Below are 72,089 nucleotides of genomic sequence, written 5' to 3' on the forward strand. Positions count from 1 at the left end.
TTGCACTTTGTAGACATCCTAACTGCAGGGCTCTTAATAAACCGTGAAGTTCATATCTGAATGCTGTGTAATATGCATAGTGCAGTGATAAAATGTATGATTTTGCTAGTGCGCTTGGTGTTTCCTGTCTAATTTTCCCAATCAATTTATGAATTCTCGTTTATGGTTTTGGTCAAATGGGTTTATGTCTATTTGTCAATGGCTAAACCTGGTCTTCATGCTGCAGCTAATCGAAAATCAGATAATTAGAATAAAATTTGATGTTGGACAAGTGAAAGTATCATTCTTCAGTCGCAAATATGTGACTGAAGTTGGAATAAATGTAACATGAATAATTAACCTGGAAAACAATATTGCATGAATAATTAATTTCAACATATCATGTCCCTTGCTGGCAGCCAGCTATGAATTGTATGATAGCGCTCTGGTGGAGAGGATCAGATTGTTCTTCCTGTTTCTGTAACTGTTCATTTGCTTTCATTCCTTTTTTTTCCCCGGCACACTGATTCTGAAAGCATGGGAACCTGAGTTTCTTGCTATCATATATTGCAAAACTGTACTTTTAATTGTCAAGATTTATATAAAATTTTATTTCGGCCTCATAATTTTATAAAGCATCTTTTGTCCTTTAATCCTACTATCATTAGACTCAATTCATGATTTTTTTTGTGCCCATACTTACGCTTAATATATCAGTATTTGAGAATATTTTGTCAACATTTAGAATTTTAAGATCAGCATATTTTATTAAAAGCATTAGGATTAGAGGAATGAAAAAGAATTGCATGAAATTAAAGGACCAAAATGAAACCTTATGTGATGTTAGGGGACTAAAAGCCCTATTAGCTGTTTGTTTTTCTTCCTAATCTATTCGCTCAAGGGGTCAATCTAAATCCTTTGTTTGGGGTTCAATTCTGCAGCTTTGAGAATAACCCTCGGTTGGAAGGTCCGGAGTTGTTGGGACTTGCAAGTTATGAAACAACTGCTCGTGAATAACACAAAGCCTGGGTATCTGAATCTAAATTGAACTATACGTGTATTAGAAAATTGAAGTGTGTTATCTTGTACTGTAATAGGCAGCTGAAAAAGCAGCTCCTGTTGTATGTAACTTTAATAATTGAAATGGCTTGTCTTGTGTAACTGTGTCATGATGTTTCTAGGTATGTTTTGAGATTTAATTGCAAATGCTGATTTTATGATGGGTGTGATGTTATCATAGAGGAATTTTCAAGTTGATGGACTGATCTAATCATTGTAATATCAATATATATGTGTATATATTAAAGTGAAGTTGATTGTTGAAATGTTTCTGCATCCTTGTATATAATAACTATTCGTTTTGAGTTTCTTATTCTTTGTTTCACATTAGTGTTGGTTGTCCTTGAATAATGATTACTTAGAAAAAGTTTCTTGAGGATCTTGTTCAGCAGTTGCAAGTGAATCTTACTCTACCTTATATCTTTTCAGATTTTTCAATCAAATATGATAAATACGTAGTTCCACAAAGCAACATTACTACTACTACTGTTGTTTTTACCGTAATTGTAAACTTGTTTGATGTGTTTTATGATGATTATTTTTTTATACGCAAGTTATCTGTACATGATCCAAAATTCGGGAAATATTTGTGGCCTCATGAGATATGCAACAAAATTAGCATATTGATTCCTTTTCAAGAATCAGTACAATGTTTTAAAAAACTTTTCCAATTATTATCAATATCATTACAATCCATCACACGAGAAAACTTTTGTTTTCGAATTACTGCTGACATCATATACATAATTGTTTCAAATTAGTTTTAATCAGTTAGCTTTATCTCTAGTTTCACAGTTATCATTTAATTTTAGTTGCAACAAATCTTACAATGATAGAATACAAATGGGAATGAATCTATACAATTTTCACAACCAGAATTGTTGATTGAACTAAAATTAGAATTGAATATATGTACATAATGTTATACAAACAAAATTTGAAATAGAAAGAAACATCTTGTTTAGATCTTGTACAAGACAAGGAAAATATATACAACTCTAAGGTTAAAAATAAAGGAAAAAATTAGGAATCATGAAGATGTGGTCATAGGTTCCGATTCATCTGCTGCTAGCCATTTCCAGACAGTGAGCAACCAGCGCCGTCCCCTCCCCGTGAAAAGAGTCCACCAGAGCCTTCTTCTATTACTCTAATCTCTTGTTTTGAGAATAATCTTCCTCTTGTAGCAAACCTAACCAGAAAAAACACACCAGATATATCAAGGCCCCCCCACACGCGCATATATACACATAACACTCACAATATTAAAACCAAAATAAAAATGGAAACATGAAGTGTACTCACGTTGGCATTTCGTACAGGCTAACTGAATGGTTGCTGCAGGAGCAAAACAATACGGGTTTCCCTTTGGCATCAATCATGCCATTGATTCTAACCACACCCTATAATATAATATCACCAAAACTATACATTAGAATCATTTCTCACAATATAACATGCATATGAATCTCTACTGTTTATTGAAGTAAAACTCACACTTTCTTCTTGATGCGTGTACACTGCTTCCATAGTTATTGTTCATGATCAGTTGAAGTCCAAAGCTTTACTGTGCCGTCCAATGAACTTGAGAATAAGTATTTGTCCCAAAAAATAAGGGATGTCACTACATCAGTGTGCCCTTTCAACGTCATGGTACATTGTAATTTGTTGAGGTCCCAAACCTGAAAAAAAACAAGAAATCATTAAATCCTCTCAAATGAATTCAACAACAACATGCTATATGGTCTTTCAGTTGATTATTTTGGGAGATTAAGAAAGTTACTTAAAAAAAACTATGTACCTTGATGCTTGATCCACAGAACCTGAATATAACTTGTCCCCAGGTCCACCAGTTAAGGAAACAACAGCTCTGGTGTGGCCGTTCAATGTTGCCACTGGTTTAAATTGAAAATTTGCTTCAGAAATGAGTCTCCATGCATAAATAACACCATCCTATGACATGAAAACATAGTATGAGATTATAATAGAGAAGAGAACAAATATTAATGAAGTGAAAAGAACCTAGTAAAACAATTACGTACCATAGCTCCAGTAAAAATTGTGTCGTTGCAAACAGCCATGGAAAGTACAGGACCCTGGGGCCGTCAAGGGTGATCTCAGCAGCAGTCTGAATGTTCCATGCCTTCATATATAACAACAACAACCACGTACAAGGTTAATTTCTGATTAATTAACCTAACGATCATATAAAAGATGAAAGAAAAAACAAAAACACAATCAATCATCATATGATCAAGCAGTTTAAGAGCTCAATTACCTTAACAGCATTCTTCAAACCAGCAAAAACCCATGAACCCATACTGATCCAAACACCTTGCCTCTTCACCCAGATTTATCACATTAACACATTCACCCGTATGACAGTCCCATACCCAAAGTGTCCTATCGGTGCTACAAGAAAAGAGTTTGTCCGCTCCCACTGGAAGTGTAACCCCAGTCATAATCTGTAATCATAATTCAAAGTTTAGTACTTGACCAAAAAGCTACCCCACCAATCCTTTATATATATAAAAACTAAAAAGAGAATTGAACTCATTCCTAAATATAAACCTACTCGAACAAAAATTTACTGCATAATAAGATCCGGCAAAGAAACAAGATCAAGCATATATACTGATATTGGCAAATAATGGAAGTCAAGTAGGTACCGTCTTGTGTTGGTGGAGCTTAGTGAGGACAGAAAGGCCATCGCCATAAAAGTGATAAACAAGAATGCAAGTTCCAACAGTGATCACCATGGACGCAGTTTCCATTGATCCAATATTTGCAAATTTGAGATGAATTGCCTTTGGGCTTAGAGGACCTTTTGCCGTCTGCTTCACATTTTTTGCTGTTGTGGGAGTAAGTGGACTGCCTCTTGCAGCGATAAGCATTATTATTACCAGAAGTGGACGGCCTCCTGCATTGATAAGAAGTTTCATTGCGCACAAAGCGAGTTTCCCTGTAAGAAGGAAACTCACTCCTCCTTACGACTCTTGTATTATTCATTCTGCAGCAATAAATTGGGATATAGGAGTTAGTTGATATGACATGATATTAAGCAATTCATACTAATCTTACCCAGTATCATTATACAGTGGACCGCATGCTAATATTATAAATTTATAATGTCCCATCCAAATAATCTTTATGCAACGAAATATTATATTATATTAATGTAAACTGAATTTGTTTTTGCTCCCAATTCTATATAATTAACCTGAATTATGCATTTTATAAAATATGTAATATGTAATAACAAATGCTTGAAAAGGGCCTTACTGTGTAAGATATCAAAAGATCCATCTTAAAAAAGGAGAATTAGAATGATATTTCAAGGAAGGAAAATAATTATAAAACAAGTCCCTAAAGTTATCATTCTCTACTCTGAAACTTATCAATAGAAGTTGTTTAGGTTGTTATTGAGACCTTTAGTAATTATTTTTTCCTTAAGACTTGATGTAACTCTCCCTTTTAAAAACTGTCAAAATAATCCTAAAAGATAATTGCAGTTACAAAAGTCTACTGATTTTTTTATCTTGAAAATTATAAGTCATCAAGTGAAATATTAATTATATTTTTTTTAAAGATTGTCTCTAATTAAAACTTAACATTTTTTTCTCGTGTAATTCATTATTTTAAATGCTGATAATTTTAGAATTTTTAAGTTTAATAAAATTAATGACTTAAGCATATCTTTTTACGGAGAATAGCTTAATAAAAGTCTGATGAACATGTGTGGCTGTCAGTTAATTGCCAAGGCAAGCACTAAACTTTGACGATGATTGCACAAAAGAACAGAAAATAGATCATGAAACAAAACTCCAAATTTCATAAACCTCTATAAGTTTTAGGGTTTAGCGTTATCAAAGTTCTTTCACATATTTATCATATGCCGTGCAAAATTATTTATTTCACAACCAATCCAAAGAGTCTAAAATAATTCTAAGCGAATTTGATCAAATAGAAGGCATAATTTTTGAAGTATTAATTGTGCGTTCAAGAATTTAATTGATGAGAACATGGACATAGCCTTCACAACCGAATATCTCTCACTCTCTAATGTGACAATTCTTTGACTCTCTCTCTCTCTCTCTCTCTCTCTCTCTCTCTTTCATATCTTCACGTAGCTCCTTCTGCATGTCCTCCCCGCGGTCCTCTTTTCATGGGCAGTATATTCGTAATGGCGAAGCAATTATTTTTTTGAGTGATTTAAATCTTAACAAGAGATTTGATAAAATCCAGATTTCCTAACCAAATCTTCAGTTTCATCTTTATTATCCAATCATATTAAAATATTTTGAAGATAACTTGTAACCAATTAGATTTTATACAAGTTGTTTCTGAAAGTGTATTTGATCTCTACAAGAGATTTGATAAAAATTTTCCAACTTAATATGTGTTAAATCTTATATTTTTGTATTTTCAATTTTTTAATTTTTTTAGTATGATTTTTGACAAAAAAATATTTTTATTTATTTAAATTGAAATATTAACCTTAAATTCACTCAAATGACGGAATGAAGACTTAAAAAAAACACACACACAAATTAAATTAAAAAAACAAGACACTTTTACATAGTATCTTTCTTTTCACCTGATTCAATTTTATTATTACTTTTAGCAATACATTTATATCTATCTACATATCTATATCTCCAGATAAAAACAGATACACTGGAAGTTATTAAATGATCTCAAATCTATCCTTCTTAGAGAAAGAAATTTAATCTTGCATTTGACATGATTTTTAAGTTAAATGATTTGCCAACGTGTCTCTTCTAATCAAACTTCAAATTAAAACATCATATAGATTTTTTTTATTTCATATTAAATTATATATATATTGGTTCTGAAAATATTTTGGTCTCTATAAGAGATTTGATAAAGTTTATCCAAGTATCCAACTATTTGTAGATTTGTTAAATCCTGCTTTATATTTTTATATTTTCCTTTTCACCTTGTACGCTTCAACTTTTTTTTTATTTTTCATTAGCAATTAGCAATACATTTATACACACACATCACTGAAAGTTAAATGATTGCTACTCTATCCTCCTCAGAGAAACGAAGACTTTAATCTTAAATTATTATAATTTTTAAGTCAAATGATCTACCAATGTATATCTCGTATAATCAAAGTTCAAAATAAAATATCAGATAAAGTTTTTTGATATCATATAAATCATATTAACTATTTTGAGACATTTATAGCAATATATGTCGCCATATAGCCATATATTAAAGTGAAGATGATTGTCGAAATGTTTCTGCATCCATCTATACAATAACTGTTCATTCATTTTGAATTTCTGATCATTTCTTTCACATCAGTTTCAGCAGTTGCAAGCGAACTATATCTTGTATCTATCTTTATTGTCACATTTTTCAATCACTCAGCTTTATCACAAGTTTCACTTTTATCATGTAATTTTATTTAGTTTCAACGAGGCTAATGTCTAATTTCTTATACCCATTTAGTTGTGCAAAAATTTTACAATGATACAATACAAATGGGAATGAATCTATATAATTTTCACAACCAGAACCGTTGATTGAGCTGAAATATTTTGAAATTGAATATATACGTATATAATGTTATACAAACAAAATTTGAAATACAAACATCTTGTTCGAGATGAAGAAGATATATATAAACCCTAAGGTTAAAAATAAGAAAATAAGATTGGGAATCATGAAGAAGGGGTCATAGGCTCCGATTGACCTGCTAGCCATTTTCAAACAATGAACAAACCAGTGCCATCTCTAGTTCTATGTTCAACCAAATCAAAAGAGGAAAGAAAATGGTAGTTATTGACTATAAACTCCTCAATTTTTCTCCAAGATGACAAATTTCCTTTACCAAAGCCTAGTTCATTTATAGTCCATCTTAAAGATGCCAAGATCTTTTCTAAGTTTGATCTTAAAGCGGGGTTTTGGCAATTGGGTATTCACCCAGAAGATTGCCCTAAAACTGCCTTTTGTATTCTAAATGCCTAATATCAATGGACTGTTATGCCATTTGGGCTCAAAGTCGCCCCATCACTTTTCCAAAAGGCCATGACCAGAATCTTTGAACCTATTTCTGACAACCTTCTCATCTATATAGATGACTTTTTGCTTTTCTCAAATGATGAAGATTCCCATAAACTTTTATTAACCCAATTTGGGAAAATAATTGAAAATACGAGGTCATATTGTCAGCAAAGAAAGGAGAAATAGGTGTCAGAAGCATAAAGTTCCTTGGAATGAATTTTGAAAATGGTCAGTATTATCCTGAACCACATATTGCAGAAGAATTGCTCAAATTTCCGGATAAGAATCTCACAGCAAAGCAAATTCAGCAATTTTTTGGGATTGTCAATTATCTTAAGAATTTCATCCCTCATGTGTCTAATCATACCAACAAATTGTCCAAGCTTTTCAAAAAGAATCCTCCCATGTGGGAAACAGACCAGACTTTAGCCGTCTAAATTCTCAAAAAAGTTGCTCAGCATCCGCCTTCTTTAAAGATTCTTGACAAAGGATTACAAATCCTCCAAACTGATGCCAGTGATTTTTGGGAGCTATCCTCCTTGAAGAGATAAATGGAAAATGGTTCCACTGTGGACATGCAAGCGGACAATTCAAGGAGTCAGAAAAATATTATCATGCCACCTACAAAGAGGTTCTTGCAGTCAAAAAAGCAATTAAGAAGTTCAGCTTCCAACTCAGTCCTTATCAATTCAGAGTAGAAATGGACAATATGTCTTTTCCCAAATGCTTAATCCCAAGGGAAGATCTTGCCAAATAGCCAATTACTCCGATGGAAGGACTGGTTTTCTAGCTATAAATTCACCATCCATCATCTCAAAGGTCACCAGAACACCATTGCAGATTTTCTCTCAAGATCTCAGAAAACTTCTCAACCTCCAAAGCTTTTGTCACTCTCCACACACCAAGCCTTTTACATTTTAACCATCTCTAAACCAGATATGCGTCATAGAATGATAGCCACTGTTTCCCTCCTAGATCCTGTCCTGAAACTCCTACAGATGTCTAAAACCTTGCCAGAAACACTATATTCTACTGGCTCCATCTTCTTCTTATGAACACTGGAATGCACTCATATCCTTAGCATTTTGATGTTGATACTCCATGCCTCACCATTCCCATCATCAAAGGATCCATTCCAGAAGAACTTTTATGGTATGTTTGGTCCATCTTAGACAATTATACCTATGCCATAGCTTTCTTAGCCTTATCCATATACCAACATCTGAATGATTCAAGAAACCAAAATTCTCCTCTTATCACTCTTTTTGAGATGCTTGCTCCTCTTTCCTATTGGAGAGGAAAACTTTGAAAAATCCTTGATAATCACAATATCTGGAATGCATTATCCTCCAAACAAAAGAAACTTTTTTGTTTGTTTACTTTTTACAGGTGTTATGACAAAGATGCTGATGGAGGACTTTACACAGACATTCATCTAACTCTCTGGATTACTATTCCCTTATGGCCCAAAGATGAAAAGTTATTAATGGAGAAACTTGGAAAAACATTAATCGCACTTAATGAACCAGACACAGGAGAAGACACTGCATATCTTTCTCTTGGACCTTTTCCTCTAAGTCCTCCTGATTCGCCACATAGGGCCAGCTATTCAACTCTTGAAGAATTTTAGAGGAATTTTATCGTAATTGCTGTCAGACCTCCACCACAAGTTCCTCCTCCAACAAAAGTATCCCAGGATCCTTGCCAAGGAGACTTACAAATTCAGCTCACTTAGCCTAAAATACTCCATTTCCCTCAGCCAAGTCTTTAGTCACAAATTCCATTTCTTGCGGGAGAATCCCAAGATCTTAACCAGGATGATGATTTTGAGATCCTACTCACAAAGTTTAAAGAAGAATATGCCATAAGGAGAAGACACTCTTCACACTATATGACAGCAATCTACGACTTTGATGCTGATGACTCTGACCCAGAAGACGTCATGAACCTATCCCTGGGTCATGAACCCATCTACAAAGACTAAGAGAACATAATAATCAAAGAATCTACTTTGTGTCACATCAAAAGATAAGGAGGACCTACCTGCTTTATGTTATATGTCTACTTTAACTTTAGCTTTATTAAATTAGTTTGTCTTGATGTAATAATTAAAATGGTTTATCTTGTTGTAATCATTAAAGGCATTTTTGCCTTTATGTCGCGTTATAATAATGGTGTCTAGAACTTTACTATTAGGTTTTGTCATGTTATGGTCCTAGAGTCTTTATATAAACCTCGCTCTGCCATCAGTTATAGGCAGAACGAGTTGTAATAACTTTCTTGTATAATACTAGTGTGCTTTCCTCATGAGTTCTCTCTAATTTCTTCTCATGTTCTGAAAGCCTCACTTACAATACCTTTCTTCTGAGTACGCTCTGCACTTTCCTTTCTATAAGGATCCTGTATATCAGAAATAGAATCTGACCACAATCTTTTAAGGTGTATTTAATGACGACTTTCCCAGTTATTCTAGATTTGGTATTCAAAGATGGGAGTCTTAATGTGGCCGTTGATGAGTTGAGAATTAGTGGCCTTACCTAAACTAAAACTTTAAATATTAGACTATGTTAGCTTTAAAAACATTTCTATTGAAAACATTATCAAGAACTATAAATATGAGTTTGAACGTGAAGCAGCCTCAGTTGAAAGTTGAAATGTCTATGAATGGTCTTAGATGCTTTTTTTTGTGTGCGCGCATCATATGCTCATTTATTTATGTCGCCTAGTGAGCACACGGATCATGATCATCCTCTTTGAGTAACGAGGCCAGCTAACACGGATCACGATGGTCCAGCGGGCATTCATTCCCACGCTTTTGTTTTACTTTTTCTGTATTCTAACTGAGACTTTAAAAAAAATAAAATAAAATAAAGCAGCTATTAAGGACCTAAAGCTTTTTTTTTTTGGCCGAAGGATCTAAAGTTATATGTGGATCAAATTCGTAATATTTTAGTCAGAAGAAAGCATTAACGCCCCTAAATTACAAGATGTTTAACAAATTTAGCACATTTTGATGTGTCATAGTATCTTGTAGTCCTTTATCTAATTTCTATGATGAAATTCTTTTATTAATTTTAATTATAGTAATTAGTACATTGATGCATGCATGGTTGGTGTAAGTAAACCTAAATTTTGTGCTTCGTTTATTGTTAGACTTTAAAATGGCTATTACATTTCAGGTAAAAAAAAAAAAAAGAGGCTATTCCATATTCTAACCTAAGGTGTAGTTCTATGTTAAGGATATGGCGAATGATTATGTGAATAAAATAAAGGATATTCTAAATATTTACTCTTTTAGGTCTTTAACAGAAGAGCTAATGAAAGGTTTATTTCAATTGTTAATGTAATATCTTAACTCATTTTGTCTTTAGAATTTATAATTTTTTTCTAAATTTTCTTTATTAGATGTACATATTAAGAGATTTTTTTTTATTAAGAGAGTCATCTTCAATGCAATTAATTAAAAGGAGTACTTTACAGAAATCAGTGTATTTTTTTAACAAATAATTAATTTAATTAATTTTTTCAATCTCTACAAATTAATTATTTATAACCCCTACATTTAGGACATTTAGGATATGAGGGTATATATTACATATGTTATTATGTGAATGATTATGCTCTCAATTTGTCAGCAAAAATAAAATTCTCAGTAATAATAACTTAATCAATGTTAATATATAATAGAAATATTTATAAAATAATATCAAATTTCAGTTTAAAGCTAAAGAAATTCAGATTGTGAGGGAAATAAATACAATTTAGAACCTCAAGACTTATACTTAAGCAATCTAATGTCATTCAATTCAATTTTTTTTTTCCTGGTTCACTAACCTTGTGATTTGTTAAATTAAAGCTGAAAGGTTGGTGGTGCTGTTTAGATTTTTTTGACCTTAAAGTCCTGTCTAGATTTGATACGAGCAAAAAGGCCAGAAAAAGGTTATGAAATATTTGAATCTTAATTAATTGTGCTAAGTTTCAGGTTCATCGTAAAACTTAATCAATATATATTTAGTTTCAACATGAATGATTTGTCTTGAATGATTGAAGTAGTACGTAGTCAAAACTTCCAAAATAGAGGCCTCTTGGAACCATTTGAACGATATTGAAATCATAAATAATACGCAGCCTCAAATATTGACTGTAATAAAAGATAACGATGTCTCTGAAAAAATAATACCGAAACAACCTTCTCTCATCCTGATTTTGATGGTATTAACATATCATATATTGAAGTTATTATAAAAATACTCCCTCTATACTTTTTATAAGAAACTTTTTTAAAAAGTTTTTTTTTAATAAAAAATGGTGTGTAGCTCACCATTAGAAATTTTATGGGTAACAAGGATGTAATAAATTTTTATATAGAAAGTATCAGTTAACAAATTTTATATACACCAAATATAGTTACTCTAATTTAGATCCTTCTTATCACTAAAATTTTTAACAAATAATTTTTTTTTCCCACTTTTCCTTTTTTCAAATAGACTTTTCATATTGTTAAAGCATTAATTAATTTTTGTTAAGTATCTTTAATTACATAAAGAATATACTTCCTCCAAATTTAATCGTGGGACAAAGTTAACTACTAGTGCTTCACAGTTTTTTCCGTTTGATAGGAGGGAAACAGAATGAAGGGGAAACGGCAAAAAAAGTTTAATAAGCTCAATTTAAAAATAGAGAGGTGGGGTTAAAAATTTTAAATTAATTTTACTCGTTCTTTTATCTTAAATCTTCCTTTTACTATAATCTCTCTTTTCTAATTTTTTTAAATCCAGCTCGCTAAAATTTTTTCTCCCCTCTCCTTCAATTCTCTTGTACAAAGATAGGATAAGGGATGATGGCCAGCAACTTAGCATTCTCAAACTCAGAAAAATAATGAGAACAACAATAAATAAAGGGAGTGTATGACTGAGAAAAAAATATATGCAAACTCCACATCTTTGCTATATATATATATATCGGATTAAAGGAACTTTACTTTATAGTTAGGAGCTTTGGTATTTTAAAGGTAAGGTGGGCTATTCTAAGAAGCCTATCCTTTTATCCTATTCGAACTTATAACTGAATAATAATTGCTTGTTGCCTCTTGCACAATTTAATTCGTGAGGACGGTGTTGATCCACTTGAAAATGAAGTAGACAAAATAGAAGTTGATGTGGACAGGATGTATAATCCCTCAATTCAACACATGGACACATCTAATGAGTAGGCTACCTTTAGGAATAATCTTGCTAATGAAATGTTTACTAATTTTACTTGTAATAGGATGTCTAGATGAAAGAGTTGTTACTTTGAAAATTGTTAACACTATAAGATATTATTTCCATTATTTATGCTAGAAGTTTTTTTTTTTTTTAATGTTTACTTTATGTCAGGTTCTAACATATATTTTACTGTAGTTCATCAAACATGTCTGATAAGTCTAGAAAGTTGGATAAGCACGTGTGGACATCTGAGGAGGATCAATTATTAATCCTTTCCATGCTAGCAATGCATGAGAAGGGTGAACTTATGAGTGACAATGGTCTTAGGCTAGGTGTCATAAATAAATTGAAAGATATGCTTCACAATCTAATACCTAGATGTTGTATTCAAGCACAGCCTCATATCTAATCTAGGATTAAAAAGTTGAAAACTCACTATGGTGTAGTGACTGACCTACTTAATTTATCTAGTTTTGGTTGGGATTCTGACAAAAAATGTGTGACAGCACCCAAAACAGTTTGGGATGAATATATAAAGGTAATTTTTTTTTTATAATTGTATAAGTGTATATGTATTGTTTTACTTAATGATATTTTACTAGAGTTGATGTGCCATCTTTATATCTTTTGCTTATAGGTACATAAAAATGCTGCTAAGTTTAGACATACATCTTTCTTTTGCTTTGAGGAGCTCAATATATATTATCTCTGGTAAGGATAGGGCAATTGGAGATGAGTCTCAACAATTTGATGATGTCGTTGAAGAGCTCAATAATCAAAGTGGTTTGGATGACCACAATGATCTTAACATGAATATATCACATGAGACTCATCTCCATATTTGAATAAATTTTCAATGTCATCCATATTTGAATAGAAAATTTTGATATTTACATTACATTTTCTCTTATACTAATAACTTTAGGGGAAAATTGGGGATAAATCCCTGGCAAATGAGACCTAGGATAATTGATTACATAAAAGAAAATTAGTTGCACACAAAGGAAGGAACGTTATATAAAGAAAAGATAGTTTTCATAGAATATTATTTGGATATAAAGAATTAGTTTGCATATAAGAAAAATGAGTTGCACATAAGAGAATTTTATTTGCACAGAGAGAAATTGAGTTGCACATTGCACAGAAGATTATTACACACAAGGAAAGATAAATTGTACATAAAGAAAGTTAAGTTGCACAAAGTCCTTAAGTTCTATTTGCCAATTAGATTTTCAATGAGGGATTTATTCCCAATTTTTTCTAACTTTAGATAGGAGTAACATTAAAAAAAATTAATTAATACCCAATCAGGTAAAGCGACATTCATGCTGGTCAAAAAAGCAAAGCGACATTCATATTTTAAAAGATGTCTTGTGCTAGTAATATTTAGGGAGAGTGCATATAAATATAACAGAAGGAGCCATCAAAAGAGCCGGTTCAGATGGTAATAAATTGGCTTATAATTTATAAGGTTGTGAGCTCGAATTTTATTGTTGATATGAGGATTTTATTGGTAGGTGATCTGTGAATAGCTTTGCAAATGCTTTTTGAACCTAGAAGCTTATCCTGACCCCAATAAACCCCTGAGATCCAACTCATCTAAATTTTCTTTATAAAAAAAAAGAGCCATCAAAGTTATTTATCCCTTCAAAGTCAATAAAATTAAATGACATGCGAAATGAGGAACAAGGCCATCTAAATTTTTTATGTCGCCTGGTGAGCGGAGGGATCATGATGATCCTCTTTGATATAACAAGGCCAGCTGACACGGATCATGATGAACCAGTGGGGATTGATTCCCACGCTTTTGTTTCACTTTTTCTGTATTCTAACTTAGACTTTAAAAAATAAAATAAAATAAAATAAAGCAGCTACTAAGGACCTCCAGCTTTTTTTTTGGCCGAAGGATCTGATATTTTAGTCAGAAGAAAGCATTAATGCCCCTAAATTACAAGATGTTTAACAAATTTAGCACATTTTGATGTGTCATATTATCTTGTCCTTTATCTAATTTCTATGATGAAATTCTTTTATTAATATTAATTATAGTAATTAGTACATTGATGCATGCATGGTTGGTGTAAGTGGACCAAAATTTGTACTTCGTTTATTATTAGACTTTAAAATGGCTCTCATATTTCAGGTAAAAAAAAAAAAAGAGGCTATTACATATTCTAACCTAAGGTGTAGCTCTATGGCAAGGATATGGTGAATAATTATGTGAATAAAATAAAGGATATTCTAAATATTTTACTGTTGAGGCCTTTAACAGAAGAGCTAATGAAGGTTTATTTCAATTATTAATGTAATATCTTAATTATTTTGTTTTTGAAATTTATAAAATTTTTTAAATTTTCTTTATTAAATGTACATATTAAGAGATTTTTTATTAAGCGAGTAATATTCAATTACTTTACAGAAATCAATGCATTTTTAACAAATAATTAATTTAATTAGTTTTTTCCATCTCTACAAATAAATTATTTATAACTCCTACATTTCAGGACATTTAGTATGTGAGGGTATATATTACATATGTTATTATGTGAATGATTATGTTCTCAATTTCTCAGCAAAAATAAAATGCTCAGTAATAATAACTTAATCAATATTAATATAAATTAGAAATATTTATGAAAATAATATCAAATTTCAGTTTAAAATAAAAAATTCAGATTTTGAGGGGAAATAAATTCAATTTAGAACCTCATGACTTATTCTTAAGCAATCTAATGTTATTCAATTCAATTTTTTTCTTGGTTCACGAACCTTGTGATTTGTTAAATTAAAGCTGAAAGGTTGGTGATACTGTCTAGATTTTTTTGACCTTAAAGTCCTGTCTAGATTTCATATGACCAAAAAGGCTAACAAAAGCTTATGAAATATTTGAATACTTCATCGATTATATATTTAGTTTCAACATGAATGATTTGTCTTGAATGATTGTAGTAGTCAAAACTTCCAAAATAGAAGCCTCTTGGAACCATTTGAACGATATTGAAATTAAAAAAAAATATATGCGGCCTCAAATATTGACTGTAATAAAAGATAATGATGTCTCTGAAAAAGTAATACTGAAACCACCGTCTCTCATCCTGGTAACATATCATATGTTGAGGTTATTATAAAAATATTCCCTCTATCCTTTTTATAGGAAACTTTTTTAAAAAGTGCTTTTATATTTAAAAAAAAAAAAGGTGTATAGCTTGCCATTAGAAATTTTATTGGTAACAAGATGTAATAAATTTTTATATATAGAAAGTATCAATTAACAAATTTTATATACATAAAATATAGTTACTCTAATTTAGATCCTTCTTACTACTAAAGTTTTTAACAAGGAAAATTTTTGTCCCATTTTTCCTTTTTTAAATAGACTTTTCATATTGTTAAAAGTATTAATTAATTTTTTTAAGTATCTTTAATTACATAAAGAATATACTTCCTCCAAATTTAATCATGGGACAAAGTTAACTACTAGTGCTTCACAATTTTTTCCGTTTGGCATGAGGGAAACAAAATGAAGGGAAACGGCAAAAAAAATTTAATGAGCTCAATTTAAAAAATTAAAGAAGTGGGCTTAAAAATTTTAAGTTAATTTTGCTTGTTCTTTTACCTTGTATTTTTTTTTTTTACTATAATCTCTCTTTTCTAATTTTTAAAATTGAGCTTAAAATTTTTTCTGCCCTCTCCTTCAATTCTCTCATACCAAACATAGGATAAGGGATGATGGTTGGCAACTTAGCATTCTCAAACTCATAGAAAAATAACGAGAACAACAATAAATAAAGGGACTGCATGACTGAGAAAAAATATATATAAACTCCATATCTTTGCTATATATATATATATATATATATATATCGGATTAAAGAAACTTTGCTTTATAATTAGGAGTTTAGGACTGAAGGAAGTGCTAGTTTAGTAAACTATACTGAAGAAGCGCAATTTGCGAAAATAATTGAAAACATGGACATATTCAATGAGAGTGATTAATTTTAACTAGTTTTTCTTTTCAAAACGAGTATCAATGATATGAATAAATGTATAAATAAAATGAAGTCGAAGCTCCTAGATGGGTTGAAGATAGATTAAAGCATGCGCGCTGACAAATAATAATTGGAGATCGAAAGTACCATGCTCCATTATATTTATACGAAGGAAAATAAATAAATAAATAATAATATATACAAATAAATTCGAAATAGGAGGGATAAATATATTAATTTAATAATATACTCGAACAAGGTAAATAGTGTATGCTTTAATGCTTTTATTTTCATGCATCAACAAAAGTAATAAAAATTAAGAAGAATTTATAAATTCCGTATTTTTCTTGTATCTCCCACAAAAGACGTAAATAGGGTATATTTATATTTTATTTTGACTAGAGTAACCTTTGTCTTGAGCATCAATGTGCATGACCAATAGGGGTTTTGTCTGGCTAAAAAGACTAGCTCCTCACAATATAATAAACTAAGATTCAAATCCTAATTATGAGAGATGCTTATATTTAGTGTCTAATAATGCCTTAAACAGGATTGTTCCCAATAAGAGGACACCTGTGGTTACTAAAAAAAAAAATCTTTGTGAGAAAAAAAGGCAATTACCTTTTTATTTTATGCAATCATAAACTAAATCTTATTTAGATTTTATATGCATAGTGTAGATGATCATGAGCTATGAATGTTTTTATTGCATTCCATCCTAAAGTAAAACATTAATCCACTTTGAAATGATTAAAGTATTATTTTAAGAAAATAAATATATATTTTTATAAATAAGTGATTTTTTGGGACTTATTCATAAGTTACATCATTTAAATTTTTTTATGTAAATGTATCATTTTAACCTTTATTAAAAAATGCATATATTAAGTAATAATAAAGTTAAAAGATTATCAAATTTTAAGACAAAATGAGGTTTAAGATATATCTTGATTCTAGTGAGACATGCTTGGAGTGGTTTACAAATATGATTAGAGGAGTATAATTTAATAGCTAGTTCTCATAAATAATAAATAAATGGTATAATTCCACACTCATATGAAAAATTTAATAACATGACTTATAAATAAGAGAAAAACACAATTGCTTTGCCTTATAAATATGACCATATAAAAATAAACTCTTCAAATACGTAACTTTATTATTAAACAGTAAGCTGCGTGGACTCAATTATTGGTCATTAGCAATTAATTAATGCTATTTAGGAGATGCTACCTTGGGTACAACCAATTGTTCCAAATAAGAAATGACATTAATCAAACCATTAATTAAAGCAAAAGTTATGGAGAAGCTGACGAAAAAGAATCATGAGCAATAATACACAATTATCACACAAATAAAAGATAATAATTATAAAAGTGACATTATGTTGTTAGTGAGATACAACTCACAAGACGTGCATAGGATTGTGGCAATGTGGTGGTCACATCTTTTATTTTATTGACTTGAATGTGACGGTGCAAACGTGATGCGCCAAAGCTGGGATATTTTCTTAAAGCTAAATTCATCATTGATTATTATATTTATAAATAGTAATTAAATATCCCTTTTCCGAATCCGTGTACCTCGTTGATTGAATAAATGAAAAGAAAATAATTTTATCGTTAAAATATTTCAACTTGGTAATATTTTTTATTCTTCTTCAATTTATTTTTTCCATTCGATTACTAAGCTTGGGATTTGATTCAATACATTTATGCCTCATTTGGTACAGTGGAAGAGCTTTTGATAGAAGTAGGAGTTTTAAAACATGTTTGGCAAGTTGATGGAAGTATGATATAATTTTTAATTAAAATATGTATTTTTAATATGAAAATACTTGGTTTTCCCTTCAGTTTCTGGTCCCAAAAAAAAATGAAAATACTAAAATACCCCAAAAAAAAAGGCTTCACCACATACAACCACCGCCATCAAAGAACACTTTGAGAAAGGCGCAGTCAAAACCACACAAAACTTGGGCAAAAATTACAATCTAAATGGAACGAAAATCATGCTAGAGCCATGAGCAACGACAGAAGGTGGGAGATGGGGACACCTGAGATTGCGGAAGGTGGCGACGCTGAACGCCGGAGAAGGCTCGTTGAGGTAGGAGGAGAAGATGGAATGGGGTATAAAAGAAAAGGACAAAGCTGGAAATATGTTAAATTATTAAGGATATAATAGTCTAAAAATTCTGAGTTCTATAAAAGTAGTCCAGTTCCGGGGGTGTTCCAGCGAACTGACTTTCAGTCCAACAAACAAATAAATATCCCAATTTCACTTCTACTTTCACTTCCTTCCTCTCAGTTTCCTGCTTACAAACAGGGCATATAAACAATTTTTTTTTTAATCTGTAAGAAAGACTTAAATCAAAGTATCTAGTGTGTATAAAATTTTTAGAATATAACACTAATATTTTGTGTGCATAAAAAGTTGTCAAGTTGTTCTCACTAATAAAATTTTTAATATGAAAATTTGCCCCACTTTTCTCGAGATTTAATAGTGGACTTTAAATGACATGCCTTTGACTATTGATACATACTACTTTTGGTTCTTTAGTTAACTAATTTAAAAAGATTATGAAAGATATTAAATTACTTTTAAATGATTGCATATGTTACATGATTTCTCTAAAATACTTATGTGTATCATTAAATCATATATCAAATTGTAAATGAGTCAAATTAGATTAGAGAAAAATAATAAATATAAATACTTCAAAGTAATTTAGTAACTCTTTTAATTTTTTTAAATTAGTTAACTACGTTTTATATTAAATATGAGAGGTTGTGTGACTATATACACACAAACATATGCAATGTTAATCAACAAATACTACTATGAAGTATGATTTATAGACTTTGTCCAACGAATGAAAAGCCTACTTAAGTAAACCTATGCATGAATTTGTATTTCTTTACTTTACGAAAAAGCTAAAAAAAATTGAAAAGTGAGTCAAAATTACGAAGCTTTTTTCCTGAAAATTTCTTCAAAAATATTATATTACTTTCATTTTTTAATATAAAAACTAATTGACTAATTTAAATAGATTAAAAAAATTAGCTAAGTTAGTTATTTATAATAAATATATATTGTCTTTTTTAAAATATTCTTACTAATCATATGTATTAATTAGATCTACCATTTAATGAAACTTTTGATATGAGCAACTACTACAAGGACTATTTTAAAAAAATGTTTAAATATGAGAGATATAGTAAATTGGAGTCTTATATTTAGAATTAAATTGAATGCCAAACTCACTATTGTCAAACTCGCGAGTTGACTCTCCTAGTTTAACGTTTTTACGTTTTCAGCTAACAAAATCGTGTCGAGTCGTTCTTAAACTCGTGATAACCATAAACTCGGTTAAACTTACGAGTTCATTTACCGAGTTTACCGTTTTTACGTTTTTATCTTACAAAATCGTGTCAACTCGTTCTTAAACTCGTGCTAAATTTTTGAATCTGATTATTTTTAGCGACTTTATATATGATTTTTATAGAAATTTCTTTGTTGAAATGATACATTATGAACATTGATATATATAATTTTAATTATTTAAATTTAAAATATATTTAAATGAAATTGTTCCCATTTTTTATATATTAATTATTTGATTATATATTTTTAATATCAGTTTATTAATAAAAGTAAACACTTACGAGTTTACGATCCGAGTTTACATCATTATCACGAGTTTAGTTAAATTCAGAGTTTGACAACCTTGGCCAAACTAACTCTTATATTAAGAATTCGAGGTAATATATATTATAATTTTTTGAAAATGGAATCTTATATATATATATATATATATATATAGCATATCCATATGGATTATTTTACATCACTATAGACCGACCATTAAGAGAGATTCATTTTTGCATCGCAGACACGTGAGGTCCATTTACACACACACACACACACACACACATTCTTGTATAGAGAAAACAGGCTGTATTCCATATAATATAATTAAAAGTACATGTGCCAAAAAAGACAATTAAAAGTACATGAACCCCAAGAAAGAATAATATTTTAGTACTCAATTAAAAATAGCAATGAATCAATACTAGGATTAATTAAGTGGACAAAAGGATTAATCGAGAACATTAGTTCACGTGCTATTATACTACTAATATATTATATATGGTACAACAACTCATGTGGCCGAGGATTAATCAGGGAGAAATTAAATGTTATGTGTGGCCAAAATCAATCATCCAAGTTTATCAAACAACGAAAATAATAAATCAATCATACAAATTAATGATAATAAAGAGTACAAAATAAAGATACTCCATCCGTTCTCAAATATAATATACAGTTGTTAAAATTATGCAGATTTTTTATCTGAATATTTTTTTAATTTTAAATCTATTCCAAATTAAATAGGAGTTTTCTTTTAAAAAAAATAATTAAGGCATGGAAAAATCATTAAGGATGAATATTTTTAAAAAATAACTTTTTTTAAAACCAACTATATAATATGAAAAGGGATATCAGTTAAACACTTATGTATTATGTTTATTAAATGGCGGGGAGTGTATATACGAATAAACAATGAACTATTAAGCTATGGAAAAACCCAAAAATAATAAAATATTATGTTAAATTATAAGTTCTCAATAATTCATCTTGGAATTATCAATCACATAATCAAATTATCGCCTATTCAAAACGTGTATTTTTCTTCTATATTTATACCAAAGAATTCCAGTATACATACAATTAAAATAAATTTTTAGTGTAAATTTATTATAGGATTTCAATTTTTTGGTGCTTCTAATATTATTCTTACAACGATTTTTTTTTCTGGCCCTCGTTCTCACAACGATAAAACATCGGATAAAACATGCATGCAAATTATATTGAAGAATATTAATATAACATCGGATAAAACAGTAACTAGCTAGGGAACAACAAATATGACTCAAACGATTTGACATAGTCCAGGAGTAACCTTTGGAATGAACTAATATATAAAAACATAAAGGATGTGATTAGGTGAGAAAATGAGGGATTTGGAACATCATTACTTTTTATCTGTCAATGATGGCTTCTCTTTATTTTTCTTTAATAAATTAGGTAGGTGTCGTAGATCATACTAAAGTCGAAAATATGAGTTGTCTAATTTGTTTTTTTCACTAAATGTTATCTTTTTTTTTTGAGCTTATACTAAATATTCATTGATATTGAGATGATACGTGATTTATTAAAATTAAATAAAAATACACTTTTACTCCTGATTTTGTGTAAAATTTTAGTTTGGTCACTGTTTAATTTTATAAAGTATGTAAACATATATAAAATTTTAACCTCCTATCAAAGACAATTCTATTCGAAGCACCGTTAGTACTAAACCTATAGTGGGGATTTAAGTTTTAATTCACCACGTTGTGAGCATCTTCCATTCTTCCATTCTTCCATTCAATCCAACCTTTATTGGAACCTAAATATGCTAATATTTGATGATGTCTTATTAATATCTAAACTTTCAATTTTTACATTTTTTAGTAATGAAACTAACTATATTGGTGTTGGAGGATTGAAAAAGCACTTTATAAAATTAAGAGATTAGAATCAAACCAAAAGTTAAAAAGATATAAAAACGCACTTTCATCGTGAAATTTTTTAGTTTTTTTCTTCTACTTTTCATCTATCTCTAAATAACATAAATATCTGGTGTATATATATTTTAATATTCACACAACTTTAACACTATTGTCAAAATGTTATTTGAACAAATCCACTAGATAAGCACGCCAATCAAGCAATGCCGCACGTGAAAGGCTTTGCCTTCAGAAACAAAGTTATCATTATTTCATACAGCCCATGTGTCCATAAAATAATAACTCTATTTCCACAAAAATTTTCAAAAAAAATTAAATATTTACAATCATTACAGGCATACAGAGCAAAAGTTTCAATGAGGTCCTCGAGTTCTCAAATATATAAGCCTCCATTTCATGTTCTTTCATCGCATAACTTCTTCTTCCTTCCTCTTCTTCGTCCTCCTCAGGCTCTCTCGGAGCTTGAGCTCCCTTCACCAAAACGACAATGGAGGGCTTCAAAACTGTGATGCTATGGTGCGTTTTGATGTGTTTATTATTGTTTGAGTCATCAGCAGAAGCAAGGGTGAGGCATTACCAGTTCGATGTGGAGTACATTTATAAGAATGTGGACTGCTTGGAGCATGTTGTGATGGGGATCAACGGCCAGTTCCCCGGCCCGACCATCCTCGCCGAGGCCGGCGACATCCTCGACATCGCTCTCACCAACAAGCTTTTCACTGAGGGAACCGTCATTCACTGGCATGGAATTAGACAGGTTAGTTTCTGATACCCCATACATATACAAGCGTGCATACACACACACATATATTTATTGGAAGGGAGAGCTATATAAAATAGTAAGAGTTTTTGAATTTTGCAGCGTTGTTACATGAGTGTTCGTTTAGAAGCTAGCCGTTTCTCTCTCTCTGGCACTAACAACAAGCACTCGTGAATGTATAAAACGATGAAAAAGGTGGCTAGGTGTGTAATTTGGATGGAGATGAATAGAAAAGAGAATATTTAAACCTAGATCTATAGGTTGCAGCTTTTCGGATGTAAATTTTATATTGTACATAAATACATAGGAAATAATTTGTAACAATAAAATTTCTGAAAGCAACGGTCAGTAATGGAGGGCTAAATATTATATATATACATATATATATATAAAGCAACAATATAAAAACGATGTAAACCCAACCTTTGAACATCAAACTATGAGTGATTGGGGGGGAAAGTTTAGTTTAATGTTCCTCAATATTTTATTTATGTTTTGTTTGTGCAGGTGGGAACACCATGGGCTGATGGAACAGCCTCCATATCCCAGTGTGCTATCAACCCAGGAGAGACATTTCATTACAGATTCAAAGTTGATAGGGTAATTACACACACAAACACACACATTGAGCTATATTATTATTTCCATCTAATCTCTTAATTAGTTGGTTTTATTATCTTTGAATCTTTAACTAAAGTGATTTTACCCGAAGAGTGGAGATAGATATATATAATGATGTGTTCCACTTTTACATGATCTACATGTCAAAAGCAATCGAATCATTACGATCATGTATCTATCTCTCTCGTTGTATTGAGAGGGATTTATTTATGTTTTAGTTCATATATAATTTAAGTATTGGAATTTTAGAGTTGTGGGGTAACTAGTTAATATATAACATAATTAATCCAAGGGGGGATAATGATTTGGTGCAGGCTGGGACATATTTCTATCATGGACACTTAGGCATGCAAAGAGCAGCAGGGCTGTATGGATCGCTTATAGTGGATTTGCCAAAGGGACAGAAAGAACCATTTCACTATGATGGAGAATTCAACTTGTTGCTCAGTGATTGGTGGCATAAAAGTACTCATGAACAAGAAGTTGGCCTCTCCTCTAATCCTTTCAAGTGGATTGGTGAACCCCAGGTAATAATTAATCGTCCTCACACATACAAATATCTTTTTCTTTTTTTTTTAATCAAAAGGAAAAAGAGAGATGTAGAAAAATAAAATAGAAAAATGAGTATGAGAGAGGATGCGATCCTATTCAAATGCCACCATGCCCACATTTTAAAGTATGGGATTGCGAGTTCGAAATCTCTCTCTCTATATATATATAATGAGAGCGTGAGTTATAAAGGAAAAAGAAGAGAGAGAAAGTGTGCGCGTATATGCGCATAGTTTTTCTTTTTCTAAAAGTAGCCACCCTCCTTGCATTCTATAAATGAACAAGATTAAATTAAGATGCATGCTTTGATTCTTTTTATTAGAGAATGACTCATTTTGAATAAGTGTACAAATGTGCTAGATGACTCATTTTCAACAAGAGAGAGTGTGTATATGCATAGCTTTCCTTTTCCATTTATGTAGGTGGAACTATTTCAATAAGGGTTTTCAGGTATTTTCATAATTATTTTTTTTGTATTTATACATATATATTTTTACAAAATCTTGATAAATTAATTAAAAATTTAAAAAAAAACAATTTTCTTTTGAAGTTACCTTCTAAAGAATGAATTTCATAGTTCGTCTATCTATCACTATTCATTTCTTGACTTCCTCATCTCACACACACTAATGGAGACTAAAAGTAGTTTCTAGGCTTCTTTGTTAAGTTCGTAGTTTTATAAGGAGATTAAGATTTCATATTCAAAATTTATATATAAAACACATAATACATGATCTGGCCTACTTGTTATTTTAAATATTAAAACTCTAGTTTTTTATTATTAATGTATGTGTCGTCCCTTGGGTCCATGTGATAGGAAACATAAAATAAAGAGGAATAATTTGAACTCGAAGAATTAGATTCCAAAGTTGCAGATCGAAATCTTGCTGAACACTCAATAGTAAAATTAAAATAATTGCTGATATGGTTTTTTAATTTAGGTATCATTGAACTTTGTCCCCTACTTTCATGAAGCAACACAATCTTCAAGTCGGCAAATTATTATATACTCTCTTAGATTGATCGGTGGAGACTTGTAAAATTAATTAATTTTTGAATATATTGGATTAGTCATACTTGTTTTTATCTGAAATCATTTAAATGTCACCTCAAAAATGAAATTATACACAAATCAGTCCTATCAAGTGAAAGTAGAATAGAGATTTGCTTAATTTCAGCAAAAATTAGGAGAAGTTGGTATAATATGTAATTGTAGCAAAAATTTATACTTTGGGTGGCCCAAGTCTTGTTTGGATAACATAAATTATGAGTTGAATTCATTATTGTAGACATTGCTGATCAATGGAAGAGGACAATTCAATTGTTCATTGGGGGCCAAATTTATGAACACAAGCCTTCCTCAATGTAACTTCAAAGGAGGGGAAGAATGTGCTCCTCAGGTTCTTCATGTTCTCCCAAACAAGACCTACAGAATTAGGATTGCCAGTACCACTTCCTTGGCTTCCCTCAACTTTGCCATCTCTGTAAGTTTATCTCTCTCCCCCCTCATCATATCCTTATACAGGGCACTTTTTAAAAGGTTTTTTTTAATCATTTTGATTAGATATTTGATTGATAGTTTGAAGGACTATTAAATATTTTCCTCCATGTATATAATACATATATGTACCTATATTTAATAGGCAATATGTGAGAGAGTAAAATTTAATATGATATTAGAATTTAGAATAGTTAATAAGAATAGTATTGAAAATCACTTGATTTCTATGATAATAATTAATATTTTTAACTGGTTTTTTTTGGTACGTATGAATTAGTTAGAAATGAATTGTATTTAGAATAAAAAAGATAGATTAATTTTTAAATTTACATTAATCATGCTAAAGTGCCTATATATTTCATTCACATGCAATGCACGTGGAAAGTATCTATTTTTTTCTATATTTTCATCTTATCTATTTTTATGTGGAAAAATTTAACAAATCACACTATTGATAGATTAGTAAAAAAGGTCATAATTGTTACTGAAATGGTGGGATTAGAATTTATTGGAAAGTCAAGTTGCTAGGTGTTTGACTTCGATGTGGTCACATTAAGTGCTTTATTGTATTGTCACTTGTCACTAACAGTACCCAACCCAAAAAGACACAGCCAGGGTCAACATATCTACCAGGGTCAACATATCTAGAAGGAATGATCATCCGTGATTTCATATCATGATACTAGTATAGTTTAGTCACATATAATTTAGTTTGGAATTTATTAATTATTTCAACGTAGATTTGACACAATACTCAACAAGATTGAAAATTAATCTGTCATTGTCATTGAAAATTTTACTGAAAAGACAGATTTGCTTACTCTGATTTATGTCATTTTCATACATAAAATTTTTTATTGAAGACTTTTTTTTCTCTTACATATATAATTTTTTTAAAACTAATTTATTTAATTTATAAACAGATTTATAATTTAATATTGCATAAAAATATTTTATCACGTTACATTTGTTAAAATTAAATAATTTTTAATTTTTTAGTATACTCAAATTATTTAATTAACTTCTAATAATACGTATTATTTACTAAATATTAATATTTTATCTTGTAAAATGAAAAAATATGTAATATCAACTTTTGAATTATATGGACTTATAAAAATAACAACAATGTACCTTAGAAATGTAAATAAGAAACATATCACATGTACTTTATTAGAAAGTCAATGATATCGAGAGTTAATCCCACCTGTTTTCGGGCCGGAAAGATATATATTCAATCCGTCAAAGCAATAAGATTACAGACACCAATGCAAAATACAACTTTATTTAGTGTAGTTGAAAGCTTGGCCTCAAAAGTCAAAATACAACTTTCTTCTTCTTCTTCTTTTTTAACACAATTTGAGTTACAGGCGTGTCATAGCCTTTTGAAATAAAATAAATAAAAAATATGTACTGGGCCCAATGTTAAGGCAGGACAGAACTTACTTGTTGATGAGCTTGGAGGCCGAAGTCTGGATCTAACTTTATTGTCGTTTATTTTGGTTGTCATTTGCATTATTTTAGACTTCTTTTGGTTCCACTTTAATAAATTAGATTCTATCACTTTAATAAATTAGATTCTATGTGAAAACAACATTAAATTTTATGGGTTTTTTATATTCTATATAATAGTAATTAATATTAATATTGATTTTTTGAGACACTAATATTGATGTATAATTAATCCATCATAAAAAGAAATATAAAATTTTAAGAAAAAGAATGAAATTCTCTGGGTTATTTTCAAATTTAGAATAACTTTGCATTATCAGAAATGCTTCATTATATACTTGCATAAATTCTTATCCAATTATCATCTAAAGTTTAATTCTAGTTTGTTTTTATTTTGTTGATATATGAATACACGTGCATCTTGTTCTTTAAAATCACATTACTTACATACTCTCTAATTTCATCATCTGGCTATCTAGTTTCTGGCAAAAATGACTAACAAATTTCATCATCTAACCAAATTATCATATATTATTTCTCTAGAATCACAAACTGGTGGTGGTGGAAGCTGACGGCAACTATGTGCAGCCGTTTGCCGTGGATGACATCGACATATACTCTGGTGAGAGCTACTCCGTCCTCCTAACCACTGACCAAAACCCTCACCAAAACTATTGGGTCTCGGTTGGAGTTCGAGGCCGAAAACCTGACACAACTCAAGCCCTAACAATCCTAAACTACAAAACTATCTCTGCCTCACAATATCCTATAATTCCACCTCCAGTGACTCCTCTTTGGAACGATTTTGAACGAAGCAAAGCCTTCACTAAGAAAATCCTTGCCCTAATGGGAACCCCACAGCCTCCAAAGTACTCAAACAAAAGAGTTCTCCTTCTCAACACACAAAATCGAATCAATGGATTCATCAAATGGTCCATCAACAATGTCTCCTTAACCCTCCCTCCAACACCATACCTAGGTGCTATCAAGTTCAACCTCAAGAACGCATTCGAGCAGCGACCTCCGCCAATGACCTTCCCGGAGGATTATGACATCACGATGCCACCAAAAAACTCTAATTCAACAACAGGAAATGGGGTGTACATGTTTCAAAAAGATGAAGTGGTGGATGTGATATTACAGAACGCAAATATGTTGAGTGCGAATAATAGTGAGATCCACCCTTGGCATTTACATGGACATGATTTCTGGGTTTTAGGGTATGGAGAAGGAAAGTTTAAGGACGAAGATATGAAGAGGATAATGAACTTGAAGAATCCTCCATTGAGAAATACGGCAGTTATATTTCCTCATGGTTGGACTGTCCTTAGGTTTAAGGCAGATAACCCAGGAGTTTGGGCCTTCCACTGTCATATAGAGCCTCACTTGCATATGGGTATGGGTGTGATTTTCGCAGAAGGAGTTCAATATGTGAAGAGAATTCCTACTGAGGCTCTTACTTGTGGCCATACAGGCAAATTTCTAATAAACAAGAACAATCACTATTAAGACTATTGAGATTTTCTGTGCTTGTGAGATGTAGTAGTGTTGTAATTTTTCCTTCATAATTTTGTCCTTGTTCTTGTTCAGTGAGTGTGAGATTATTGATGACCTAATTGTAACGGGTTCAAAAGCCTATAATAATAGTGATTAAGATTTATCTTTATTCTTCACGTACCATCCATCTTTGCCATCCATTAACGTTTTCTATCTCAGATGGGTAGTGGTGTAAATAATGCAGTCTTTGGAGTTAGTTATATATGTTAGATCTATAATTAGAAAGTATAGTACTACTTCCATTTCTTAATATAAGAGCTAGTTTGACTTTTAGTTTGGTACTAAATATAAGACTTCAATCCATTTTGTCTTTCATATTTATTTATTTTTTCCTAAAGTGATCTATGTAATAGTTGCTCATGCTAAAAGTTTCATCAAATGTTAAAGCTAATACACTTGATTAGCAAGTGTATTTTGGAGGAGACAACACCTATTTATTACAAATAATTAACTTAACAAGCTTCCTTAATCTATTCAAATTAGTCAAAATGCTTCAAAGAATGGTTGTGGAAATAGATAAGAATTAGGAAAACAGGAAAAATGTTAGAGGAAATGGAAGTCCCTGCGATACTTCTCCGTATTCATTTACTATATGGGCGGGCACAAGGGAGAGTTTAACCAAGCCCAAATATACACATTTCAGAGCTTTTTTTTTTCCCCTTCAATTTTTAATATTAATTATTTTATTTTATTATTTTGATTAATATTTTTATATAATTTGTTGATCTTATGATTATCATGATGATTTAATTTTTTATGTTTTCAATTTTTTTAATATCATTTAAAATTTAAAATTGATGTTTATAACTCAATATTATATGAAAATAAGGGATCAATGTTAATATAAAAACGATATAAACCTAAGCTTTTAACATCAAACTATGAGTGACTGGGGGGAAATAGTTTAGTTTAATGTTCCTCAATATTTTATTTCTGTTGTGTTTGTGCAGGTGGGAACACCATGGGCTGATGGAACAGCCTCCATATCCCGTGTGCTATCAACCCAGGAGCGACGTTTCATTACAGGTTCAAAGTTGATAGGGTAATTATACACAAACACACATTGAGCGATATTATTATTTCCATCTAATCTCTTAATTAGTTGGTTTCATTATATTTGAATCTTTAACTAAAGTGATTTTACCTGAAGCGTGGACATGGATAGAAATATATGATGATGTGTTCCACTTTTATGTGATCTACATGTCAAAAGCACTCGAATCATTGCTATCATATATCTATCTCTCTCGTGTTATGTTGAGCTGGATTTATTTATATTTTGGTTTATATATAATTAAAGCATTGAAATTAACTTAGAGTTGACGGGGTAATTAGTTAATATACAACATAATTAATCCAAGTGGGGATAATGATTTGGCGCAGGCTGGGACATATTTCTATCATGGACACTTAGGGATGCAAAGAGCAGCAGGGCTGTATGGATCACTTATAGTGGATTGAACAAAGGGACAGAAAGAATCATTTCACTATGATGGAGAATTCAACTTGTTGCTCAGTGATTGGTGGCATAAAAGTACTTATGAACAAAATTAAATTAAATTAAATTAAAATGGATGCTTTGATTCTTTTTATTAGAGAATGACTCATTTTGAATAAGTGTATAGATGTGCCAGATGACTCATTTTCAACAAAAGAGAGAGAGTGTGTGTGTGTGTGTGCATGGTTTTCTTTTTCCATTTACGTAGGTGAAACTATTTCAATAATGGTTTTCAGGTATTTTCATAATTATCTCTTATATTTATACATTATTATTTTTTTTTTACAAAATCTTGATAAATTAATTAAAATTTTAAAAAATAAATTTTTTTGAAGTTATATTCTAAGAATGAAGTTCACAGTTCTATCACTATTCGTTTTTTGACTTCATCTCACACAGTCTAATGGAGTCAAAAATAGTTTCCAGGCTAAGTTCTTAGTTTTATAAGGATATAAGATTTCATATTCAGATTTTGTATATAAAATACATAATATATGATCTGGCCTGCTTGTTATTTTAAATATTAAAACTCCAGTTTTTTAATATGTGTAGTCCCTTGGGTCCATGTGATAGGAAATATAAAATAGAGAGTAATATTTTTTTTTTTGGATTTCTCCTCCGGTATCCCAGGGAAATAGGCGTCTTTCAGCCGTGACAACGTCCCCAGACTGAGAGGCCAGAGGGCGCCGACCGAAAGGTTCCTTGCAAGCCTTCGATCCGGATTAATAGAGAGTAATATTTTGAACTCGAAGAATTAGATTCCAAAGTTGCAGATCGAAAATCTTACTTAAAACTGACTCAATAGTAAAATAAAATTATTGCTCATATGGCCCATTATCCCTTGTGGGTATCTTATTTTTTAATTTAGGTATCCTTGAACTTTGTCCCCTACTTTCATGAAGCAACACATTCTTCAAGTCGGCTAATTATTATATACTTCTAAGATTGCTTGGTGGAGACCTCTAAGATAGATTAATTTTAAGTATGTCGTATTATTCATACTTGTTTTTATCTGAGATCGTTTAAGCTTTACCTAAAAAATAAATTATATAAACCTCTCTTGCATTTTATTAAAATTCATGGTTCATTAATCTTTAAAGTATACACAAGTCGGTCTTATCAAGTAAAAGGTGGAATACAGATTTGCTTAATTCTAGCAAAAATTAGGGGAAGTTGGTATAATATGTAATTTCAGAAAAATTTTATGTTTTGGGTAGCTTAAGTCTTGTTTGGATAACATAAATTGTGAGTTGAATTTATCGTTATAGACATTGCTGATCAATGGAAGAGGACAATTCAATTGTTCATTGAGGGCCAAATTTATGAACACAAGCCTTCCTCAATGTAACTTCAAAAAGGAGGTGAAGAATGTGCTCCTCAGGTTCTTCATGTTCTCCCAAACAAGACCTACAGAATTAGGATTGCTAGCACCACTCCCTTGGCTTCCCTCACCTTTGCCATCTCTGGAAGTTTCTCTCTCCCCCTCTCATCATATCCTGTATATAGGGCGCTTTTTGATAGTTTTTTAAAATTATTTTTATGAGATATTTGATTGATAGTTTTAAGGACTATCAAGTATTTTCTTCCATCTACATAATATATTTGTACCTATATTTAATAGGCAGTATGTGAGAGAGTAAAAATCAATATGATGTCAGAATTTAATATAATTAATAAGAATATTATTGAAAATCACGTGATTTTTATGATCAAGTTAATGCTTTTAACTGGTTTTCTTGGTACGACTGAATTAGCTAGAAATGAATTGTACTTAGGTTAAAAAAGGTACATTAAATTTTAAATTTACATTAATCATGCTAAAGTACCTATATATATTTCGTTCCGTTTGCAATGCATGTGGAAAAATATCTATTTTTATTTTTATATTTCTATCTTTATTTATTTTTATGCTAAAAATTTTAACAAATCACGTTACCTATAGATTTTGAATAATAAGACTACTTTTAATATTAGAAAGTCGGGTTATTCCCTGGTCAAAAAAGAAAGTTGAGTTATTAGGTGTTTGACTTTGATGTGGCCATATTAAATGCTTCGTCGTGTTGCCACTAACGGTACGCAAAAAGACACAACTAGCGTCAACATATATAGGAGGAATCTTCAGCCGTGATTCCATATCATGATACTCCCACGTTCTTTATTATAAGAGACATTTAGTGTTTATGGCATGTTCTTATATATAAGAGACACTTAAAAGTTGTCTCTACTTTTTTGTGTTGATTTCCTATTTTACCCATATTTATTGTCTCCAACTCACACTCTCTCTCCTTTCCACTTCTCTTTCTTTTAATAAATTACCATTATTCTCTCTCATGTTCTCTCTCCTTATTAATGAGGGTATTTTTGGAACAAAATTTATACTTTTTACATATTAATTGTTCTTAACTAATTTTAACTGTTTTTTTGATCAACGTAATTCGGTTATTCGTCTCTTATAATAAGGAACGGAGGGAGTATAATTTAGTCTGGAATTGATTATATTCAACACAGGTTTGACGCAATACTCAACAAAAACGAAAATTAATCTGTCATTGTCATTGACAATTTTATTGAAAATAAAAATATGCACACCCTGATTCATGTCATTTTCATGCATAAAATTTTTGATAAAATACCTTTTTTTCCTTATATTTATTATTTTTTAAGTTAATTTTTTTAACTTTTTAAAAAATTTATAATCTAATATTATATAAGGATATTTTATCATGTTAGACTTGTTAAAATTAAATAATTTTTTAATTTTCTTAATATTCTCAAATTATTTAAGTAAGTCTATTTACTAAATATTAATATTTTATCTTGTAAAATGAAAAAAATATGTAATATCAACTTTTGAATTATATGGACTTATAAAAATAACAACAATGTAACTTAAAAATATAAATGCTGGTAAAAGAAAACTTAAAAATATAAATAAGAAACATATCACATGTACTTTATCAGAAAGCCAATGATATCTAGACTTAGCTTTACCTGTTTTTCGGCCAGAAAGATGTATATATTTTATTTACTGTAGTTGAAAGCTTGATCTCAAAATACAACTTTCTTTTTTCTTTGTACCCAATTTGAATTATAGGCGTGTCATAACCTTTTGAAATAAATGAATACAAAATATGTATTGGGCCCAATACTTGTTGATGAGCTTGGAAACCAAAGTCGGATCTAACTTTATTTTGTCTTTTCTTTTGGTTGTCATTTGCGTTATTTTAGACTTCTTTTGGTTCCACTTCAATAAATTAGATTCTATGTGAAAACAATATTGAATTTTATGGGTTTTTCGTAATTAATGTTAATATTGATTTTTTGAGACATTAATATTGATATATATAATCCATCATAAAAAGAAATATAAATTTTAAGAAAAAGAGTAAAATTCTCTGCGTTATTTTTGAATTCAGAATAACTTTGCATTATGAGAAATGCTTTATTATATACTTGCATAAATTCTAATCTAATTATCATCTAAACTTTAATTCTAGTTTGTTTTTACTTCGTTGATATATGAATCCACTGGCTGGTCAAAAAGATATACAAATACTAAGCGTCTTGTTCTTTAAAATCACATTACTTACATACTCTCTAATTTTATCATCTGCTGCCTAGTTTTTGGCAAAAAAATTTTTTTGAGCAAACTAGTTTTTGGCAAGATTGATTGAACAAATTTCATCATCTAACCAAATTATCACAAATTATTTCTCCAGAGTCACAAACTAGTGGTGGTGCAAGCTGATTTATAAGTTGCATTAACTCTTTATTAAAATATAGCAACTTTCTAACTTTACTCCTATTTAATATATACATGTTTAAAAAAATAATTATTTATACTATAATAAATGAAGAACAATGTAGTACATTTATGGTAAAAATTTAATAAAGTGACTTATAAATAAAAAAAATTTCTCTTTTTACTCTATAAATAGGACTAGAGGAGTATATTAAATATAGGATATAGTATTAATTAAGATTCATCTCACATACCATCCGCCTCTACCACCCATTAACGTTTTCTATCTTAGATGGCTCTTGGTGTAATATATTGATGTGATAATGCAGACTGGCCCAAATATATTTATTTACTAGGCCGACATCGGGGTCAGTTTAGCAAAAACAAACACTTTTCGCTTCAGGTCTCCACTAACCTAATGTCATAAGCTAACTTATGGCTTTTGTTCAACACTGAACAGACTCCACAAGTACTTAAAAATGATTTTAAATTATTTTTTTTGTATATATTAGAAATATGGTATCTTTTCCTGTGTGAAATAGACATATAATTACTTTACTTTTAATGTTTTTAAATTTACCCTTTTAAAAAAATTTAATTTTTTTTAAAATATAGGTACTTGAGTTTTAATTAGTTTTTAATTTTCCTTTCACATGGTTTAAAGTTTTTAGTTTTTCAATAAGAACCTTGTTTCTAATTGATTTTATAACTTGTGCAAGTAAAAATTTGTAACTTTTTTTTATATTTAGATAAAAAGGAGGCATTTTTTATTCTCCTGCATCTGGTTCAAGGCAGACCAGTATTGCATGTCCATTCCAAATCTACCGCGTCTAAGTCTTCATAAGCCTTTATATATGGCGTCGGATCTGGATTGGGCCTATAGCCGTAAGTATTTTAATTTTTTTAATCACATATTACCAAAAATAAAATAAAAAAGAGAACTTTGCCCTCCCCCTCCCTGACTTATTTTCTGCTGCCGCCTCTCCACTCTGCTCGATCACTTTTTGCCTTGCTTTTGTTCTATCTTCGTTTGCCTCTGGCTGTGGATCTTCGTTGGGTCTCGCCTAGCTTAGGTCTCATCAGGGGTTTTCTTCAGTTCGCCATGAGTGTCGACTCCTGCACTCCATTTTACTTTCGTTCTATTCATGGTTGTGCTCCCTTTCATTCTTCCATCTCTGGCTGCTCCTTTTCATTGTATTCACGACAACTGGTTTCAAGCGTAGCTCTTGGTAAGTTTTTTGATTTTGCTTCCCATTCTGGATTCTTTTTTGTTTGGGTTTTTTTTATTCTTGTTCTTTGTTATTTTTTCAGCCAGGTGTTGATTTTTTTATTCTGTATTCAGATGATATTTGTATTCTTGTTCTTTGTTATTCTCTTTTTATTGGTTAACTTAGTGTTGATTTTTGTAAAAATATCTGGTTGAAATATTATATGGCTTGACGATTATGGTATGTAACAATATAATTCATATTGTACAACTTTTGAATACTATTGAAACAAAGTTGCTAGTCATGGTTGGTTTTTTCTTTTTAATAATGTTTTGGGGGCGTTGAGCATCTAATGATATTTTCTTTAGAGTTTATTTCCTATTTGATATCTAGGAAAAAAATCATACGTTACCATTTTATGTGAATCTGTTTTTAAAATTCTGAAAACCAAAGTCGGAACTGCAGCATATTTTTATGAACAAGATGATTCGCTATGATTCCAAGGAAATAGCAAATGTTTTGGGTAATATCCGAATGCAAAAATTCATTTAATTTCCAATGTTAGATTTTGAGTTCCATTTTCACTTAATTTCCATTTTGACCCAAAAAAAAAATTCTAAGTTAAAATTGCTTGGTCAGCTAAGAAACAGTTTGATTGTTGTATAATCAAAGCAATGAAATCAATTTTTTTCTTTGTTTTTCTTGGTGAAGTCTGTTGCTGAAGTTTGCTGTATAACTGGGTTGTATTTGACATCAATGTGATATTTAAAATACCAGGACAATTTATTTAATAGATATTCTACATGGTGGAGATAGTGATAATGGTGCTGATGATGAATTGTCAACGATGTGGAACATGTGCTGCATGCATTTAGTGTAGATATAGTAGTTTATATTTGAACTTCGTTGAATGTTGGATGATAAGTACGTATACAAGTATCTTGATTCCTCATAGAAATGCAGTTTCAGAATTTCAATTCAAGAACATTATTAATTAACTAGTGATATTTTATCAATAAACACTAATAGGCCATATCTAAAAAAACATTTTAAAAAATGAACTGAAAGTTTTGCTTTATAAAAACAGAGGTAATGATCCATTGTTTGTGTTGTGCCCTAGGTTTCTGAGTCATCATTTAATTTGCTTGGGTTAATTCCATAATGAAAAATGTATTGACTTATGTGTTAGAACTCTTGAAGGCATGTTGGGTTAATTTGAGAAAAACCCACCAATTTCGCAACTTTGCACAAATTTTGTTCTCATTGAAAATTAGAAATGCATAGAAACAACTCCGATATAACATATATGCCTATTATTTACTTTGAGATATCAAGGAAAACATTTTTGTTGCCTCTTCCTGAGGGTGTGTTGGTTGCTACTGACCTTTTGTGGCCATTTTCTTCTGCATTATCTAGAGCTCTTTCTGGCTCAAATTCCTGAAAATTTTTTCAATCCTCTTAAACTAACCAAGTTCCTTAACTTTAAGTGGCATTTCTTTTCTTTTTCATGGGCTTTTTCCTCTGCTGGAATTGTTTTTATTTTATATGCTTTCTAAGATTATGTTGTTTAAACTTTTGATCATGAAATTTGTTTATTAAATTTTAGCTGCTATCTGGGGCCTTTCTTGCTAGATATAATTGGAATGGTCAGGGGATTGGCTTTGATGTTTACTTCTCGATGTCGTGAGGCGATGCATCTGTAGCTGCTATGAAAATGATCAAGTTGTTGAGTAGGTAGATTATTCATTCATTTATTTGTTTCTCTTATATGGAATAACGTGGGCCGTAGTTTCTGCATGAATGCAATGGTTATTAACTTGAATCAATGGTCTTCGAAAGGTATGACTATACTATTTTATATTTGTTTTGTAAAGTATTTTATGAGTGGAGTCTTTTCTCCTTATTGTCACCCTTCTGCTTGATCATGATGTGCAATACGATATTATCTCCCATTTATTATGGATGATTAATAGTGAACAGCTCTAGAAATACTTTTCTTAAAAACTTCAATGTGCTTAGGCATCAAATTCACAGAATACATCTGGTAAACGTCCAAACATACTCCTATCTTTAAAACTTGTTGCTTATTACATTACAAAGTAATTTACTTTCCATGTTGAGATTCAAGACATTCATATTTTTGAGTTGTAGAAAAGCTTTTTATTTTTTATGTTTAAGTTCTAGAATGCTTTGAAAGTTTTTTGGGTTATGACAGAAGAAGGTAATTCTTGCGATATAGTTAGTGAGAATAATCTGTGGAGAGGTAAAAATATTGAGTCAGACAAAGAATGTTATGTCCTTGTTAGACAAGAAGATATAATGGAGGGAATGGGTTGCTTCATATTTGCTACCCCCTTGACCATACTAAGGTATCTCCACAATTTAGGAAGCTTTATACATGTTATGCTCTACCTGGGATTTAATAGTGATCTGTATATCCACAAAACATTATTTATTATACAGTTCCATGTTTATAATGAATTGAAAATATGGCATATGCGAGCCCTAGTGCTTGTTATTGGATCCCTTATTTGGACAAGTCCAACGACGTTTACATCTTTTATTAGTTCCAGATTTCAAGGTTATTTTTTCATATTATTTGTCAGCTTTATTTTTCAAAGGTAACATCTCGTATGCAATAATTTTCTCCGGTGGAGGATTTGTCTTTGGGTTTCTTTTATGCAATAATTTTCTCTGGTGGAGGATTTGTCTTTGGGTTTCTCTTATTCCTGCAACAATACTTTCAGCTTGAAGAGCATAGCAGCCAAATTAGGCAGAGCATCTGGCTTTTATATTTATGTGTTATCACAAATTTATGTAATTGCTAAAATTTAGGCTGGTTTTGGCATTTTGTCTTTCTGATATTGGATATGTACATATGTACAGGGAAGCTTGTAAGTATTAGTTCATGAGCAATTGGCGATCATTGGATTTGTGTGTTTTATTTTTATTTTTTTCCCAAAAAAATGACTACTTATGGCGTCTGCTGTAGTGAGAAACAGAAGCCGTAAGTTGTGCCTTATGGCGTCTATTGCACTGGGCAACAGAAGCCGTAAGTTGTGACTTACGGTGTCTATTCCTATCTTTCGCTTCTCTACCTTCTACTACACCTCCAATGCAGTAACGAAAGCATATTTTGAACTGAAGCGAAAAGGGGTATTTTGCACTAGTGATATATAGCCTAGCTCAAATATGTATATTTTTTTTTTTCAATTTTTAATATTCATTATTTTATTTATTTTTATTAATATTTTTTTATATAATTTGTTGATCTTCTGACTATCATGATGATTTATTTTTCATGTTTTCAATTTTTTTAATTTTATTTAAAATTTTAAATTGATGTTTTAAACTCAACATTATATGAAAATGGGGAATATAAATGTTAATATATATAATTCCAAAAATGATTTTTCCTTATCAAAATATTTTTTTTAAAAAAAGTGAATGCTTAATTACTTTGAAAAAATAATTTAGAGACAAGTGTACACCTTAACTTTTAATAATAGTCTAAGGGTCACCTAGGTGGCGTTAATTCATTATGTCCAAATTAATTTGAAATTTTCTCAAAATGGTAGCTTTTTCTTGGGAGTATTAATATGGCCGGTACGACTTAAAAAAATCTGTGTGATGACAGGCTGGTTTTTAGCTAACCTAACTCATTATGAGAGTTTGACAGGGTGACTAGCCAACCCATTGACTACTATTTATGTTTTTTAAAAAATATTTTCTATTTATAAATAAAATATAATGAATTTTTTGGGTTTTCCTTCAAATACTTGATTGAAAACATCAAATAAATGATATTGGTATTTTTTTAATTTTTAAATAGGATATAAAATATAATTATATAATTATAATAATTAATAAAATTAAAAAAGTAAAATAAAAAGAATTGGCTAGGGACTTGGCAGGTTAACTCATGGCGAGATGTAAGTCTGATAGTACGGGTTGAAAAGATTTGTTTGTTAGACTAGCCGTACTTTTCTTTAAGGTCTGATTGGTATAAGAAAAAAAATGAAAAGAAGGGAGGAAAAATTTTAATAAGCTTAATTTTAAAAGTAAAAGAATGGGATGAAAATTTTTTAATTAATTTTTATTACTCTTTTATATTACTTCTTCTCTTTCTTTAAATTTTAAAACCCCACTTCTCTACTTTTTTAAGTAGAGCTCATTAAAATTTTTCTTCCCCTCCTCTTCTCCCAGTTTCCCTCATACCAAACAGTATCTCAGGGAAAATTATAAAAACCCTCCATTAAAAACCTTTATTGACAAGAGTTCACCCAAAAAAAAAACTTAATTGACAAGGATGTGATAAATTTAATACATATATAAAAAGCATTGACAGTCTGCAAATTTTTATACACAACATATTAATACTTTATAAAACGTACTAGTACTTTGGGGGGGAAAAAACTATTCCCGAAAATCCATTTATTTTGCGCCCCAAAAAATATTGCACTACTGAAAATGAATGAATGATCATTCGTATATTGGCAAAAGTGTTAATTGAAACTTGAGAAGGTAGTATTTTTGTATGTAGACAACATATCAAAGTATTTAAATAAAAATGAGACAAATGAATGCCTTCTACAATGTCGATCGCATGCCATCACCATTCAAATGAAGCAGACTGTACAAATTATATGCCATCACCACCATCATTGTCACAACCACCATAGCGTCGCATTTTTAGCTTCGTGACTGTAGAATTATGGGGAAAATGAGATATATTTAGCAGAGTAAACAATAGATCTGAGAAAAACAAGCAGCATGTCCCCAAAAAAACAAAAAACAAAAAGTTTCATCCTGCAGTTCTTCGAAAATGTGTACATCAATTACATCTTTCTGAGAAGAAAATGGAGAGATCACGGAGGAGAGACGGTATATAAATAGGCTAAGGAAGAATCTGATGACAATAATTCTCATTAATGCAGCCGTATATCTGTGTTAGTATTTGAGTAGTAAATAACGTTAAATCTGTTCTTATTAGTTGTAAACTTGTATTATGTCGTAAATAAACATGCATTTGTGTGAGTTGTAAATTTAGAAGCATTCTAAATGATAATTAATTTGTGAATTTGACCCTTTACTATAATTCTGTTTATAAATAAATTCAAAATTCAGATTGTATGGTGTGCTATACCAAAATTTCTAGGTGTGCACAATCAAAAAATATAATGCCGGCAAAAAGAAAAAGGAGAAAGTCAAATGTGCGCACCTTTGAAGAGCCGCGAGTGTGGTTTTAGAGAAGATGGGGCAATCTCTAATATCTAGACTTTCCAGGTTTGGAGGTATGCTGTCATCAAACCCTCCCTCTTGGATTTCAAGCTCGCAGTTAAAAAGTCCCTTTAGTCCAGAGCACTCATGAATCCACAAAAGATACAACTTTGGAAGATGGTGAGTAGAGGGCAGAGAGGGGAAGAGCCATTTCAACTTTCTGCATCTAAAGACTCTAAGATATTTAAGTTGTGGGAAGCAGAAGGAATGAGAGGAGGATGCATTTGGAAAGTAGTGATGCTCTTCTTCTGACGACATCATTTCCTCCATCTCTTCACATTCTTCAATGCTTAGATCCTCCAAACATGGTAGGCTTCTGATCACAGTGCTTGGGAACATACACTTCAATTTTCTACAGTCACTCACAGTTAACTTCTTCAGATTTTGGAAGATGATGAAAGTGGGACCCTCCCATACAGATATGAGGTTATTTGAAACACTCAAATCCAACTCCTCTGCTCCTGAGATCACCATCGTCCCTTTTTCTTCATTTACTAGCAATTCTTTTTCTCCATTTGATGAAGTTTGAACACTTGAAGCTTCCGTCGAAACCTGTGGCAATTGCAATTTCATTTTTTTTTAAGAAAAATGGACAAATTTATTCACATCAATCAAATTTAGAGCATTCAAATTTTTTTTTAAAACCTCAATTTAAAAAAGTTAGATACATTGTAAGCATACCAAGCAAACTCCTCGCACTTTACTAATGTACAAATATTTATATATCATCAGTGTATGGTTACAGGCAAAAAAAATCAATTTATAATTGATTTCGTTTAATTTTCTATAAAATATATTTTTTATTAAAATAGTCTGTGAATCACCACGCACACAATTATTCTTTCACTGGCATTTTTTCTGTGGTGAAATTTCATAGTCACAATTTTGATATGAAAAATTTTAAAAGAATATATTTAATAAATATTTTAAAAAATTTATAAATTCCCTATATAATTTATGCAGCTACCCAAATGAGATATATATATATATATAATGATTCTAATAGCATATATTCCATCTAATTTTGAAGACTCTAAATCAAGATAATATTCATTCATACTGATGTCGTTCCCAATTGTTGAAGAGCCCTTCCCAACGTTGAATCCACAAATTTTGGGCAGTTCCGTATGCTGATGCTGCTCAGCTGCACCTGAATCTGCAATCCTTGACAGATACTTTTCAAATTTGACAAATTTGTTAGCGTTATCGTCCTCAAGCTGGAAAGCACAATTGCCTCACTGGAATTCGCATCACCTTCACTGCTGTGTCTAAAAATCACCTCCAGTTGATTAGCCTCAGCTATTGACAAAGTGTATAGTTGTGGAAGAATAATACCCGTGGACGTAGAGAAGAGTCTTTTGAGCTTGTTGCACCTCTCAACCTTCAACTTTCTTAGTTTTGGGAAGTGAACCTCAGCACTGCACATGATCTGATGTTCCTCACTTTCTGCAATTATTTCCTCTAGTTCTTCACAATCAGATAAGATTAGGGAAGCCAATTTGGGAAGGCTGGTGTGGACAATAGTGCTTCTTGTGAACAAAAACTTCAACTTTTTATCGTGAGTTACTTCTAAGGAATGGAGATGTTGAAAGCTCAAAACTTGCGTGGGAACAAGACCTCCCAGCATTTGTTGTTCTGATCTCAACATTCCTGAGTTGTTGGTTTCTTCCTCCTCATCATCACCAATCACTCGGCAGTTGTGTTCAACTCCAGGACTTCGAATATCAAGCTCTCCGGCATTCAGAACAGGAAGCGGATGATTGAGAGCCTCATTATTATTTAATTGGTTGTATCTCAACACATACTCCCTTACAAGCCCCTGCATATAACAGAGGAGTGAAAAGTGGGCGAAATAAGATATTCTAAGTTCCTTGATAAAGGTTATGAAAAGAAAGAGATTGCAATACATTCAACATCTGTACCTATTTGTACAAGTTAAGATATGCAGTTCTTAATTTGGTAACTTCGATTTGTATGCAAGAATATATGATATCTTAGTCAATTGCCTGTCTACATGGCAGAATCATGGTAAAACCGGAAATATATAATGCTCTGCAATGCTGAAATCCTTCTTCTCTTCATCTTCTATGACTTGAACTATCATTGATTGTGAGATAACATGGTAGAAGAAAATTTACATCGTATTTGTATCGGTAGTACCAAAATAGTCACAAGTTGATAAACTAAACCTTACTTCGTTTGGTTTCTTTCATGAAATGCAGAATGATTCATTTTTTGAAGCAGCTTTTTGTATGTAGAGATGTCTTGTTCATATGCATGTGAAACGAATGAATGTATTAGACCGCAGTTCATGAGCTTAAATGAACAAAACATTAAAAACAAAAAATTGAAAGTATTAAATGTTCAGCTCGCATGAATTTAATTAATTTTGCAAAAAAAAAAAAATATTTGCAATATGGAGAAATACAAATGCAGAATATTCGTTACCTCTTTAGTCCAATGAATAAATGCACCCATAATTGGCATAAGTTTTGGGCAGTCATGAACCGCAACCGTGCAAAACTCCCCTGTCTGCAACTTGAATCCTTGGCAGACATTAACAAGTCTTGGCAAGTTCTCAAGTTTCAGATATTTCATGTTCGGGAATGTAATCTCCTTTTCACTGCTATCAATGTGATGATCTTCAATATTTGGGCATTTGAAAATTTCTTCCATTTCGGAAGAATTTGATATGCCTAGAGTGCTTAGTTGTGGCAGCATTGAGACAGTAGGACCAATCATGAAAGATAAAATGAATTTAAGCTTGTTGCACTCAGAGACTTCCAACGTCTTGAATTTCGGGAGACAAGATTCAGCATTAGGTGGATTTTTCTGAGTCTCTTCATTCTCCGAAAAGATCGCCTCCAACTCCTCACAACGAGATATGGTTATAGAAGTTAACTCTAGAAGACTTTGACACATGTCAGCAGAAAAGACAAATTTCAATCTTGCATGATTATACAAGACTAGTTCTTTAAGGGATTGAAATGTTGGATATTGTTCTTCAACGCGCGTCTTATAGAGGGAAATGGATTCTACTCCGCAGTTATAAAGTTGAATACGTTCTATAGTTGCCAACGACTCGTGTTCTTCATTCCTCTGGTGGCTCTCAAGTTCCTGCAAATCCTTTGTGAAAGGAAACAAGGAATAGAAGAAAATGACATCTATTAAAATAATTCCTTAAAAACAATAAATCGAGATTGATTAAAATTCTATATGTATCATTCTTGCATAGACTTAGTCTATCAATTTTTTGATAAATTAAACAAATAAAGATAAACCATATGCATATATAAGAAAATAGATTTCACAATCAATGAAGTCAAGGAAAAATTATAAAGAGGGGCCCATAAGAGTCAATGTTTATTGTGGGCCGTTGAAATGGTAACAAAAGTTGTTATTGGTCATTGCATTTTTATTTCCGTAATGCAGAGTAATTCTAAACCAAAAGCAGAGTGAAATTCAAATGCTCAAAAAAATTATGCATGATTCTAGATATTTTAATTTTATTTCTTATTTTAAATAATAAAATGTGAATGAATTAATTGACTAATTCATCTCTCAAAATGTATTCACTTGAACATTATTTGTTACTTTGCGGATGATTTTAAAAAAAATAGTCGTGTAAACAAAGATGTCTTTTGACATAAACTAAAAAAAAAAATAGCAATTTTAACTTTTTTTTTAAAATCAAATTATAGTATGGAAGGTGAATGCATACCATATTTGGACAATCCCCCCAATATACAGCCTTTATAGATGGAAACCTTGGATGATACCTCTGTGAGCAAAGTCCGACAAGATTTGGAAGATTTACCATGAAGAGATGTAACAAAAGAGGGAGAACTAACTGAATCTCATCTTGATCATGCATTGGTTGTTCTTCACCAGCATTTTCACCAAACACAAATTTCATCTTAGGAGCATTTCTTATGGATAGGTCCTGCAATTTTACAAGCCTTTGAGCTAAAAAGGCTGGGCATACAGATTCTAATTTGCAGCAATCATCAACAGATAAAATTTTCATTTTTGGGAAGCTCAAATTCTCGCATGCATCACCACCACCCTCTCCTTCTATGACATGCTTCAATTCACTGCAGTCTCCTATGCGGAGTTCCTCTATGGATAACAGAGTGCATGCGGCAGAGATGGGGAAGAGACATGTCAACATCGAACAGCTAATAATTTCGAGAAGCTTAAGATTGCCTAAGTTGCAATCAGCAGGGAATATGTGGAGCAATTGAGGGCATTTGACGATACTTAATCTTTTGAGCTTTTCGAATAATCCAAAAGGAGAAGGACCATGATGTAGTTGTTTAAGATTGTCCATGTCTTCTAAATTTAACTCATCTAATCTGGGGACAACTGCATCTTCATGAGGAGCCATTTTGTCGGCAATGCATTCAATCTCTGAACATCTTCGAAGGGCAAGTCCAGTTAACTCATTCATGCCTCCTACAACTCGGATAATATTAGCCATGAAACTTTTGATGCCCCCCTTAAGCTCATAAAATTCAATCGCAGCTGCTCTTTGTGCAAGGTCTTTGATTCTTGCACCTAACATAGAGATATTTAACTGACCCAATCGTAAAGATCTTTGGCTTTCATTATGAAGCAACAAGCGGGTCCCACCATACTTCCCAACTTCCAAACTATACCTTTCCAATTTCACCAAAGCAGAAGGGCCTAGAAGGTATTCATAGCAATTTCCATTTTCTATATGTGGAGAATGTGAGGAAACATACAACTCTTCTAACCGTGAGCACCTTCCTATCACTTCATAACAACATTCATCTATTATGCAACCTGACAAATCTAACAACTTCAACTTGTTTAATTTTTCAATTCCATTTGGTAGTCTTTCAAATCTACAATATTTCAAGTCAAGAATTTCAAGTCTTGGAAGGCTTACCACAACAGAGATGTCATGTAAATCCTGCTGTTGCAATCGCAAAGTTCGAAGATTAAACAAGTGTTGGATTGATTGAAGTTGCAGTTCACTCCTAATCCAATCACGCGAGCAAATAATTAATGCCCTGAGTCCTTTAGTGCCTTCAAATGATGCATGTGACATATCCAAGGATTCTCTTGAATGTAACATTAGAAACTCAAGTTTTGAAGCAGCCAATTGAGAAGAAAATTTAAGTATTTTGTTGTTCTCATACCAACAGGATATGGCATAGCAATTTTGTATGGCTTCATCAGCCATCAATTCATTCAATTCTTTTGTACAATTTACCATAATGGTACGATCCTCTTTAGATGCTTTCCACAATGCAAAGTCACGAACCATATCATGCATTGTCACATATTCTTGTGACTTGGTGTTGAATTTTGAAGAATGCATCAGCAACGAGGAGTCAATGAGATAATTTATAGTTGCTCTAACTTGGCTCCTCGCTGTTTCAAATGAGTCCACATCTTCACATAGACCTAAACCCACTCCATATCTGAAAAGGTCTTCAACATCAATATTATGATCTTCAGGAAACATAGCACACATTAACAACAATAACTTGGCTTTTGGGGTTGCCAAATAATCATAGCTTAATTCAAGACAAGTAAAAGCCTTACTCACTCCTTCATCCACAATGTTTGGCTTCGAGTTCCTCAACTGATACAACATCACCTTGATCTCATCAACTCCTTTTTCTTTCAAGCAAGTACCCACAACTACAATTGCAATAGGTAGGCCCTTACATTCTATAGCAATTTCTCGTGCCATATCTTCTTTGGCAACATCATAGACATAATTAGCATGAGTTTGAAACAATGTCCAAGCTTCATCTTCTTTTAACAAATCAAGTCGAATCTTCTTTTGGCATTCCATCCTGTTACATACATCAAGAATGCGTGTGGTTAGGACAACTTTGAGACTTCTTTGATGATTTTCCCCTAAAGGAATCCCTATGTCCTCAAGAGTCAGCACATCCCATAGATCATCCAGTATCATCAAAATTCGTTCTCCACTTCGTAATCGTTGTGCTATTCTTTTTGCCCTTCCCGTTACAGATTCTTCCTTCAATTCGAGCCCCAACGCATCAGCAATATCACCTTGAATTTTTCTTATATCTGGGCTTTGAGAAATTGTAGTTAGCACGACTCGACGAAAGAGCTGTGACTTCTCGGCTCTCTCTTCCACAAGTCTCATCAAGGAGGTTTTCCCTGACCCTCCCATTCCCCATAGCCCAATCATGGAGCTACCATCATCGTGCAATGCCTCCCACAGCTGATCAAAAGCCATTTGTGCAGAGTTGAAGAACTTGAAGTTTTGAGAAGAGCGATATTCTATATTTGGAGGAATAACGGGATGGGAAAATGGATCCAAGCGATTACTGTTCGTAATTAGATCAATCATCCTCCGGATTGTCTTAGCCAACTTTTTGCAGATATAATATCTCCTCCAAGTAGGACACCACCCTCGAAGGCAGCCATGATTAGCCCTTAGTCTTTCCTCCAAATTCTCCACCTCTGCTATGAGGCTCTTCACGTCATTCTTCCACCTGTGAACCTCATCATCAATCCTCTCAGTCCTGTTGATGGCCTCTTGAACGCGTTCCTGCACCCTCCCTTGCTTCAGGATCAGCTCTTCCTTTCGGATCTCAACATTTTTGGTGATTTTGTCCACACAGAACAAATATTGCAGCTGCTGTAAAGTTGGATGCACCAAATATTCAGCAAGTTTTGCTGCCACCGACACTCCCACCTCTGCCATTTAATACTAATAGAAACCTGAAAGGGGACCCATTCGTCAAATGATTAACTCAAAATTTCATTTTGAAGAATTGAAGAATCTTAGGTACTTAATCTGTCATGAAGATATCATCAAGAGGTCATCAAGATGAGAATAACGATTTTTTTTTAATCCAGAGTAAACTATAGAAAGATCAATTGTTTTTGTTCACCTTTCTTGCTGTGATGACAGGTTTTTTGGCCCCGCCGGCTATGTCCAGATATCAGAGTAACAAAATTTAGTGTTTTATGATTCTATTTTTGTAGCAGATCGATGCAAAGGTGAAAGAAGAAAACAAGTAGTCTAAAAATGGCAGCAGTAATTATCAGCAACTAACAAGCTTGTCATACTTTGAGAATTGAGAAAGATCACAGATAGATGCGTATGTATGGCAAAGCAAATAGAACAATGGCAAAAGAAACATGTGAATGAATAAAGTGGGAAAAAAATGAGACTCTGATTCAAAAGAAGGGTATTACTTCATACCTGTGGCGGATGAAGTTGCACTTTCGGTCTGGGGTTGTAGATTTTCAAGAGTAAGAATAGAATTGGGCTGCAATGACCAGATCCGGCGAGAGACAAGATGCAGATAAGATGTTTCAGGCCTTGAACAGTAGGTGTTGTCCATTTTCAATTTCTTTGGTAAAATGCAATCTTATCATCTTTACTTTTCCAAGGTAAAATTTTTAGAACTAGCATTTTATGAGATAATATAAAAATATTCTAATATAGATAGAACATGTGTGCTAGAAAGATCTTGAAATATTAACTTATTTATTGTAAAGCTATTTTTCTTCCAAACTCAGGTGCGTACCGTTTCAAAATCAAAATTTCATTCCATGAAGAGCAATCTTTTTACTGCTTCATCTCCAAATACGTAGCAGCAAGCTGATGAAAGGTAAATTTGAAGATGTTGAATCTGAAAAATAAGAAAGATCAGTTGTTGTCACTTTATTGCCATGAGATGTAAGCTTTTTGCAGCTACTTTTAGACACAACTATGTACTGTTTTGAGTGGTATTTTCTATCAGATCTGTGCCACGCAAGTTGAAAGAAGAACAAGTAACAAATGCAATATCTGTAAGTGACAGCTCCAGAAAATGAAAGACTGATGACGGTTTGATTTTCATACCAGATAATTAAGCTTGCAAAATTCAGCTTGAGATTCTCGGCTTGCAAATTTTCAGAAACCAGATGAACAGAATTCTACTGCGATCACCAGACTTTTTATGAGCTTGATGAGTCGTCAACTTGGTTGGAAACCATACTGCTCGTTCTTTCTCTCTCTAAAATAGAAAGCAATTATCACAAAATGAAAAGCTTAGAGGCAAAGAAAAAGAGATTTTCATATTCATATATCACATGAACTTGGGTTGTCAACTCGGTTTCAGCTAGGAAGTGATAAGGCTCTTTCTTTGTCCTTTCTAATGGACCCCAAAAATGTGAAATCAAAGTTGAAGAAATCAGTGCGTTCCAGTTAACTGTTACTACGTCTTTGGAATTCTTCTGATATTTGCTTTTCTCGAGGCACAATTCTCTGAAATTTCAGAATTCTTATTTTGCAATTGTTTGTACGAAAAATTAGTTACTTTTTTAATATCATTTTCAAAAGTTACCGAATGAATGAGTGCGACGGTCTGAGAGAGAGGAGACTCCTAATGCAAAACTCCTTCCTATATACAACACATAATATTTTTATATAATTTCCGAGGAATAAATTTTATTTTTCATTAATTAATGGATCTCGTGCTATTTCTGTCTTACGTTTTTCTTTTTTAATTGAGGTCCATATATTCCCTCACATCATTTTGCACTTAAATTTAAATTTGAGAAAATTCAGAAATTGCTTGGTAAAAATAATGATCTAGGTTTACTTTAAAGTTTAAACCACAACATTTATTTGTGGTAAGTATTATCAGTTTATCATCTTACTTTTTTTTTGGCGATACAATTACCTTACTTTTTACTGTAAAGGCCTATTTTAAAACAATTGAAAACTTCTCTTCTCTATATAGAATTTCCCAAACCATGTAATTGGTTTTTAAAGAAAGAATTACAATGAGGTTCCAAAAATAGAAAATAATTATCTGTAAATTTTAATGACAAGTAAGCAATTGTCATTTCTTACTCTGAAACTTGTCATTGGAGATTGTTCTATTATCACTAGGATCTTTTAGTTAAGTAATGTAAATATTTTCTTAATCTTTTCAAATTAATCAATTAGATTTTATATTAAGAACAGAAACTAGTACATTTTAAGCATACCAAACAAACTCTTTACTGATATACGAATGTTTATATATCTTTTTTGACCGGATATGAATGTTTATATATCAATAATGTATGATCAGGCCAAAAAAAAAAAAGATTTATACAGTAATGGGATCCCATGATGTCATATAACTTTATATAAAATTTCAATTTTGTCTATTCATTTTATAAGTATTTTCTTACTCATCTTGCCATAATACTGTTAGTATCAATAATATAACGATGATTTTATGTCTCATTCATTATTATTTTAAAAATTTAAACTTAATATGTCAGCATTTAAGAATATTTTGTTCATTTTTAAAATTTCAATGTTGTCACTTTTTTAATAATGTTAATATTAGATAACTAATTGTGACCTTTACCCAACAAAAAAAAAAAAAAGATAACTAATTTTGACAAAAAAAAGTATCAGTAACTGAAAACGACAGTTTTTAAAATTAAAAAACAAAAATAAAAGCTTGTGAGGAGTTAAACACCTATGATACATCATGTACTAGTAGTATTATTTTTCAGGCTTTCGGCTGCATACTATCCTTTTCACATATCAAAAAGCACCACTTAGCAGCAATTATTATGAGCAACCAACAAGCTACTCAGGTCATGCGCAGAGAATTGAGATATATATACATATACTCCTTCGGTTCTTAATATAGGACCTAATTGTTGAGTTGGTTTTCGTTTTAAATATAATTAAGACCTATTTCTTATATTTATCAATTTTCTCTAAATTACTCCTTCAACCATAATCAAGTAGAAAGGAGAGATAAGGTATTAAGAAAGATGATTATAGTGTTTTAAGAAAAATGTGTTCCTTTTCTTATAATTAATTAACTTACCTAACTTTCTTAATCCAATTAAATTAGTTAAATATGTACTCCTCCGGTCCTAATTATAAGACCCAATTGACTTATTTGAGGAGATTAAGGAAGTAAGTTAAGTTGGTTATTTATAATAAATAAGTGTTGTTATTCCTAAAATATCCTTGCTAATTAAGTATATTGGCTAAAACTATCATTATTAGAAGGATTATCCTGGAAAAAAATGCATAAATATAAGAGAGAAAATGGATTGGGTCTTATAATTAGGACCAAATAAAAAGTCAAATTGGGTCTTATAATAAGGACCGGAGGAGTATTATATTAAGAACCAGAAGGATATATCACAGATAGATGCTCATGGATGGAAAAGCAAATATAACAATGGTGAAAGAAACTAAACGGGTGTACGTATGTGATAGCTGCTCATGTCATACGTAGAGAATTGAAAGTGCTCTTTCGTTTTCCTTTCCTTTGATTGTTATTACGCGTTTGGGGACACCTTGTCCCTACTACTTGCTTTCCATTCCGGGTGCCTTTAGACCAGATGTAAAAGTGAAAGTTAAAAAAAAAAAAAGCGCAATCTTAAGGCTTTCTTTTTCTTTTTTGCAAAATTTCTGAATTTTTATTTTGCATTATTTTATCTGGGAAATTAATCATCTTTTTGTTATGCCATTTTTCAATTTGGTTGCTTCATTTTATAAGGTATCTTTGTAGTCATATGATTAAGACTAACTAATATCGTTAGACTAAACTGATTATTTTTTGTATGAATCATTATTTTTTTTTTTCAAAACGTAAGTTTAATATGCCAGTATTTAAAAATATTTTATCAATATTTAATATTTTTAACATTGACGTTTCTTATTCATGATGTCATACCAAGAAAACTTAAAAGACATTTTTTTATTTGACAAACCAAAAATAAAATCTTGTGGGACCACACGGGTGATATTTTGAAAAGTTATTCTTGAGAAATTTTTAATTAGTTTGAAAATTTTTTTAATAAGAATTATTTTTTATCATATCCAAACCTAAAATATTTTAAAATCACGTTTGGAAAAAAAAATTAAACCAAATGCAAATATACCTAACAGCATTAAAAAGTCAAAGAAATACGCGGTGTCACTAATGATTGTCCTCCACCTCTTGATTGTTATTACGCGTCTGGGGACACCTTGTCCCTACTTGCTTTCCAGGTGCCTTTACATGTTGAAGTAAAAGTTAAAAAATAAAGAAAGCAATCTTATGATTTTCTTTTTTATTCCTTCCAAATTTCCGGATTTTTATTTTGCATTAGTTTATCTGGGAAATTAATCATCTGTTTGTTATACCATCATTTTTTTTCAATTTGGTCGGTTCAGGTTATAAGGTATCTTTGTAGTCATATAATTAACACTAATATTGTTAGACTCAAAGTCTCAAACGATGATTTTCTGTGTGAATCATTATTTTTTTCAAAAAAATAAGTTTAATATTTTAAAATCACGTTTAAAAAAAATTTAAACAAGATGAAAATATACCTAAGAGCATTAAAAAGTCAAAGAAATGCGCGTTGTAGCTAGTAATTCCTTCACTCACCCTAGAGGATTAGAGTATTTAAGTGACAATACTGGTGTGAATTCCCTGGGCTAGATTCTTGGAAACCTTTATTTTTTGTTTTTTCGTCATCCTTCACTTAATGGAAGAAAATCACCCTACAAGAAAAGCACTACAAAAAATAGCTTATCGATCTGTCACTAATTTTGACAGATTACCAACAGAAATTACATTGCTAGATATACCAACAAATTGCCTACAGAATTCCATTCCATCGATAATCTGACTGTAATTTCATCACTAATTTTTTAGTGATTTCGTGGCTAACTTTTGTCATAAAATTTTAATTCTATTACTGGTCCGTTAGTAATTCCATTGTTGAATTCCGTCAATAATCACAAGTTTTTTAGGGTGAAGGCAGAAAGTGATAATTATCATAGTGTTTTTCATTATTAATCCTACTGCCATTAAGCTATGCCTTAAACAAACGCAAGTCGCTAGTGTATTTTATTTAGGCGCTAACGTGGATTGATCCAGGCTTGTAAACTAAAGCACAAACAAAAGCAAGTGGAGGATCACAACAAATCCAATCTTATTAAGTAATGAGTAATTCAACAACCACTAATTAGCCCTAAATCAGAGTAAGAAAGCTGCTTTTAACTAAAGTCAAAATAACTTTTATTTTGCATCAAAACTTTTAAAGAAAACAATTTTAATATAACAGTTTTTATATTAAAAAAGGCCCAAAACAAAGGGCAAATAAACCCAATTCTTGTCAATTTTTCCATTTTTCTAGACCCCAAAATACGCAACGTGAAAGGCAATGGTCAATGGGGTTTCTTGGTAGTTGATAATTTGGAGCTTAGTGAAATGCACTACACTTGGTTTACTTGAAGGAAGAGTTAAAGAAATTAGGGGGATCAAAGGACTCCAAATATACCCATTTATTTATTTATTTATTTCGTTGGAATGTACCCATTTATTTCGGTTTCTCAACCTGAATATTCATAATTCCATTTGACCATTTGGTTTTCTCTGTTTTTTTTTTTCCAAAACCTTCTTAAAAATGTGTTCAATTATTGAAGCTCATCAATAGAAATGGCCAAGTGGGAGACTCTGCAAGTACTTTTGTTAGCATTATCGGATTAGGAAATTTTATTACCTCACCGTTTTACAAACTTTTGAAAACATACCTTTTGTAAATTTGGAGAAACAAAACCATTCTATAGCTGGTTTGGTCACAACATTTCCAAACACATAAATGGTCACGTCATCAATATTTCTGTGGATAAAGTTTTCTAATACTATTTACATTCTAAACTCAATTTTCTAAGATTGCTCAATAAAAAAAAGGAAAAATTGGAGAGAAAGACCTAGAGAGAATAATTAAAAAATAATAATGATTGTTCTTCAGCACTGGTGTGAATTCCCTGGGCTAGATTCCTTATTCCACTTGGAACCATTTATTTTATGCTTTTTTGTCATCACTTATAACCTATAAAATTAATAACAAAAAATTGTTCTGTCAATAATTTGGTATATTACCAACAGAAATTACATCACTAAATTACCGATGAGTTAGTCATAGAATTCCTTCAAAGTTGAAGAAGTTGAGAAAATTAGTGTGTTCCAGTTAACTGTCATTACACTTTTGGCCAAAAAAAAATTTAACTGTTATTACACGTTTGGAATTCTCCTGATATTTACTTTTGTCAAGGTAGAATTCTCTGAAATTTCAGAATTATTATTTTGCATTTATTTGTATGAAAAATTAATTACTTTTTTTTAATATCATTTTCAAAAGTTACCTGAATGAATGAGTGCGACAGTTTGAGGGAGAGAGAGAAAAGAAAGGCTATATAAACGAGGTCTTTTAATTAGAAGAGGAGGTATTACAACACATATTTTTTTTTGTATAAAACATCATTATAATTTCTCAGGAATAAATTTTATTTTTCATCAATTAAATTCATCCTATGCTATTTCTATCTCAAATTTTTTGGTCTAAATAGATTTTAGTGTCATATACAATACTGTAGTTTGTGGAATGCTTTTGAATTGGTTTTCATGTATTTAAATATGAATGTTTTGCATTTTAATTGAAAACCTATTTTAAAACAATTGAAAACTTCCCTTTTTCTAGAATTTCGCAAGCCATGCAACTGGTTTTTGTGCACATGGCAACGATAGTTATGGTAAGATATACACTCTCCGAACATAATTTTAACGACTCAGATTTAATTTACATAAAACATTATTTTTGAAAAAACTAAACATTAAAATATTTTTATTTTCGATTGTATATAGTAAAATAAATTTTTAAAAGCTTTAAAATAAAAAAATAAATCTAAAAGATTCAATTAGATGCAAACAATCCTTTAGGTCCCCTTGTTCAGTTTTGCACTTCTCCAACTCATTTTCAATGGGTCAAGGAATTTAGTGGATCACAATTTTAATTATAAATGTTTTCAGTCATTTCTTTGTTGGTTCATCAACTCTTCCTTCTTCTCTTTGGATAATCAATCGCTTCAAGTCCTGGCCTCTATCAAACAATTTACCTAGCTTAATAACTGCGGAGACAATACTAATGGGATCGTCTTGAAGGACATCATCTTTCTTTATCAACTGTTCTCTCTCATTTTGATGTAGTAATAATTCATGCTTCGTACTCTGTATTTTCTAAATTTTCTCTTTTTTTTATTTGACATCAGTTCTGTGCTTGTAAAGATATTATCTTTTCTTTGTAATATTATTTGCTTCTTTTTCCAAATTTAAAAAAAAATGAAAACTCTAGTCAATCATCGTGAGAGGACCGAAGTGTCTATCTTATCTTCTTTGGGACCGAAAGCATGTGGCCATTATTTTTTTAGATGAACCAAAGGTATCCTTAAGTCACATTGGACTTGAGACTAATGTCTTTCAGGTTTGAAGCGATTAAAGAATAGCTCTCCCAACAAATGTGCTTCCTGGGATTGGAACTTGTATTCTCCTTCTTATACAGCTTGTTAGTAACATGTGTCCATTATTATGGTTATACAAGATGTGCAATTCTCTTCTCATTGGACAGAAACCAAGCTATATTATTTAAAAAAATAATTGTATTTTTCTATATTTTTTATTTATGAGCATAAATAAATAAGAACAATAAAAGTAAACATCAATTTAGATAAGATATATACTCGTTTACTTTGCACGGGTCTTTCTTGAAGGGACCGCATAGGCGATTACTTTTAGAACTATTCTAAGTAATTCTAATTATTCTTAAAATCATTTTTTTATCATAACGAATTTTAAAATCACCTTTATAAATTTAAAATAACATTCATAATCAAGTTTGAAAGCCAAAGTTGTGACTTCCTAAAAAAATACTAGTTGTTATAAATCATAATTCAATAAAATCGATTTTATAAATTAATTTTATCAACAATCCATCATACTAGCCGTTAACCCTTAACTATGCTAAATCAAAGGAAAATGTACCTAAAAGCATTAAACCCAAATTGAAAAAGTAAAAAAAAGTGGGTTCCCACTAATTCTTGTTGGTTTCCTTTCTCTCTCCAATAGAAAGCAATGATCACAGAATGAACAACCTAGAAAACTTAGAGGCGAAGAAAAAGAGATTTTCATATTCGTACATCACATGAACTTGGGCCGGCAACTCGGTTGGAGCTTGGAAGTGATAAGGCTCTTTCTTTGTCCTTTCTAATGGACCCCAAAAGTGTGAAATCAAAGTGGAAAAAGCTGTAGAAATCAGTGCGTTCCAGTCATTTGAAATTTCATAATTCTTAATTTGCATTTATTTGTATGAGTGCGACCGTCTGAGAGAGAGAAGACTCCTAACACAAAACTCCTTCCTATATGCAACACATAATATTTTTATATAAAACATCATTATAATTTCTGAGGAATAAATTTTATTTACTTTCTGAGGAATAAATTTTATTTTTCATTAATTAAATTCATCTTATGTTATTTCTATTTTAATTTTTGTTGTCTAAATAGATTTTAGTGTCATATACAATATTATTGTAGTTTGTGGAATGCTTTTGAATTGGTTTTAATGCATTTAAATATGAATGTTTTGCATTTTAATTGAGGTCCATATATTCCCTCACATCATTTTGCACCTAAATTTAAATTTGAGAAAATTCATAAATTTCTTGGTAAAAATAATGATCCAGGTTGACTTTAAGGTTTAAACTACAAAATTTATTTGGACCTAATTTAATTGTGGTAAGTATTATGAGTTTATGATCTTTTTTTTTGTGGTGTGGATACAATTACCTTACTTTTTTACTGTAAAAACCTATTTTAAAACAATTGAAAACTTCCCTTTTTGTAGAATTTCGCAAACCAGGTAACCGGTTTTTGTACACATGGCAGCGATAGTTATGGTAAGATATACACTCTCCAAACATAATTTTAATGACTCAGATTTAATTTATGTAAAAAATATTATTGAAAAAACTAAACATTAGAATATTTTTATTTTAGATTATATGTAGTAAACTAAATTTTTAAAAGCTTTAAAATAAAAAAAATAAATCTAAATGATTCAATTAGATTCAAATTATATATCTATAATACATTTTTTTAAAGCTCATGTCTTTTTTAATCATTTTACATCCAAATTTATTTTTTTTACTTCTCATGCAAACAAATTTTAATGTCAAATTGACTTTTTCATAAATGTCAATCCAAACATAAATCACATTATATTAGTTGAACTTCAAGTTGACTTTTCTAACAGTCCAACTATTACCATTTAGTCTCTTTTTTTTTTTTTTTTCTGTCTGTATGCACTTGGTATCTCACGTTAGCCTCTTGTCATAAGGAAATCTATAGTTCCACACTAATATGCATTTTGGGATGCCAAGACCCTTGTTACTGACTGAAAGTGGAGAAAATGAATGTTGCTTTATTACACTGCTTAACCAAGTATATATACATGATTAATATATAACAGAAAGATAACAGAATAGGAATTAGTTTCTAACTTAATAACAGATTAATTCCCTAACACCCCCCTCAAGTTGAAGCATGAATGTTTTGCATGCCCAACTTGGAAATAAGCTCGTGGAATCTGGCTGGATGTAGAGGCTTGATGAAAATATCAGCTAGTTGATTTGCTGTCCGAACTGGGAGTAGATGAATAACCTTTGCCTGTAGCTTTTCTCTGACCAGATGGCAGTCAAGTTCGATGTGTTTTGTGCGTTCATGGAAGGTTGGATTGGAGGCAATCTGAATAGCAGATTGATTATCACAGTAGAGCAGTGCAGGATCTATGTGAGATAGGTGGAAGTCATTTAGAAGGTAGATAAGCCACTGTAGTTCACAAGTGGTGGAGGCCAAAGCCCTGTACTCAACTTCAGAGGAAGATCTAGAGACTGTGGTTTGTTTCTTGGCTCGCCAGGAGATTAAAGAGGAACCAAGGAAGATGGCAAAACCAGTGACTGAGCGACGAGTATTAGGACAACCAGCCCAATCAGAGTCACTGAAGCTTTTTAATTTCAAGTCTGATTGAGAAGAGAAAAGAAGTCCTGCTCCAGGAGATGATTTAATGTATCTTAGAACACGGTGGGCTGCCTGAAGATGGATATCAGTGGGAGAGGACATGAATTGGCTCAACTGCTGTGTAGCAAAGCTCAAGTCCGGCCGTGTGGTAGTAAGGTACTGAAGTCTACCAATAAGTTTCCAATAAGATTGTGGATCAGTCAAAGGTTGACCTTTATCTTTGAAAAGTTTCAAATGTGGGTCCATGGGAGTGGAGGCAGGTTTGCAAGCCAGATAACCAGTGTCTTGAAGTAGCTCTAAGGCGAATTTACGTTGAGATAGAAAAATGCCATCTTTGGACCGAGCAAGTTCAAGACCAAGAAAGAAACGCAGTTCACCAAGGTCTTTAATTGTGAAGGCTGCATTTAACCGCTGCTTAACAAGAGAGGATTTCAGCCAAATCATTTCCAGCAAGGACCATATCATCAACATATATTAGTATAGCAGTAAAGGAATCAGAAACAGCTCTGAAAAAGAGAGAATGATCAGAAGCTAACTGAACATAGCCATAGGAAAGTAAGGCAGAGGATAATTTTGAATACCATTGGCGACTTGCTTGTTTCAAACCGTAGAGGGACTTTTGTAATCTGCAAACCAGATTTGGAGAGGGGGGTGTAAAGCCTCTTGGAAGGTCCATATACACTTCTTCATGTAGGTCTCCATGAAGAAATGCATTATTGATGTCTAATTGATGTAAGAACCAGTGTTTTGCAGCTGCAATGGACAGTAATAAACGAAGAGAAGTCATCTTGGCAACTGGTGAGAAAGTGTCAAAGTAATCAATGCCCTCTGTTTGTGTATAGCCTTTTGCTACAAGTCTGGCTTTATATCTCTCAACTTCACCAGTAGCTTTATACTTAGTTTTGAACACCCATTTGCACCCAATGGTTCTCTTGCCAGGTGGTAAAGGGGTTAAGACCCAAGTCTGATTCTGTTTTAGAGCATGTATTTCTGCTATCATAGCATCCCTCCATTGTGAATATTTAACAGCTTGACTATATGTTTTTGGATCAGGGGTAGAGGTGACAGATAATACAAAATTACAATAAGCAGAAGAAAGAGAAGAATAGGATAAAACTGAAGATAGAGGATACCTAGATGAGTAACCTGGACTTGATGATTGGTCAGCAGTAGAAATAAGGGCACAATGATAATCTTGCAGATATGATGGAGGTTTATGGGGTCTAGTGGAGCGGCGAGGGAAATGGGAGGTAGTCTGAGGAGAGGGAGGAGAAATGGATGAATTGGTAGATGTAGAAGGAGGGATTGTTGATGAAGAGGAGTTATTATTATTATCAATAGTTTCGGCAGAAGCAAAAGAAGAAGTAGGTGAAACAGTGGTAGGTTCAATAGCAACAGGAAGAGAAGTGGGTGAAACAGTGTTGGGAAAAGAGACAGAGGAGATGTTGTTGTCATCATCTAAAAAGGTGGGAAAGTCTTGAATGGTGGGGTCAGAAGGAGAACTAATGGGTGAAGAAAGGGAACTGACTTTGTCAGATTTGAAAGGGAAAATTAGTTCATGAAAAACAACATCCCTAGACAAAAAAATTTGATTTGTAACCAAGTCTAATAAAATGTAAGCTTTTGAGCCAGACGGAAAGCCAAGGAAAATGCATTTTCTAGCTCTTGAATCAAATTTAAGCCTATGACTGGATAATGTAGATGCAAAGCATAGGGAGCCAAAAACTTTGAAATCAGAATATGAAGGTTCAGCATTATATAATTTTGTATATGGTGTGGAATTATGAAGCACAGGAGAAGGTAAACGGTTGATAATGAAAGTAGCATGCTGAACAACAAATGACCAGTAAGTAATAGGTATGTGAGACTGAAATAATAGAGCACGGGCAACATTTAAAATGTGTTGATGTTTCCTTTCTACAAGACCATTTTGCTGAGGAGTCTCAACACAGGATGTTTGGTGTAAAATTCCTTTAGAAGTGTAATAATCAAGCATAGAAAATTCTGGGCCATTATCAGAACGAATGACTTTAACAGTGGCATCAAATTGATTTGCAATAAGAGCTAAGAAATTTTTAAGCTGTGTTCTGGCATCAGATTTAAGTTTCAATAAGAATAGCCAAGTATAGCGGGAGTAGTCATCAACAATTGTAAGAAAGTATTTATGTCCTTGAATAGAGGGACCAGAAAAGGGGCCCCAAATGTCAACATGAATCAGATCAAAAATTTTATTGCTTTGACTAGAGCTTACAGGAAAAGGTAAGCGTTTGTGTTTGGAAAAATGACAAGTATCACAGACAATGGAATGAGGAATACAAGTAATGTCAGGAATTTTCTTATGCAAAACAGATAAAGTTGAATTGGAAATATGACCAAGACGAAGGTGCCAAAGAGTGAAGGTTGAGTCTGTTTTGACAGTGGCCAGATGAATCTGAGAAGCAGGAAAGGATGGAAGCATATCTGCATTGAGGAGATAAAGCCCGTCGAAAATTTTAGCTGTACCAATCATCAGTGAAGGTTGGAGCAAGTGTATCTGACATGAATGAGAGTAGAAAATTAGAAAACAGTGAAGAGAAATGGTTAAACAAGAAACTGATATGATGTTGAAGGTAAAATTTGGAAGATACAGGACATTGTGTAAGACCAAAGAGGAAGATAGAGCAATAGTACCAGAAACAGAAGCTATGGAATGAGAACCAGTAGGGAGACGGACAGAAATAGGTGAAATGGATTGGTAAGAAGAAAATAAATCTAAGGAAAAGCACACATGATCAGTAGCACCAGAATCGATTATCCAAGTATTGGAATGTAGAGAAGGAAAAGAGTGACAATTACCTTTAACCGAGGAGACTGAAGTAGATACGTGATTAACAGAAGCAGAGGCAGAAGGTGGAGATGGACTTAGCAGAGTTAGAAGACGTTGGTATTGCTCAGCAGAGAGTTGAGGAAGAATAGTGGCTGTTTGTGTTGAGTGTTGAGGAGGGAGAGGCTTAGCAGGATGGATTTCTTGAACAGAAGCAGAATCTTGAGTCACAAAATTATTCACAGAGGCAGAGGAACCATTGCGAAACTTGAAACCCGGTGGAAAACCATGCTTTCTATAGCATGTTTCTTCAGTATGCCTTGGTTTCCCACAATAGGTACATTGTTTGGTCGTACTCTGTTTCGAACCAGTGAAAGAACCCGCAGGAGAGGGTCGTGAACCCTTAGTAAGCATAATCTTGGGCTCTGGAGCAACGTGAAATTCGCATTCTTGTTGTAATACAAGGGAGAAGGTTCGAGTAATGGAAGGTAGAGGATCAAGCATCATAATTTGAGACTTTACGGAAGCATATTGTTCGTTAAGTCCTTTGAGAAATCTAATCACGTAGTCTTCCTCTCTGTGCTTAGCAGCAGATCCATGGGAGGAACACACGCAGGACCTGATCGGACGGATACTAGAAAGTTCATCCCAAAGGATTTTAAGCCTAGTATAGTACTCCGTAACACTCAAATTTCCTTGCTTCAGACTGTGTATTTCTTCCTGGAGATTGGCGATGCGAAAAATGTCAGACTGAGAGTAACGAGAACAGAGATCAGTCCAGATGTCGGAAGCCTGATCGAACCAAAGGATGCTCTTCGCAATGGTAGGAGAAAGCGATTTGGTGAGCCATCCTTGCACCAAGTTGTTACAGTGCTCCCAGTATGGGAACATCGGATCAGAAGCGGAAGGAGGAGGAAGAGACCCATCGATGAACTTGAGTTTGTTTTTTGGACAGGAGTGCCATGCGCATCGATCTCGCCCAGGTGTGATAGTTCGAACCATCAAGCGACGGTGCAACCAGAATTAATGCGGGATTTTCATTGGGGTGTATGTAGTAAGGAGAGGTCTGATCAATGGAAGGAGAGGCGGTGGTGGATTCAGAAACGGCAGAGTCGGCCATGAAGCTCAGAGAGAGGAAAGTAGGACCGAATAGGGTGAAGGGTAGAAAAGGAAGAAAGAGAGAGAAAAAAAATTTTATGCTCTGGATACCATGTTACTGACTGAAAGTGGAGAAAATGAATGTTGCTTTATTACACTGCTTAACCAAGTATATATACATGATTAATATATAACAGAAAGATAACAGAATAGGAATTAGTTTCTAACTTAATAAGAGATTAATTTGCTACCTCTATCATTGAGGTTCAATGTTGCTGCATTCCCAATTCTTGAAGTTGAGATTTTTTATTAAATTGAAACAATCTCCTAACCAGTTATTCCAAACACTCAACGATTTACCATCAGGTTATTGATTCGTCTTTTATGTCTTTGATTTTTCGTTTGTTAATTAATGACTTATGCTTTGGCTGTTGAAATTAAACTTATTAATGAACTTGTGTTGCCTCAAAGTGTTAATATATTTCAGTCCGTTGTTCCTCTCAATATTCTTTCTGGTTTGTTTATAATTCGTTCACATTATGTTGGCACATGCATGTATTGAGGGAGAGCAACTTTGATACTAATTTATTGCATTAAGGTTTTTGTCATGATCAAAAAGGGGCAAAAATATTTGATTCTCATGTTTTGATGATTATAAAACTCGGAGAAGATTGTTTTGCAAAAATAAAAATATAGTCTCTATATAGTCTATGCATTTTCATAAATTGGAAAGTTAAATTTTTATCAAGACATAATTTTGTATAGTCTCAATATTCATTTAATATAATTAAAAAAATAACAATCACATAATACTTGATAAGGATATTCTAACAACCACACTATAATTCCTCAATTCATGTTAATTCAGATGACAATGGTGCGCCCTAGCCCTTTTTCTGTGTTAAAAACTTTTTTGAAAAAATCGAACACTTTTCTTGTATTGAACTTCGCAAACTGTGTATTTTGCTCATTCAACTCTAATCAATCCTCGTTAGACCACAAGAAGCTCTTATCTTATCTTCTTTGGGACCGAAAGCATGTGGCTGTTGCTATAGCTATGATAACTTTAATATATGAAAAGATCAAGATATGTGCAATTATATATTGCAAAATGTTGGTTTTGTTGAAAATATCTAAACACCTCTTAACTCTAAAATCTATTTTTGAGCTAAAATATTAGTTTAAATATTTCGCTGTAAGCTTTTTAAAGGAGCTCCTGATGAGCAATTGTTATAAATTAATTTTATAAATCATAATTCAAATTTTTTATAAATCATTTCTATCAGAATCCTTTTCTTCCATGGGTAATCCAAACACATACTAAATCAAAGGTGAAAATGTATCTAAAATATTGTTGTTAAAATCGCAACTTGACTCTATAAATGTAATGTTTTTATGTTTCTAACTTATATATAACAGTGTCAACTCTCTCATATAACTTGTACTTTCTATAAAATAAGTTAGTCTCATGAGTTGACTCTCCGAGTGTACCATTTTTACCAAGTTAAAGCAGTCAAATATATACTGACAAAGCTAGAGTAATAAACTTTTATGAGTTGATGACCTGAGTTCACAATTTAAGCTCATATTCTCATCATAAGTTATCTTCTTTGGGACCGAAAGCGTGTGGCCATTATGATCGATATACAAGATGTGCAATTCTCTTCTCATTGGACCACGCTATATTTAAAAAAAAAACTGTATTTTTCTATATATTTTATTTATGAGCATAAATAAATAAAAACAATGAAATTAAAATCAATTCAGATAAGGTATATACTCGTTTACTTTACATGGGTCTTTCTTGAAGGCACCGCATAGGTGATTATTTCAGAAGTTATTCCAAGTAATTTCTAATTATTCTTAACACCGTTTTTTATCATAACAAAACCTAAATTATTTTAAAATCACTTTTATAAATTTAAAATAAAATTCATAAGCAATTTTGAAAACCAAAGTTGTGACTTCCTAAGAAAAATACCCAAACATCCATTTTATATATCATCCTAAAATGAATCATAAACCCAAAATCAAACATCTTTATAGTGTCTATTTGGATTAAAGTTATAATCGACTATATCTGGCAAAATATTGGTTTTGTTAAAATTATTCATAATGGTAAAATGTAGTTTTGAACCAAAACATTGGTGAACCATAATCTATTTAAAGGAGTTTCTGATAACCAATCGTTATAAATCATAATTCAATAAAATCGATTCTATAAATTAATTTTAAATTGATTCTATAAATTAATTTTATCTACAGTCTATTATTCTCGCCGTTATCCGTACCCCTACCCATACTAAATCAAAGGAGATGTACATAAAAGCATTAAATCCAAGTTGAAAAAGTAAAAAAAAAAAAAAAAAAAAGGGTTCCCACTAATTATTGTTGGTTTCCTTTGTCTTTTATGACCCCAAAATATGCAATTGATTAAGAAATTGGGAGAGAGTCATTTGGAAGTTGTGGACCACATGTTTAGTTGAAGACTTGAAGTTGACTTGCCTAACAGTCCAACTACTACCATTTAGTCTCCATTTTTTTTTTTGGTATGCACCCGGTATCTCATAGTAGCCTCTTCTCACACTATTTGGGGTGGGGTGGGGTGGGGGGGGGGGGGGGAACTAATTGCCCACAGAATTAGTGATAAAAGAATTATTCCATGGCTAATTTTTTACGGATTAGAGATGGAATTTTATTTGTTGCTAAATTTCATTGTTAATCCTTTAAAAAATCTATTAGTAAATATTTAGTGGTAAAATTTTTTTTATTAAAAATTTCTGTCATTAATTCCCTTGCTAATTTTAATTATAAAATTTTTAGCGATAGAAATTAGTGATGAAAAAATTATGTCACTAAATTGTTTGTCATGAAAATTTTCATCACTAATTCTGTCACTAAAGTCTATTCTGTCACAATTCCGCTACTAATTTTAAATTTTATTATTTTAGATCATAATCTTATAACAATTTATGTAACAATATAATTAAGAATATAATGATTTAAATATATTTTTAATTGTAAAATAGATTGATATATTTGTGAAGTTAGTGTTAATAAAGGTATCAGTATTATTTATCTCATCATTATATACATACCGAGAATATCAAGATAATTTTTTAGAAAACTTGTTTATGTTTTATTAAAATCAATTCCTCTTGATTCTTAATAATAATTAAATAAATATGATAAGAATACTTATAACTTTCTTATACAAAGCGATATAAGAAAGAAACAATTCAAAACCAAAAAATAAATTTATGTGAAGAGTTCAATTTATGATTACAAATCAAACTAATGTTGAAGTGAATTTTTAATTTCAATTATTAAACAATAAAATTTAATCATGATATAATTAATAACCCATGATATAGATTGATTTTGGTTTTCAACTTAAAAATAAATGGTACATACAAAGCTTTTTAAGAAGAAAAAATTATATAGGATGCAATGTTTGATTTTATTGTAGTAGTTATTTTTTGAATAACAAGATTTTTTTACTAATTATAAATGGTTTTCATCAAATATATAAAACACATATAGAGAATATAATATAATGTAATGTAATACATATATAATTAAATTATATATCTTATCAATGTTAAACAAAAAATTAAATTTAAAAAATATATTTATGAAACAATTATTTATGATTTAAAATTAAAAATTAGTGTCATTGGAAATTAATATTATATTAAAATTATTTTTTTAAAATAAAATATTATAAAATAAATAGTAAAACAAATATTTAAAAATTATTTTGTCATAAAAATAGTTATGATTAAAACTATCATATAATTTATTTTTAGTTTTTGATATAATTATATATAATCGTTTGGGAAGAATATTTTATATATATATATATAACTTTAGTTATTTAGTCATCAAATTCATTACAGTTCAACTTGTAAAGCCCTGCGTGAGCGTGCACGAGGTCCCTGGTTTAAGCCACAGAGAAGTCACTTTGAGGAAGAATTATGTGATGGCATGTGAGATGGCGACATATGACGACGAAGGTGAGGTAGCAACAACGTGTGGAGGTGGCTGACGGCCGTCACCGGTGATGAGCTGGTGGCTGGTGATAGTGCCATGTGGCATTTTATTTTATGTTATTTTCAAAAATTGGATTAGTGACGTTGGTGACGAAAAATTTTCGTCACTAATTAGCGATGAATTAGGGACAAAAAATCTTTGTCGATAATTAGTGATAGCATTGAAATTCCATTGCTAATCCAATTAGTAACAGAAGAATTAGCGATAGAACAAATTCTGCTGCTAATTCATTGCTAATGCGATTTCATTACTAATCTGTCGCTAAATAAAAATTCCTTCACTAATCGCATGTGTTTTTGTAGTGTCATAAGGAAATCTACAGGTCCATACTAATACGCATTTGGGGGATGTGAAACTCTTATGGTTGGTACCTCTATCGTAGAGGTTCAATGTTGTTTCATTCCCAAATCTTGAACTCGAGATTTATGTTTAAACTGAAACAATCTCCTAACTACTTAATCCAAAGGCTCAACGATTTACCATCTGGTCATTGGTGCGTCTTTTATGTCTTTGATTTTTCATTTGTTAATTAATGACTTATGCTTTGGCTGTTGAAATTGAACTTACTCTTTTGATTCTTAATATAAGAGCTAGTTGACTAATTTGAGTATACTAAGAAAGCTAGTTAAGTTGGTTTTTTTTAAATAAGTATGTGTTATTTTTCTTAAAATACCCTTGTTAATCATATGTATTAGCTAAAACTACCATTTGATAAAATATTTAATATGTGTAACTACTATAAGGACTACTTTGGAAAAAATAGATAAATATGTGAGACAAAGTGGATTAAGATCTTATATTTAGGATCAATTAAAAGTTAAACTAGCTCTTATATTAAGAACCGGAAGTAATATTAATGAACTTGTGTTAGCCCAAAGTGTTAAGATATATTTAAGTCCATTGTTCTTCTGAATATTCTTTCTGGGTTATCTATAATTCGTTCACATTATGTTGGTGCATATATTAAGGGAGAGCAACTTTAATACTAATTTGTTGCGTTGAGGTTTTTGTCATGATAAAAAAGGAGCAAAAATATTTGATTCTCATGTTTTGATGATTATGAAACTTGGAGAAGATTGTTTTGCAAAAATAAAAATACAGTCTCGATATTTTCTATGCATTTTCATAAATTGGAAAGTTGAATTTTTATCAAGACATAATTTTGTATAGTCTCATTATTCATTTAATAAAATTAAGAAAAATAAGAATCATATAAGGATACTCTAACAACCACACTATAATTCCTAAAATCAGATTAATTCAAATGACAATGATGCGTCCTAGCCTTTGTTCTGCGGTAAAAACTTTTTTCAAAAAAAAAAAAATCGAACACTTTTCCTGCATTGAACTTCGCAAACTCTGTGTTTTCCTTGTTCAACCCTAATCAATCTTCCTTGGGCCCCAAGAAGTTGTTATCTTATCTTCTTTAGGGCTGAAAGCATGTGGCTGTTATTTGCCTCATTTATAAAGTAATATATAATCTAATAACGCATATAATTATTTTTAAAAAAATCACGTAACATATACTATAATTAAGTAATTTAGTAACTAATTTTTTAATTTTTTGAAACTAGTCAACTAGGTCATATATTAAGGGTAAGAGTTACCATATTCTACCTTTCTCATGCGTACTTCACTAACCCTATGTGATTAGAATATTAAGTAACGTTAGCGCAAATTCTCTCAGAACAAGATTCCCAATTCCATTTGGAAACCTTACCTAACACTCTAAAGTAAATTGGCGTAATAATAGATATGGCCCACGTGGAAAGGAATGAAATTAAAAGGTTTGTAAAAAAGAAACATTAATGAATAAAGGAGAAGCATAAAGTGATAATTAATCATAGTGCTTTTCATAATTAATCCCACTACAATTAATCTGCCTTAAACAAATGCAAGTGGCTCCTATATTTTATTTAGGGGTTCACACGGGGTTGATCCGGGCTTGTAAACTAAAGCACAAACAAAAGCAGCTGGAGGATCACAACATATCTAATCTAATTAATTAATTATTCAGCAATCACTAATCAGCCTTAAACCAGAGTAATTAAGAAGGCCACTTTTAACCAAGGTCAAAATAATTTTCCATTTTTCTGGACCCCAAAATACGCAATGTGTAATTCCTTCCCTACTCGACAAAGATCAATAAATTTGGACTAAAAGTTCATTTGGAACTTCTGAACCACATAATTGAAGTTGCCTTTCCTAACAATCCAACTATAGTGCCAACCTCTTTTGTTTCTCATTTATTAATGAATATATGCTTTTGCTTTTGAAACTGATCACTTATGAATGATCTTACATACCTTGCTAATATATTTCAGTTCATTGTTTCTAATCTATGGATCGGAGATATTCTTTCTGATTTATCTATGATTCGTTCTCAATTATATTTGTGCACAGATTGATGATTGCAAAACATAGAGAAGATTGTTTTGCAAAGACGAAAATAAATAGTTAATTGAAAGAATGAGGCCAAAGAATCAAATCAGTCTACAAATGATTGAACAGTACAAAAAGATCTATTATATTTGGTCTGAAAATTTTCAAAGTAGGTAAGAAATTCATAACAGAGTAAATATAAAAGGTTTTCAAAAAGAAATGATTTTGTTAGAGCCAAGGTATTCATAACTTAATCTTATCTGGTTTTAAAATTCATTATATTTAGAATTATGTATTTTTGTGGACAATCACTCTTGTTCTTGATATTCTTGAAGGTTTGTTGACAGATACTTGGCTGTGTTTATCCACCAGCGCCTTCTTCCCCCAAAAAAAAAAAATTATTGACAATCTCTTGTGTTTGTTAACAATCGCCTTGCTCTGTTTTGCTCTGTTGCTCATTTCTTTTACTTTTCAAAAGTGACAAGTATTTCAAATTGAATTTTTTTTACTTTTGACTAAATCTATTGTTATAGATTGTATTTTTTAATCAGATCAGTGCCAAGTTGAAAGAAAAACAGGTAACACATGTTCATACCAGATGAGCTTCCACAATATGAAAATGAGTAGTTGGACTTTTCCTTGCTCTGTTCTGTTGTAACATAGCTGTGTCAACTATTTCAGATGGTGCCGTTGGCCCAGTTTGTTGATAAATCTTCTGCTTTTGGGGTAGTCTGTTTACCTATCAAATGCAACAATTACTTTCTTGTGCCCAACGACCAATAAGTATTTCTGCTATAAATAGACTTATATTGAATGATTTTATCTACCTTTGAATTGTGCACTAACTAATTTGCCTTTAAGTCAACATTGCCATGTTATAAACACTCGAAATTACCCTTGTTCTTCAATGTGTATCACATTTACTCATTCTATGAGGTCATATGCTGATCACCCAGTGATCATTTACTATCTTAACACTTGACAGGAATGGTTATTAAAGAGAGGATAAAGAGAGTGGTGCATGATGTTCTTAAAGTACAAACAATACTTTCTTTTAAGCTTAATTCACTCTCACCTTTCCTATTTTATAAATGCAAATTGGACTGACCGGTGATTTCTTTTAGAATACAATGAAAATGTTTGAGTATGGATTGTACGCCAACACTCAAGTCAAGACAATAATGGCCTTTATAAATGATCATTTATCTTTATCTCTGCATGTACTTAAAAATAAAGGTAATAGATTTGATATTGTATGTTTGTGTAGTGTTGTATGCAAATAGAGTGTTGGTGGGGGGTTTATATAGATCATAAAATGATGCTTTGAAGAGATACTTTTTGGAGTAATACTTCTTTAATTAAAAGTCACAATCATATATTATATTTCATGAATCAATATAATTTAAGTAACCAAAAGTTATTTAATATTGTTTTTATAAAGAGTTATACTTTTCAGTACGTCGGGTTATTTTGAAAAAGCAACACAATTTTTCACCAGGTGGTGATTATCGTTGATTTATATAGATGTTTATAGAAACCAAAGAGAGACAGCCTTGATAACTTTTAGTATTGTAATTCCTTACATAACATTTTATTTGATTTCTCAAATTTACAATGGATGGAATCCTTTATTGATGTCTAATACATGATCTAACCCTATAATCCAACTCCCTACCAACAAGCCTAAAACAAAACGCATGACAAAACCAGAGTTGTTTATGACCACATGCAAGATGCAATCTTTTTTAGGCATGGGAGGGGACCACCGTCCCTGCTTCTGCATATGGGTGTATCAGAGAATGTCTCTTTCATTTTTGCTTTTTCTTTAATTAAATTTAAATTTGAAATTAGCATCAATTAACTTTCATAACATTAATGCAGACAAAATTCTTAAATAATATTTATAATCTAAACTCAATCTCTTAAGACTGCTCAATAAAAAATAAAGAGTTACGGTATAAATTTGTCCCCAAAGTTAATACTAAAAAATGCTGGGCACCCAAATTTTTTTTATACGAATTTATCCCGAAAATTTAACATTATAGCCATTTTGTCTAATACTGTTAAAACACTAACACTGATAATTAAAATAGTAACATTGGCCTTTAACATTTTTAATAACAGTATAGGTAAACTTGCTACGATCTTAGATTTTTAAGACAAATGCACACAAAAAATACTTTCTGGTGCCCAACACTCTTAAGTAAAAATTTCTGGGTAAAAAATAATTCAAAGTCATTGAAAATTTTATTCATTGATGATTATGGAAAAAGCATTGACATGTTATTTCATCCATCATTTTTTTTTTATCATTTCGACTTTTTAATTCTTTTAAGCAAAAAAAACTGTCATAAAAATTCATGTCTTCGCTACAAATGACATTTCACTAAAAATGAATGAATGATACTTCATGTATAGGCGCAGATATTAATTGAAACCTTAGAAAGTAGTATTTGTGTGTGTAAACAACAAACCAAAATATTTAAATAGAATATTGATTGCATGCAATGCATCTTAAGCTCAAACATATTATAGGCCAATTATCATGCATTGAAAAACTTAATTACATTGCATCTGAAACGAGGCTCATGAAGAAGAAGTCGCCGTCGTCGTCATCCGTTGCTTCGTTAATCATGACCGCCGGCTGTACAAATATGAGAAAAAAATATAATGACAATCTCAAAATAGTCATTTACCAAGGTAAAGAATTTATCTGATCAATATGATATATAATAATCATTAAACTTGGAAAAAAATAAACAATGAAAAATCTTTTTCTGTGAAATTTTTTAGAGGTGTTGTTGGAAACGTGTTTGTGGAGGAGAATTTAATTATATGATATAAATAGTCTAATAACAATACAATCTAATATTCTAATTAAAGAAATTGTTAGTTGTGTGACTGGATATAAAATAAAAAATATAACATTGAATCTCTCGATATATTTATTAAGTTGTTTAAATTCGAATAAATAGCTCATTTTTTCTTATTTAATGAAATTATTTTACATTCCAGTCTTTTAACTAAAATATTTGAATATTTAATATTTCAAAATGCATTATTATTTTTATGCGAAAAATATTTATTATTTATTTTAAGTGTTAGATTTAAAATGAAATTATATAAATTTCATAATAAAGAAAATCATGCGGTTTTGGCAAAATGAAATGATACAATATAACTCCCATAATCCAGAAAATCATGCCATTTTAGCCTAATTTATGCATTTTTATAGAAGCCAAAATTTTTCACACAACTCCCCTCTTATCCGATACATGTGCCATGGGTTTTGAGAATAATGAAGTATCATATCAAACATGATTTTATTTTTGAAAAATTTGAATTCTGAATTACAAAGTCCTATATATGTGTTTACCTCCACCACAATTTCAATACATAGTTAATTAAATAAAACCACATGAGACCCAGACCCAGACCCAGATGATACATGACATCACAATTAGTAGCATAAGCGTGATAGTGATAAGTGATAATAATCGGTCCTCTCAATCAGAAAACCATATGATATAAGAACTATATAAAAATATAATTTCTTATTCATCTAGAGTTAACAATATTTAATTTAATTTTTTGTTTTCTCAATTGCGAAATTATATGATTTAATCAATATGATATATAATGATCATTAAACTTGGCAAAAACAAAAAACCAGTGAAAATTCTATTTTGTTATTGCCAAATTTTTGGAAGGTGCTATTAGGAATGTGTTCATGGAGGGAAATTTAATGATATGATATAAATAGCCCAATAACAATATAATTTAGTATTTCTAATTTAATGTCTAATATTTTAATGGAAGAAACCATTAGTCGAGTGACTGGACACGTGTCGAGAGAAAGGCTGTTGGCTACTCTACTTTTTTGGAAAGATGTTCATGGTGGAAAGCTTAATTGTGTGATACAAATAGCCTGATAACAAAATAATCTGGTATTTCTAATTTTTATTATTTTAATGTAATAAATAGTTGAATGGCCAGACTCGTGTCGATAGAAGGGTTAGTGACTACTCTACATTTATATATATACATATTGATATTGATTATAATGATTTTCCTGGGCTTTTTTTCTTTTTGGTAAAAGCCTTTTTAAAAAAAAATTCAATTTTTTTTCTTTTTATCGAATTTCACAAGCCGCGTCTCGACGCAAATCTATCCGGCGGACATAACGTTGATAAGATACGACATGATGTTGCTATCTTATCTTCCCGGTGGACAAAAATCAAGCTATATTATTAAACAAAACAGTAATTTATTTTTGAATATTTTTTATTTAGATGCATACATAAATAAAAAGAAAAAATTAAAATTAATTTAATAAATATGTAATTTAACCTGATTCTATTTAAAAAGTAACATAAATAAACATGATATTTCAAAGATATGTTATAATTTTCACTTAGCACAGGCGACGGTGACCCATGATTAATTAAATAATCACGTAGAGGAAATTGCACCATCAAATCAAACATTTAACTTTATAACATTCTTTACGGTCGATCAAGTAGCTCAATATTATTATCCTTTGTAATTGCTCCTTTTGTTTTTTTTAATTAAAAATAGATTGAACAGACCAATTATATTGTCAATAATGACTTTGAAAACTACTACAGCAATACTAACTTAATTAGTTCCCTAAAGACTGAGAAATCAAAGAGATAATTCATTTTGATTATCTAATTCTTTTATAGTTTATAATAAGGGTTAATATAATCTTTGATTCTTCAAGTTTGTTCTTATTTTGGTTTTGGTTCTTCAAATTTCAAATTATAGATTTTAGTACCCTAAGGGACAAAATGGTCCACATGTTTACTGAATTATAATGATCAATATTTTAAAGGCTAAAATACATATAACTC

General features: G+C 31.2%; 2 protein-coding genes and 1 pseudogene across 2 annotated transcripts; 1 reads left to right on the forward strand and 2 right to left on the reverse strand.

Annotated features, from left to right (window-relative positions):
- Positions 1 to 2,106: 2,106 nt before the first annotated feature.
- LOC114755356 (zinc finger CCCH domain-containing protein 48-like) lies at positions 2,107 to 4,044 on the reverse strand (annotated as a pseudogene).
- An 18,235-nt stretch (positions 4,045 to 22,279) lies between these two features.
- Positions 22,280 to 28,384, forward strand: LOC114755363 (L-ascorbate oxidase-like). The gene is made up of 5 exons (XM_028944242.1): positions 22,280 to 22,594; positions 23,105 to 23,197; positions 23,533 to 23,745; positions 25,057 to 25,251; positions 27,264 to 28,384. The coding sequence occupies exons 1-5, from the start codon at positions 22,325 to 22,327 to the stop codon at positions 28,227 to 28,229; spliced, it is 1,737 nt and encodes a 578-aa protein (XP_028800075.1). The 5' UTR covers positions 22,280 to 22,324; the 3' UTR covers positions 28,230 to 28,384.
- A 12,675-nt stretch (positions 28,385 to 41,059) lies between these two features.
- LOC114755357 (disease resistance protein At4g27190-like) lies at positions 41,060 to 46,720 on the reverse strand. Its single transcript, XM_028944230.1, has 3 exons — positions 43,727 to 46,720; positions 42,454 to 43,122; positions 41,060 to 41,824 (listed from the first exon to the last, which is right to left on the reverse strand). Exons 1-3 carry the CDS (start codon positions 46,718 to 46,720, stop codon positions 41,060 to 41,062), a joined length of 4,428 nt encoding a protein of 1,475 aa, XP_028800063.1.
- Between the last annotated feature and the right edge of the window lie 25,369 nt (positions 46,721 to 72,089).

This window comes from Neltuma alba, unplaced genomic scaffold, assembly GCF_004799145.2.
Source record: "Neltuma alba isolate B1F8T4 unplaced genomic scaffold, ASM479914v2 tig00010254_pilon, whole genome shotgun sequence".
NCBI classification, from domain to species: Eukaryota; Viridiplantae; Streptophyta; class Magnoliopsida; order Fabales; family Fabaceae; genus Neltuma; species Neltuma alba.

What these genes read in the sequence shown, in the direction of transcription:
- LOC114755363 (XM_028944242.1), top strand. Translation starts at nt 22,325, where the DNA reads ATGGAGGGCTTCAAAACTGTGATGCTATGGTGCGTTTTGATGTGTTTA. An exon ending in ACTGGCATGGAATTAGACAG is followed by an intron (nt 22,595 to 23,104) that starts GTTAGTTTCTGA and finishes TTGTTTGTGCAG; the next exon opens with GTGGGAACACCATGGGCTGA. An exon ending in AGTGGATTGGTGAACCCCAG is followed by an intron (nt 23,746 to 25,056) that starts GTAATAATTAAT and finishes TCATTATTGTAG; the next exon opens with ACATTGCTGATCAATGGAAG.
- LOC114755357 (XM_028944230.1), bottom strand. Translation starts at nt 46,720, where the DNA reads ATGGCAGAGGTGGGAGTGTCGGTGGCAGCAAAACTTGCTGAATATTTG. An exon ending in GGGGGGATTGTCCAAATATG is followed by an intron (nt 43,123 to 43,726) that starts GTATGCATTCAC and finishes AAGGATTTGCAG; the next exon opens with GAACTTGAGAGCCACCAGAG. An exon ending in TTATTCATTGGACTAAAGAG is followed by an intron (nt 41,825 to 42,453) that starts GTAACGAATATT and finishes TGTTATATGCAG; the next exon opens with GGGCTTGTAAGGGAGTATGT.